Here is a 72,089-nt window from a genome sequence, read left to right as displayed (position 1 = left end):
TCTACCTCTCACTAAAACCCTAGCAAACCAAGATCACCTCCTCACCCTCTCATCTCTCTCGGATCCAACCATAGCATCAAGACTCCCGGACTTCTACTCGGAACCATCACTCGGAAGTGGAACCTTTGATCCTTCGCACCCACAACATCAACCGGTTAGTGTTTTTAGGTGTTTGCTATGATTCTTGAGTATGATGATAAGTGTTGCCATGCTTTTAACTTAGAAATGTCACTAATGATGATGATGAACATGTTTTAGCTAGTTAGAGGTCGAACCGTGTGTTGTTGCGTTGATGATGTTTTGACCGTATGATATGCTATATTTCTTGATCTTATGGGTTCTTGTTTATTAATGAAACATGCTAGATTTAGGAACCTATAATGATGATACCGATTATGTCCGATTATGTTATGATGATTTGTGATAAATGTGCGGTCTTTGATCCTGATATTTCATATGAAGAACAATGTGATTATGTGTTTAAAAGTGGGATGAATATGTGAAGAACATGTTGAAGGTGTGATGAATGTTATGAATATTTGAAAAATGCTTATTTTGATCCATTTTGCTTAGTAATCAGACAAGGAAACATGTTGGTGCAATATGGTTGGATAGTACACAATCACACAAAAACAGAATTTCATTGGCTAGTACATAGGACAGGTTCTAGAAGGATTCAGGTGCACGTAACAGTGGTTGCGAGTCGGAACCCTTGGTTGCGACTCGAGACCAAAACGTGATTCGTCGAGATCTCCCGGTTGCGACTCGCAAGCAGCACATGATGAACCGAGTCGGAATCCCTGGTTGCGACTCGAGACCAAAGCATGATGAACCGAGACCGAGGTTGCGAGTCGGAACCCTTGGTTGCGACTCGAAACCGTGCATTCTCGAGTCGAAACCGCCCTTGTCTCGACTGGGCTGCCTAAGTGTTATTGGGCCAAAAGCTTGTTGGACTATCTGTTGACTGGACTGCATGTGTATCTGTTACTGTTTGTGAAATGTTAGAGCAGGCCCAATAACCCAACTGTCTGAATGTATGCATGCTAAGTGTGTCTATACGTGTTTGCTATACGTGATTACTTGCACCCCAACTTGACCTATCTTTGGTAACCATGCTAGGACGTGGTGACCAACGTGTTTGACCAAGTAAAATATCTACCGAGCAACCCAAGGTGAGTTCACAACCTAAAGCATGCGTTCCCCGTGGTTTGGGAAACGGAACTACAAACAACATTATCCCCTATGAGGGATACAACTTACTTTTCTTCCCTTGTTATTGGGAACCTTTAGTTAATTACTGTTTATACGGATTGCAACTAACGGCACTAAACGAAACTCTATCACTCAAGTCCCTACTACATAATACCGATTAGTCGCCGGGGCCAGGCGAACGGGTTATTAGTTGATAGCGCTATTTAGGTTTTACCAACCTCACACCGTGCCATGGTATGGGATCGGTCGTGAACTAATGTACTCAGGCATCCGTCAATGATGATAGAACATTGACATCGGGGCATCCTGCGGAAACGCAAACGGTTACCTAGTGTTCGGTATTGGAAAAACAGTTTAGTCGCTAACTTTTGGGGTAGCTCCCCATGGCATGTATAAACGGATAAATTAACTGGTGAAACAAGTTTTTGGTAATTAAAACTGGACAACTAGTGAACTCACTCAGCATTATTGTTGACACCTTACTGCATGCTTTGCAGGTGACCAGTGACTGAGGAGCTGCTGCTTGGGATGTGTAGTGTTCGTCAAAACCCGTGTGTTGGGTTTTAATTATCTGGAACTTTGAACTATCTTTTTGGTTTATGCTTCCGCTGTTTTTGTTTAAACTAATTATCGAACTTAAACTACGATGTTGCTAACCACTTTAGATAGCAATTACTTTACTATTAACCAATGCTTAGTATAATTGGTGGCTGGATCCTGGTCAGTCACGCCCTCAAGCGGATGTTACTCCGCAGGTGGAATTTGGGGGTGTGACAGATTGGTATCAGAGCCATTGGTTATAGTGAACTTGGTTTTAAAAAGGGGAAAAATCTTTTTGAGAAAAAAACCAGACTATAACCCGTGACTCGTGACGACACTACACTCCAAGTGCAAGGCTCGACTTATCTGACCTCATAGCTCGGACCCATATTTACTTGCTTGTTTGTCTTATGCTTTCTGCTTTACTATACGTACTAGTTTGCCTAATTAGATAGATACGCCTCCCCTCTTCTATCTCATTCTCGCTATGTTACGACACCACACTCATACTATGTTTTCTGGTTATGAAGACAATGAGTGGACGCGGACGAGGAAACGTCAACATGACTCAGGCTCAGTTCACTAACCTGATCAACACAGTGGCTGCAGCTTTCGCAGCTCACCCAGGAGGTAAGCTCGTTGTTTTAGGATGTTTAGATCCTACCGCCACATCGTCTCTTCACCTCTAAACCTATTCGTATCGCTCCCACAACAGGTCAGCATGCGCCTGTGCAACCACGTGTCTGTACTTTCAAGACCTTCATGGATTGCAAGCCTCTTCCATTCAATGGCACTGAGGGTGCCATAGGTCTTCTGCACTGGATCGAGAAGGTCGAAGCTGTCTTTGCTGTCTGTGAGTGTCCCCCTGCTAATTGGGTGAAGTTTGCTACTGGTACTCTTGAGGGAAGCGCACTTTCGTGGTGGAAGGCGCAGATTCAAATGCTTGGTTTGGAGACTGCTAATGCTACTGCATGGGAAGATTTCAAGGATATGATCAAGGAAGAGTATTGTCACAGGGATGACATCCACAAACTCGAAGGCGAGTACTATGGTCTCAAGATGGTTGGGTCAGAGATTGAGACCTACACCAAGCTGTCCAACGACTATGCTGCTCTTTGCCCAAACATGTCCCGACCCATGTATCGAAGGATTGAATTGTACATCAAGGGCTTAGCCCCAGAAATCAAGAGCCATGTGACCTCGGCCAACCTCACTACCATACAGCCTGTGGTTCGTCTTGCCCACAAACTCACTAACCAGGCTGTGGAGGAGGGCAGGTTGCCCAAAAGGATCAGTGCTGCGGAAGGAACTTCTAGTGATGGCAAACGAAAGTGGGATGGAAATCAGGGCAAAGATGCTAACTCTACTCAGGCCCTAGCGCAGCAAAGGAAAACTGACAACAACAAAGGCACTCAGCAACAGGGTGGCTACCGGGGAAGCTACCCTAAGTGCAACAAGTGTAACAGGCACCACCATGGGGCATGTAACAAAGGTCAGTGTCAGCGATGCAACAAGATGGGGCACGAAGCCAAGGATTGTAGAAGTCAGTTACCAGCTAGGCAGAATCAGCAACAACCCCAACAGCAACAGCAGCAGGGAAACAACCGCGGATGTTTTAAATGTGGGGCAACAGGGCATATGCGAAAGGATTGCCCTGAACTGAATCAGAATCGCAACAACAATCAGGGAGCTGGGAACAATGAGCAAAACAACAATGCTGGGAATGGTGCAAGGGGAAGAGCTTTTGTGATTGGAGCTGGAGAAGCAAGGAACGACCCCAACGTCGTGGCGGGTAAGTTCCTACTTGATGATCGTTATGTTTCTGTGTTATTTGATTCCGGTGCCGATGCCAGTTATGTATCCATTCGCATTAGTAAGAAACTTAAGCACCCGCCTGCATTATTAAGTTCTAAGCACGTCGTCGAGATAGCTAATGGTAAGAACATCGAGGCCACGCACGTGATCCACGACTGCACACTAGAATTGTCTGGTCACACGTTTAGTATCGATCTTTTCCCTGTCAAACTTGGAAGCTTCGACGTCATCATCGGTATGGATTGGTTATCCAAACATCGCGCTGAGATCCTCTGTCAAGAGAAAGCGGTTCGTATTCCACGTCGTTCTGGCCAACCCCTCATCGTTCAAGGCAACAAAGGTGGAGAAGTCACAGGCATTATCTCGCTTCTGAAAGCCCAGAAGTGTTTACAAAAAGGGCACACCGCTATCCTAGCGCTTGTCACCAATACCCTCGAAAAGGAAAAGAGGGTTGAAGATTTTCCTGTAGTACGTGAATACCCCGAGGTATTTCCTGAGGAACTACCTGGGCTCCCTCCCCACCGTCAGGTCGAATTCCAAATCGAGCTAGCTCCCGGAGCAGCGCCTATAGCTCGTGCGCCTTATCGTCTAGCCCCTGCAGAACTGAAGGAACTCTCTACGCAATTACAGGAACTATTGGATAAAGGATTTATCCGTCCTAGTTCGTCGCCCTGGGGAGCACCAGTACTCTTTGTTAAGAAGAAGGATGGCACATTCCGAATGTGCATCGACTATCGTGAGCTGAACAAGGTTACCATCAAGAATCGTTACCCTCTCCCGCGCATCGACGACCTATTCGATCAGTTGCAAGGATCGAGCTACTATTCTAAGATTGACCTGCGATCAGGCTATCATCAGCTGAGAGTTCGTAATGAAGACATCTCTAAGACTGCGTTCAGGACTCGTTATGGTCATTATGAGTTCCTCGTTATGCCTTTTGGAATGACTAACGCACCTGCGGTTTTCATGGATCTCATGAACCAAGTGTGCAGGTCGTACCTCGACAAATTCGTGATTGTGTTTATCGACGACATCCTGATCTACTCGAAAAGTCAAGAAGAACATGAACGACACCTACGCCTTATCCTCGAACTCTTACGCAAAGAGCAATTGTACGCCAAATTCTCGAAGTGTGACTTTTGGCTTCGAGAGGTCCATTTCCTTGGGCATGTGGATGGTACCTTTTGAATTGTTAACAACTGTTGCAGCATTTCTTTAATTTCTGTAACAGATGTATCCAATTTTTCAACACGTTCCGTCAATTCTTGGTACTTTAAACCATCACCCAATTGAATGGGATCATCTGATTTCCCACTAGCAGTGGTTTTATCAGAAGTGGAGGTCGGGAGTGTACTCCAAACATCAACAACTGATGCCCCTTTTTCTTGGTACTGGGGTCTTCTTCCTTCAACACTTGATAATCTTTTGATGTTACCAGTGGTTAGTACAAACTCACTGGCAGATAACAGAGGTGTTATAGAAGGAATTGCCTCCAAGGAAGTCTTATTGATGTAACCGCTGTCCAAGTGTAAACCTATAGGTTCAACACTTGTAGTGGCTGCTTCACTTGGAATACCACCAAGAGTTATGTGTAACTCAAGGGGTGTAACCTCCTCAGGTTGTGTTGGTGGGTTAGCAAAGATTGATACATCAAGCCCAGTCTCTTGTTGAGGTATTTTCTCATGAACGGGTGATTGAGAAGGACTGGTTTGTGCTAGGTTCAAATCAATTGCCTCCAACAGCAGTTTGGTGTTTGGTGGAATTGGGGATGTGAAGGTAGGTTTAGAAAGCGGAATTGCCCCGGGTATTGGGCTGTGGAGGATGGAAACGAGTGCTTCCAGAGCCTCATGATGTGGTGACCCTGTTTGTACAACTTGTTCTTTTTGTGAAGAGACAGGAGGAGTTTCAGATATAGGTTGAGATATTTCTACCAACTGCTGTGAGGAAGTAGCAGCAGTGGTTTGTTGTGATTTTTGTGCAATCACAGGCAGTTGCTCTGGTATCTCATCCTCCAGAGTTGTCTTTTTGATGGGTTTGGGGGGTTTTTGATTTTTCTTTTTCTGTGTTTTTTTGGTGATTTTAGGTGTGGGTTTCAAGACAGTTGTTTGGCTGCCTTGATCACCTTGAGCAGTGGGCTCAGCAGCAGATACCTGAGGAGCAGTGTTTGCTGCTAAAGTCTGCTCAGGCACCTCTGCTTGTGTTTTACAAGGTGCTAACATTCTTGAAAATGTTTCAGCAGTTAAGCTGTTTATTTGAAAAGATTCACCTTGGTTTATTACCGCAATATCATCCTTACTGAACTTTTTCTCAAAATAATAACTTAAAAATCTTGGGAACAGTAAGAATGATTTTGTTTCAACATTTTTAACCAAATCAATGAAAATTGCCTTGGAGTAGTTAAGATTTTCTCCTTGTAAAATAGCATACCCCAAGTTTTGAATTTTCATTGGTATTTCATTAAAGGAAGTGGTTTTGTTTGAAACACACATGAGAAGGGTATGAAATAAAAATTTGGTTGCAGAAGGGAAGAAACCTTTTTGTAAGGTGTCCCTCTTCATTGTGTCTGCATACCCTGACTTAATGAAGTCAGTTTTTAACTCATTTTTAGGGAAAGAATCTTTACCTTGCAGATCATCGAGTTGAAAGACTTCAGAAATTGATTGCGGTGTTATTCGGACTGCTTTCTTCTGCAGAGTAGAGTTAATGGCTATGACATCTTTTCCTTGTTTTTCAAGGATGCAATTTTTCCAAAACTCTCTCTGAGTTTGCAGGTAAATTGGTGCATCAACGGTTAACAAAGTTTTGTACTTTGAGGCGTTGAGCATATCGAGGATGGAATCAAATGTATCGATGTTGCCGGGTTTTGTGAGAAGACCCAGTAGATTGTGAGATGGTTTGTGTGGGGTGTCGGTGGAGGTAGCCTTTTGAGAGGCCCCTTTTGAAGCTTTTGCGGATGATTTCAATTTTGTCATTTTGAAGATGAGGATCGAAGATGAGATTGTGGAGAGATTTGACGAAATGTGATTGAAACTGCTTTGAGAAGAGAATTTTTGAGAATTCAATTCGACAGTGAAACCCTGTTTGGGTGTTGAAAAGGTGGTTTTATAAAGGAAGAGTGAATGCTGACGTGGCAGCAGTTACAAAAGGTCTAACCCCTAAGTACTACCCGCATGCCATCCCCTGGTGAAGTGAAGGACAGTACTTTTAAACAGTACAGGTTGTGAAAACAACTGGTGAAGACAGCAGTTGTAATGAAAATGGAGGACAGTGGATGCTTTTTACCATCAGTAGATAGCTCAGCAGTGGATGCATCACTGATTTTGACCATCAGTGGTTAACCAAAGAAAATGAGAGCAGGGGATGACTTTCAGCAGTGGACAGACTTTTGTAGCAGCACAGACTTTTGAACCCATCAGTGGTTATAGCAGACTTTTAGGATTTTAATGAAAAATTCATTTTAGCTATTTTTAAGGATGGATTTTTGATTTTCTGAAAACATTTTAATGCTTTTATTCATAGAAAAACAGGATTTTGCCTGTTATTCTATGTTGAGCATACCAATCCTAGAGATCAAGCTTTCAAAGGTAGATGTGTCTAATGCTTTGGTTAGCACATCTGCCAGCTGATCCTTAGTTGGAACATGATGCAGAGAAATCAAACCTTTTTCATAGCAATCCCTCACAAAGTGATGTCTGATGTCGATATGTTTGGTGGTTGAATGGGAAACTGGATTTTTGATGATATTTTCTGCTGCCTGGCTATCCAACATGAGTGGTGTCTTCAAGGCAGTGATACCAAAATCTAGTAACTGATTTTGAAGCCAGAGCAGTTGGGTTGTACAGCTTGCAGCAGCTATGTATTCTGCCTCAGAAGTGGATGTGGAAACAGCTGCTTGCTTTTTGCTTTGCTAAGACACTAAGCAATTGCCTAGGAATTGGCACCCTCCTGAAGTGGACTTCCTTGTTTTATCACATCCAGCAAAGTCACTATCTAAGAAACCTGAAAGCTCAATTTTACCATCAGCTGGATGCCAGATACCTAGTGTGGGAGCACCTTTGAGGTATCTGAATATCCTTTTTACAGCAATAAGGTTTGACTTTCTAGGGGATGATTGGGATCTTGCACAGACACATGTTGCAAACATGATATCTGGTCTAGATGCAGTTAGGTACAATAAAGACCCAATCATGCTTCTATATAAGGTCTGATCAACCAAATCATCCTTTTCTTCAGACATGACCAATTTGTTGGTTGCAATGGGTGTACTACATGGCTTACAATCATCCATATCAAATTTCTTTAAAAGTTCTTTTGCATATTTGCCTTGATGGATGAAAGTGCCATTTTGCAGTTGCCTTACTTGGAGACCAAGAAAGCACTGGAGTTCACCCATTGCACTCATTTCAAACTCAGTTGTCATGAGTTGCCTGAACTCTTCACACATTTTATTACATGTGCTTCCAAAAATGATGTCATCCACATAAATCTGGACAATCATCAAATCCTTTTCTCTCCATTTTAAAAACAATGTTTTATCAATCCTGCCTCTGGTGAAACCAGTGAAAAGTAAAAAGGTGGAAAGAGTTTCATACCAGGCTCTGGGTGCTTGTTTCAAGCCATACAAAGCTTTGTTTAGCTTGTAGACATGATCTGGATAAAATGGATCCTCAAAACCTGGAGGTTGACAGACATATACCTCTTCTTGAATCTTACCATAGAGGAATGCACATTTTATATCCATTTGGTACACCTTGATGTTGTGGTTGACAGCAAAGGCCAGAAAGAGTCTGATTGCTTCAAGTCTTGCAACAGGAGCAAATGTTTCATCATAATCAATTCCCTCTTCTTGTCTGTAGCCTTGAACCACAAGCCTGGCTTTATTCTTGATAACAATGCCCCTTTCATCAGTTTTGTTTTTGAAGACCCACTTTGTGCCAATAAGACTTACATTCTCTGGCAGTGGAACAAGCTCCCATACTTGTTGTCTTCTGAACTGTTGGAGATCTTCTTGCATGGCCTCTACCCAGCTGTTGTCTTTCAGTGCCTCTTGGTACTTGACTGGCTGATGAAGTGATAGAAAGCCAGCAAAAAGATAAATGTTTTGGGACTGCTTTCTTGTGAGCACCCCTTCATTGATGTTGCCAATGATTTGATCTGGTGGATGAGATTTCAAGAAGATTAGCTCTCCTTGGTAGGGAATGATGGCATTTTGTGGTGAAGGCTGCAGATGTGTATCATCTGAGCTAACCACTGCTGGTGACTTTGATGACCCAACAGTGGCTTCAAAAGGTGGAGGCATTGGAGGTAAAGGTGTGAACACCTGCTGACTTTGATCCACTGTTTGAGGACTTTTGTCAGCAGTGTTGGATGAGGTGGAAGCAATGGTTAAGGGGCTACTTTGGTCTAACAACTGTTGAGGTAGCAGTGGTTGAGCTTTGACAGCTATTTTGAACAACTGATGCTCTCCCTTTTGAAGCAGACTTTTTAGGAATGATGATTTCATATCCATAGTCTGGTGATGAATCCTCTGATGGACCTGCAGTGTTAGTCTTGACAGCAGTATTTTCAAAGGTGAATTTTTCAAGATCAAACAATTCTGCAGGATTTGCAGGGATTTTCAATGATGAAAGTTCATTGAACTTTACATTCAAGGTCTCTTCCACTGCTTTGGTCCGTGTATTAAACACTTTGTAGGCCTTAGCAGTGGATGAGTATCCCAAGTGATATCCCATATCGATTTTGGCTGCAAACTTTGAGATAGAATCTTTTAAGTTCAAAATGAAACATGGACAACCAAAAACTTTGAAATATGAGATTAATGGCTTTATTTTATACAGAATTTCATAAGCAGTCTTTTTGTGCCTGGGATTGATCAAAACTCTGTTTTGGACGTAGCAAGCTGTGTTTACTGCCTCTGCCCAAAAAGTTAATGGCAAACCTGAATCTGCAAGCATGGTTCTGGCAGCCTCAATTAATGTTCTGTTCTTTCTTTCAACAACCCCATTTTGCTCTGGTGTTCTAGGAATGCTGTACTGCCTTACAATCCCTTTCTTCACACAGAAGGCATCCAACTCCTTATTTTTGAATTCTGTGCCATTGTCACTCCTGAAGACTTTTACTGGAAGGTCAAATTGCTTTTCAACCTGTATCACAAAGTCTTGCAAAATACCTTCAGTCTCATCTTTGGAGTGTAAAAAGAAGGTCCATATAAAAAACCTAGAGAAGTCATCAACAATAACCAAACAGTTTCTTTTCTTTTTGAGACTCATGACTTGCACTGGGCCAAACAAATCCATGTGCATCATTTGCAAACACTGGGTTGTTTTGGACTCTTAATTGGACTTAAAAGAGCTCTTGTGCTGCTTTCCTTTTAAACAGGAAACACAGTGTTCAGGACATGAAAACATTTTTTGTGGTAAGCCTCTTACTAAGCCATTTTTTGAAATTTCATTGATTGTTTTGAGATTTGTGTGTCCCAGTCTTTTGTGCCATAGTTCTGTCTCTTTGTTAGAGGCAGCTGAGAACAGACAGGCATCAGCTCTGGGACACTCTCTTGACATGTCAACAACATAAACATTGCCACTTCTTTGAGCAACAAGTTTTGTTGAGCCTTTCTTGATTATTGCTTCAATCTTACTAACCATTTCTGGTCCAATAATCCGACAACAATCCTTTGTGAAGAATGATCCAAACCCTTTATCACTCATTTGAGATACACTCAGGAGGTTGAATTTCAGATTATCAATAAGATTGACATTTTCAAATTTTACATTTCCAGACTTTACTATACCAGACCCCAGAACTTTTCCCTTACTATTATTACCAAAGGATATATCACCCCCTCCATGAATTTTGAAATCTTGAAAAAGGGCTTTACATCCTGTCATGTGCCTAGAGCCTCCACTATCTACATACCAAAGACTATCTAAGCATGTAGAAGCTCCCTGCACATGAAGTAAATGGATTAGTTCAAAAAGGTTTCCAAAGCCAACAGGGCTTTGGATGGGGTCTCAACAGTGTCTGGGATGGAGGCAGATGCATGGACAGTGGTTAGCTCAGGGGTTTGGACATTTTTGGGAATGTTTCTCTCTAACCACTGTTGGGGGTCTTGACCCATCATCTGTTGGTAACCAAAAGGATGTTTGTTCACTTTTGGTTTAGAGGGCTTTTTGTAAGCCTCATAAACATGTGGAATCCTTTGATATGATGCTTTTTCCTTGCCTTTTCTGAATTGATTGGCAGGGGGTGCATCTGTCACCTGTACATCCCTTTGAACAGATGTTTGGTTCAACTGTTTTGTGACAGCAGTTTGGACAGGGACGAACAGTGGTTGTTTCTTGGTGAACTTAACAGAGGATGCTGATGAACTTAAGGATGTTTTTGCGGTGTACTCTTTCTTCTTTTCATCAAAGTTTTTAAGATACACACACTCCTTAGTTTTGTGGTTATCTTTACCACAGATGGTGCAGCTTGCATCAGATAAAATGATGCTTGTTTTGTTTATATCATATGCTTTTAGATGAAAACAATCTTGTGTTAGATGATTCTTCTTTTCACAGAATTCACAAAACAAGTTTTTGATCTTTTCTCTTTTCTACCTTTTCTCAGATTCCTTTGCAACAGAGTTTTGAACCTCAGTTGGGATTTGATAGGAATGACTCTTGCTTTTGGAGCTTTTACACCATCAGTGGTTGTGAAATCCATTGGTTTGAAATTTTCAAGGATATCACACTCATCAGACCATGTGGGTTTAAATTGGTATTTATCAACTTCCTCAAAAGTTGAGGATCCCACAGATCTTTCCAGAGTAATTTTGTTACCAAGTTTGTCGGTTATTTTAACCTCTTGGCCATTTTTGTTGGTTGGTACGATTTCAGAAGAAACAGCTTGCATTGCAGCAGTGCTTGCAATATTATCATATTTTCTATGACCTATACAAACTTGACATTGCTTTTAAGCTGTTTCTCAAGCATAACCTCATACCCTTTGCAAGACTCCACCCATCTTTCACAGGTGATTTGGGTGGACTCTAACTCCTTTTTGCAAACTTGGTATTTTTCTACCATATTTTGGAGTTGAGTTTTGGTTATGCTTTGTTCTTCTTTCAAACTGCTGATCTCTTTATCTTTTTCAGCCAATTTGTTTCTAAGTTCTTTCAATGACTTTTCAAATTTGACCTCATCAGACAAGATTTATCTCTAAGGTTTTCATTCACCTCTTTAATGTTAGCAAATGCAATAACACAATTGTCTGAACACAGTTTTTCAAGAACTTGAGGTGATACCTTAGCAGCAGCCATCATGGCACAATCACATTGATGATTATCTTCTTCATCAGCTCTCTCTTCTTCATCACCAGCTTTCTTCAACTCTTCTTTTTCTTTGTCTTCTTTGGACCAAGGGTCGGTCAGTGGTTCAATCAAGGTTTCTGAATTTTCTTCCAGCAGTAGTTCACCAGCAACTGCAGTAACTACTGCTTCAGCAACTTCATCCACTGTTTCAGCACTTAGCTGTTCACCCTCAGCTTCATCCCCTTCTGGTATTGACTCTAATGCCATCAAACAATATTCATCATTAAAAGCATCATTAGAAGCATATAGAGCAAAATTTTCATCACCAAGTTCATCAGGCATGCTGCTCCAATCAACAAAGCCTTGTGTGAAAAAGCTTTGCTGATCTTGTTGTGTCATAGTTGGAGCAGCTGTTTGAGGTGCAGCAGGTTGCACTTGTGCCTGAGGAACAGGGGCTTGAACATACTGCATTTGTGGAACAGTGGTTTGAACATAATGCACCGGCACAGGGGTTGCACCATAATGAGCAGTGTTAACATGTGCTGCAGGGGCATATTGGGTATAGTGCACAGTGTTTTGTTGTTGTGGTCTAGGATTTGTGCTAGGGTGAGTTATTATGGGACCACTAGTTTGACTCCTACATTCTCTAGCAAAGTGACCTATGATGGAGAGTGTGAAACATGGATGTTCAAGTGATTATCTGATGTGGTTTAGCTTGTTTTACCTGATTATATGCCTGGAATTAGCTTATTGCAAGTGATTGTATGTTCGCAGACAAAACAAGTGAATTCGGTGAAGTTAGCGGGTTTAAAGACGAAGTGGAACGTGCGAGATTGATAAATGCGACAAACAGTGCATGTTAGATGTTTGGATGGAATTAAAATAATTAATTGCAAAACTTTGATGCATGTGAACTTGAGTTTCTTTTTGGTTAACAATTCATCATACATGCATCACATGGATAACAATGAAAAGAAAATGAGGAAGTCACGTGAAAGAAGGAAATGGTTTGTTTGTTTTCTTGGGAATAAGAGAAATCATCATCACAAGGATATCAAGTGACGGCTGAGTGAATGTGTGGAGGAATTATTAACTAGTGTGCAAAATCTAAAGTCAAACACCCACCAAAGGAATATCACAAAAGAAGAAACAGAGAAGTGGACTTGCAGTTTACGGAAGTGACATGGGGCTTACGGTTCCGATTGGTGGCGCACGTGACATGTTTGTTGGTGGGCTTCATGTGGATCGAAGATTGGCGGCAGACAACATGGTTTTGGTGGACTTCATATTGGATCAATCAATGATGAGCAGCATCATTACAAAATAGTGGCAGGAACCTTAATTACCTTTGGGCTCATAATTAAGAAACAACATCATCATTACCACGACTTGGGGGCAGCCACTATGACATTGTGTGGCTCTTATGAATTCATAATTAACATCACGTGGGCTTGAAAGGACGAAAAGTGGGCTGCCATTATCCGTCAATCATTGGGGCAACAGTAATCAGTATTGACTTTTGGGCTCATATACGAAGGATCATCATCATCGATAACTGGAGGCAGCCGCACACAACCTTCAGCTCCCAAAATCATCGCATCAACATCATCATTCCACATCACTTGCAAGATCGATCATGAATTCAATTCTTTTTCAAGCTATTGAAGGTTGTTCGAACGTCATGAGCGGCTAGGTTTCCTGTGACCGTCTCCGGGACTAGGGTTTATGTTTGAACATTGGGTTTGCTTTTTGTTACAACTTTTTGGATTAGGATTCGATTAAACTTTCGGTTAGTCGTTCCTATTGTTTTTGTTTTGATTAAACATTATTTGATTATCGTATTCATTCGTGTTCATCAATTATTTGGTTTGTTCATCAACAACCGGGATTAAATTCTAGGATGTCATTGTTTTAAACCTTTAATCATTGAACTCGATTATGTTTATGAAATCTAAGATTGGTAATTAATTGGATTACTATTCATTTGCATCAATCTTTCGGTTTCGATCGTGGATCATTGCAATCAAATATATTATCCGTTAATTATTTATCAAAACAAGTTTTACAAATCATGTCTATGTGATTTCCAATTGGTCGTAACTAAGTAACCTGATTTTCTGCATAACCTGAAAACCCGGAGATTGGTCCTCTTCTCACAACTGTTTACAACATTTATTTTTGTTTTCACAATCGTTCTCAAGACTGCAAAAAGCAATTAGTTTAGACATAGATGATAATTGAAACAACGAACTTTTACACTTTCCACTGATTCCCCGTGGATTCGACACCCTACTTGCCCTTTACTAGTAAAAGGTGAATAGGACACTTTTTAATTATATTTTTGACCGACCTTACGACATCGATCAACCTAGCCTACTACACTTGTAACACCGGATTTTCGATTTATCCAACCCCACCCTTAAATTTCCATGAAGCCCTGAAAATTTTCCCCCTGTTCTTTTGTAGAACTTGCTTGTTCTTACACTAAGCAAGGCCAACTGATGCAAGATGTCCATCTCCTCTAAGTCAGTGGGATCAAAATGTTGCAAATCATTTAGCTCAAAACACAAATTATCTGACATCTGGTTTTCAGTATTTGCTGTGAAAGCATAATTTGTAGAGTGAGAATCAGAGTTGACAAAGTTACCCCCAGCTGTTATGTCAATAAAATGATCATAACTCTGATCCTTACTACTACTGCTAGATTCTTCCTAACCAAACAGAGTTGTGCTGCCGAATGAATAGTCATCAGCAACTTTACCAGACTCTTGCAACCTCCTTTTTTGATTCAACTCCCTTTCATAGATCAGGAGTCTACCATGGAGTTGGGTCAGGGTCAGATCTTTGAATTCAGATGAATTCCTGGTGACAAAAGCAATTGTGCCCCATTTTTCTGGCAACGATCTAAGGAACCTGCTATTTTGGGTTGCATTTGGAAATGTAACCTTAACAAGCCTTAGTTCACTGATGATACAACTGAAACGTTCAAATTGTTGGGTTAGTGATTCCCCTTTGATGTGACAAAACGTTTCATACGGCTGATTCAGAATTTCCCTATTGTTTTCGATAACCTCCTCAGTTCCTCCGAACTGTTCCTTCAATGCATCCCACAATTCTTTTGCACTGTTACAATGTAACAGTCCAGCATAGATTTCGTTGGGGAGTGCAGAGGCTATGATGCTAAACGCTTTGGCATCCAGTTCAAACTTCTGAAAATCCAATTCAGTGTAATTTTCAGTTGGTTTAGGAACGGATTTTTTGGCGTCCTCTGCGCTTGGCACCATAGGAACACGAGGACCGAAAACGACAGACCTCCAACATCCAGTGTTTTGTTGAGTGAGGATGTGACTCATCCTTCGCTCCCAGATGTTGTACTCATTTCTTTTCAGCATAGGTGGTTTAAACAAAGAGCCAATGTTATTTTTATCATCTTGTGATTGCGACATCTTTCCGGTTGTTTTACAGGCGCTGATTAATCAACTTTATCGGTGATTAAACCTTACTCTGTTTTTCAACACAACGAACAAACGATCAGTATCAACAATTTCGAGCTGAACTATTTACGTCAAAATGATTGTTAGATCAAGTTTGACTGTCCTAGCTCTGATACCAATTGTTAGGATCTGAGTTTGGATTGATTGTGATTTGTGTTTGAATTTAGATGAACAAATGAAAGAGTAGTGCAGCGGAATTTAATGGAACCAAACTTTTCACAATCAAACAGAAGAAATGCTATCAATCATACATTTTCAAACACTGAATCAAATGATTAAATTTATTTTTAAACTCTGATTACAATGTGTGTATGATATGCAAACTCCCCCTCAGCCTGAGCTCAGTGTTTGTTCGTGCAGAAAGAAGATGGTGAATGAGCTAAACAGAACAGTACAGTACAGAGTACTGTTCTATTTATAGGCACTTGCAAACCACTGAGCATCAAAGCTGACGTCACCATGAAAGTGACATCTAACCTCCAAACAAACTCTAACCTCTGATCTATACAAACACTGCTATGCTAACTACTGATATTACATCTCAATACATAAAACAGACTTAAACTGCTGCTGCTTCCTTCCACTGCTGTGAACCCAGCAGTACTTGTCATGATCAGCAGTGCTTGAACCAAGGCAGTAGATTGAGCAGCTGATTTTAACAATTGAATAACACCAATTAGTTCTATTAGGGATTGGTATTTACCATGTTCACTTAACGAAGATAGCTCACTAGCTGCCTGAATGAAAAAAAAAACATGCAGCTATGAATAGGGTGTAAGAATGAGATGGAAGCTTGATATTTGGACGTATGATTCTATGTTTGTTAAAGCTTATATTATTGATTTTGATCAAGAAATATACTACTAAAGCTTATACATGCTACTTGTTTATTTAGGTTCATGCTAGCTTATACATGTTTTATGTCATTAACTTTGCTAAGCCTCAACTTAACATATATAGCGCTATAGGAGTGGCACGCCGCCCGTCGGGTTTTGTTAAGTCTTTATTTATTCTTGAACGGTCTCGTCACTTTTGTGGCAAGTGATGCTAAATACTAGTAGACACTTGGGTTTGACATATTGTGATGCATGCTAGTTACCTTGTTTACAAATTGTCATGTGGATTCGAGAAAATGCTTTTATACTTATGCTATATTTATTCAAACCTTGTGTACTCGCCAATGCTTTCGGATTGACACAAGGCCGGCTCTGGGCCCGACAAACCATGCCGACGCCCGAGGCCTAAAATTTCAAAGGGCCCGAAAAGTCTTTATAAGGTTGTATATATTTATTAAATTATATATTTAGTATATTTATTCGTTTATTATGCAAAAAAAGTATTGGTGGTGTAGTGGCAAAAACCATCTCAAAATAATGCAAAGGTCTCAAGTTCGAATCTTTGCTCCATTACTAAGTTTTTATTTTTATAATTCATTTACCCTTAACCATAATTTTGGGCCCAATTCTTTTCATCGCCCGAGTCCTAAATTTTTTCAAGAGTTTTCGGGGACGGCTCTGGATTGACATTTTATTTTAAACATGTTACAGGTTGATGATGATGATTGTATGAAATCTAGTATGGATGACTAGAAACACGCTCAAGAAATTACTAGATTTGATTTATTATGTTATTTTGAACTCGTTGTATTGTCTTATGTTTGTTGAAATTTGAATTCCATGTATTGTATTTGACAATTTGAAATATGCAATGAGAACGGTTTTGATTTAAATATTGTCACAATTAGCGTTATGTGTGATGAGCAATCTATCTTCGTCCAACTCCAATGATTCCGCCATTGGTTGGGGTGCGACAAATCATAGGTGGCTTATTTATGTAATACCCGCTCCAAGTGGCGTATTCGCCAAACCCCGAGTTTTCAAAGAAAACAAGTTAAGAGTATTTACCTTTTAGCTAGCTTCCAACCGATAACGGTTTTCAATATAGTAAAAGTCATAAAGACAAAGTATTAAACTCAATTCCGAGTATCTTGGGGGTTTTATAGTCCGGAGTGAACAGATTTAGCTATCTGTTAGAATGTATACGGGTCATAGGTTAGTTCCTTTGACACAACCCATTACGTAAGAATAAGATCAATTCACTAGATTAAGCGTAGATTGATTAGAATGTGGTTTATACCTATCTGAGTGTAAGGACTAATTGGATAAAGGTTAATTAAAGATTTTAAAAGATTTTGACCCGTTACGCCTAGTTTATGCGAACTAGGTTCGCATAACTAGTTATGCGCATAAAGACGGGTTTTGAAGATCAGATGGGCATACGACAAGTCTAAGTAGTAAAAATATATTATAGTTGAAGTACATACTGTTATAAATTCAGATTTAAGTTTGGTTTGGTTTAAAAACATTCAATTAGCTCATTTGACCACATAAGGGCATTGTGGTCATTTTTAACAACATATTCACAACTTGTCATTAAACCCATCGAACGGAATGACCATATGGTATAACTTCAGAGAGTTATACTCAACAATATTATGGTCCTAAAACAAGTTTAAAACAGGTCTAAATATTGACCGAACGGGTCAGAATCAAAAGTCAAAGAAAAAGTCAAATTGCTTGACTTTTGACATAGAATGAGACTCTAAACTAAATTAGACAAGTTGAGCATGCTATTATCAGTTTATATTAGTTGTAAAACATGTATATATGTCAAAACAACTTAGTTATAAGTTATAGAAACCCTTTATGCATTTTAGTCGAAATTCAACTTTTACGTAATATGCTCAACTTAACAATTAACGTGATTATCCGAATCATAACCATGTTATTACGATCACGTAGGAAAGTTCGGATTAAACTTTACGTTAACCAAAATGGTCAGAAGCTAAAGTCAAACAAAAAGTAAACTGTTTGACTTTAAACTTCAAATAACTAAATAAAATGAAAAAGACTATGTAGAAACACTAACTTGGAAGTGTTTGACAGAATAGAACTTGAGAATAGGAGTCCTCTTGTCTAGAGGAGAGCTCCAAGAGAATTAGAGAGAAGAACGTATGAATGAGCAAGGAAAAGAGGATGAAAACATGGCTGTTTATAGTGGAAGAGGAAGAAGAAGATGATGCCATGTGTTTCCAGAGGTTCTCAGGTGTTGGCAAGCGTCCTAGGACGTGTAAGAAGCAGAGAGAAGTGCCAAGAGTGCGAGATAAGTGGCAAGCATAAACTGCCACTGGCAGTCCCTTACGGACCCTTAAGGACCTTAAACGCGCAATGTTTCAAACAGGCTTACGAACAGTAAGGGGTTTATCCTTGCGGTCCGTATGGACCTCCAGAATTCAAAATTTGAGATTTTTCATAATTAGTCCTTGGACTTTACATCTTTGCCCATTTGACACTTTTAGTCCTTCTCTTTCCTCGTAGTTGGGATTAGTCGGAGATTCGGGACGCGTCTCAGTTAACGCACAATAATAATAATTTCTCTCTCCTTCCCAGAGTCGGGATTAGTCAGAGATTCAGAATATGCTTCAGTTAACGCTCAGTGTAGGTCCTTCTTCCTTCCACATAATCAGGATTAGTTGAAGGTTTCTCCCTCCACGTAGTCAGAATTAGTTAGAGAATTGGACACGTGTCGTCACATAATTAGACGAAATTTCCAGGGTGTTACAATAGGGCTAGGTCTGCCTTGCCACCAGTATAGGCTTGCCACGTGGCATTCGAGGGGGGGGGCGTGTCCTCTACCGAAAATTCGCCCTATCGCGTGTCATTCATCGTTTCTTGTGTCGTTCCTCGTGGCGTGCATTCGACATTTCGATTATGAATGGTTTGGGAATCGAGAGATATTATGAGGGTTGTTACAACTTCTATGCCTTGTGAAGTTTGTCATAAAGCTAAGCAAACAAGTTGTTTCCTAAAGTAATTAAACAGTAGGTCAATTAGGCAATCTTGTGCATTTGGATTTATAAGGACATTTTTTAAGACCAACAAGAAAAGTAGTTTGCAACTTTTTTTAACAATAGTTGATGGCTATTTCAGAGTTATGTGGGTATACATAATACATGTTGAAGTCTAAGAAATAGGTTTTCTTCTCATGTTGAAAACTTTCATAGTTTTACTACAAATCATTTTAATAAGTCTATCAAAGTCTCAGAATGTATAATGAAACTAGAATTAATTCCAAATGTGGCTACGTCTCTTTTAAGGAAATTGTTGTCTCTTTGGTTTGGGTGCATTTAACTAGAACTTATTTAATTACCATGACTCCCTCAGCTATGTTTATATGATTACCATGACTCCTTTGTTTGCTAGCTTTCCTTTTAGATTGTCGTTTGCATATAAGCCTTTTACGTTTCTTTCAAAAGTTTGCGAGTCAACACACCGCAACGCGTGTGTGGTTCAACGTTTCTTTCTTTCTGTTTGAAAGGCCCGTCGCAGCGTGTCTATTATTTTCTGTTTGACAAGTTCGTTTCCAATGTACGGGTCCTAAATCGACTTAATTTTTTCTTTCTACATTTTACGTTTCAGTCTAATTTTTTCACATTAACACACTGCAACGGGTGTGCGTGATTCAACGAGTTTACGTTTGTTTTTTGTTCAATGTTATTTTTTTCTTTTTTTATTTAGTTTATTTTACGAGCTCTTTTGTTGTTGGTGGTATGACATTGGGGCTACTTGGCACGATTTTACAAACGTGTTTAACCTATTAAAATTTTTACTAAACATAACTTGTTTCAAATTTACCTCTATACCGCCTACATGGTTGTAAAAGTCGCTAGGCGCTCCCTAGTCGGTCGACCGGGGAGTAGAGAGTACTCGGCCTAGCCGGAGAGTACACGAGGAGTACTCGGAGATGCCAAATTATAAAGATATTAGTTTTCGGAAATTAAATATATGTCAAATAACATAAATTTACTAATATTTATAACAAAATACGTGAAATTAATATTCATTCTTTAATATGATTGGCAGAAAAAATATGTTTTATTTTATTTTAAGTCAAAATCGGCCCGAGTTGACCTACTAGATTCGATTTTGGCCAATGTTGACGACATTTGATCGATTCCGACTAATTAGTCGGAGTTGAAGAAAGTTGCCTCGGCAACCTACCTTGTAGCGACTACACGAGGAGTACTCGGCCTTGGAGACCTTGTTTTACAACCATGACCGCCTATACTTAAAAAAACTATTTTTTACGTGCATGTTTTTATGCGCGTGTCGGTATGAATATGATTTGCTCATTCGACGTAAACTTTTTTTTCCTGAAAATTAGTCAGATCAAATATAATATATTTTTTTAAAAAAACACATTTTTAACGTGCATATTTTTATGTATATAATGTTTGGACTAATACATTCGATGTTTTCGATATATCCGCCCAGCAACACACACGCGAGTGTTATTCTTAGTTTAATTAAAATATTATAGCGTGGTTTGTTTAATTTATTTCATGTTATCTTGATAAAAACAAAACTAACTGAACACAATTTAGTTTATAACAGTTTTGGAAATCCCAAACAAAGCATACATACATAGTTACGTACAAACTACAAAGACAGGTTACTATTGTTTAACATCAAGTGTTGCTCCACAAAAAAAAGGACTCCACATGCGAGAGAGCAAGCGTTTAACGTTCCAATGTCAAGCATGTGGATTAGATTCACTTAAAGCGTTGTCCCATTCCATCTAATTAATTGGCTCACCTTCTCAAGTTTTTATTATTATTATACAACTCCCTTTACTAGGTTATTCATTTAACTAGTGGCGGACTTAGAGTGAAAGTAAGGGTAGCACGGGCTACCCCTCAACATCGTCTCCGTAGTGTAAAAATACTCCTTAACTCCATTTCCGTAGTGTAAAATTATCTCTCAACCCTGTTTACATTATATAAAGGATACCCCTGAGCCTAAAAAAAGGTTAGGATACCCCTAACCTTTTGGGTTAGTTCCGCCACTGCATTTAACCTTACATTTTATTTATACATATCATCTGATCTCATTATTTCTCATATGATTTACAAGACTAAACAATTTACAAGGTTCATGACTGACTGTTATTAAACATTTTCTTTAAACTCAAGTCATGAGTCACATTTTCACAAAACCTATGTATCTCACAGACATTTTTATGCTGACGTACCTACTTTCACATGTGTTTTCAGGAGCTGTTGCTTAGGATGATGATTGTGATACTAGGGCGGACCTGTGCCTTAGAGACATAAAACGAAGATAGACTAGTTTAATTATGTTATGAACTCTTTATTTCCTGTTTAAAGACAATGTAATACGCTTGTTTGATAAATAAAATGTAACTTTAATTTCCATGGTTATGAAACAATTAATTCTGTCCCAACACTCCCCGACGTTTCCTTCGCGGTTGCATGTTATACGCGGTCGGGGTGTGACAGAAGAGTTTGGTTGTTGTTGTTGTTGTTGTTGTTGTTAGTATTATTATTGTTATTATTATTTGTTATAAATATATTATTAATATTATGGTTATAAACACCAAAAATAGATTAACTTCTTCTCCAAGTTTTCTTCTCATATATATATTTCCCATTGTATCTCTTGTATGATATATCTATCAATGAATAATATAAAGATCTTTCTCCCTACATCTCTTTCTCATATTGTTTAACTATTAGGCTTATTGTTTTACAACACGTTATCAGCACGAAAGTGCTCTCTCTATAATAAAATCCTAATCCTTTAATTGTCATGATTAGCAACGTTAGCAGATTCAGTAAATGTTTGGAACTCGTGGCTGCCTTGTGTGCTTTGATTCTAAAAAAAGGGATCCATTACGCTGGTTATCATCGTGACGATGAAATCAACATCTTTATTATAATCAGGTATGTATTTATAATTTACTCTTCTGAAATATTTTTTAATTCCTTTTGAGTAAGTTTGAGTTTCTATGAAATATTATTATATCATAACTTATTTAATTCACAATTACTTAATTGATAATGGAATATGATATTGACATTTAATATTTGTCTCAAATAGATAATTTATATTATTTATAGCTTTGCAATATAAAAGTATGAAACCAGTTTTTTTTTTTAATTTCCTTGATTGTTGATAAAAAACAAATTTAAAATTTACCTTGTATGTATCGGGATAATTCAATAATGTTTTACGGTTTGATTTTTGTAAGTCTTTTATATCAATAAAGTTCACGGGCTTTAATTTTACCAGTTATATAATTATTATAATTGATAAAAGAAATAACTAATATTTTATCTAGATAATCACGGTTATTTGATAGTTATTTTAAATTGGTGATTTGTCTTTTTAAATATCACTGAAAGTTTTAACCAATTTAAAGTTCAAAAATAAAGATGTTGGATTAAATCTTTGAAAACTATGAATGAACTAATCTTTAAACAAGAGAAAATTGGGCTAACCCTATTTTTTTCCTTTTTGTGTGCGTCAAAGTCCCATAATTAGTTTTTCCCCTTTTTTTTTGGAAACCACAGCCAAAGTTAATATTTTCATAGTTTGAATGTAATGAAATAATAATAATGTGATATTTTCTTTATATAGAAAATAGTGTTTTACTCATTGGTATTTATTTTGATTCTTATGCATACTTTATATGATCATATTTAAGGGTTTAGATTATAATCACTTTTGATAACACTAATGGTCTATGGATTTTGTAACTCCAAATTAATAATGGCATCCAGTTTTTACACAAACTCCAGTTGCTAGAGTCATCTATATTATTTGCTAGATAGTTTATTTGTGTTGAATACTATTCTTTTGTGTCATAGATTTGAGAATATGATGCATTTTGTTTATAGTTCGATCGGTTATGGTTTAGCCAATGAAGCTATAAATAACCACAAAATTTATCATAATAGAAAAAGATAGCTTATTTAAAAGTAGTAGATGATTACATGTTATTTATTAACATATTATATGGAGACTTGATAAAGAGATTTGTTTATGTTTCAAACTAGAGTATGGTAATTGCATATAAGATTTACTTTTGATTAGTTATACACTTATACCATGGGAGGTTAATATATAAATAATATATGTTTATAGTTGATACCTAAAAGAAAATCTTATTTATATGAAATATTATAATAACCGTTTTGCACAGTGACATTTTATAATAACTATATCTTGTATGATTTGATTTTATGGCACACCTTGTATTCTATATGCTATTATTTATTTATCGCTGCCATTTTATACGTATATGCTTCATATGTATATGTAGAGCTTACTTATGTATGTGTTAATTAGTTGTTTAGCATCAAAATTTGTGAATAAAAATAGTATGTCATGTAATACGTTACTATTGCAATGTTTAGGACATTATAATAATGAATGTGTTATTGGTTTTATGTAATGATATTGGCCGTATTACTATAACCTCATAAATTATATACTTTGATGTTGTGTTATATATCACATACATGTTATTAATTATTTATACAAATAGCAATTTAATAAAGCAAATATAAGCTAATAGTTGTGTTTTATTATCAGTCTCATAATCTCATAAAAGAGTATAAGTATGCTTATATTAGACATCCAAAGTATTGTAGTTCTTGAATCTCATTATCAAGTTATAAAAGGTCATAAGATTTCACACCGATAAAATTATATGACTCCCATAAGTAATTACTTCTCAATTGATGTTATGTGAAGAGAAGATTATTTGTGTGAAAAAACTGGATAAAAGTTTTTCATTTATGATACGTGAGATATGCTCCTCATATGCTCCTGAAATAGTAATATTATTAAGAGAGTATAAAAAGATTAAAATGATTATATATCTGTGGGACCGAGTAAATAACAGAAAGCTATAAAGCTTGTTCTGGTTATCTCATTCCCTGAAGTGGATGTCATTATGTATTGGTCATTGTAAAAGTATTGATCATGGACATAACTGAAAAAGTTGTCATGATGAGATCGACCATTAAGAATTTTATTGAAGGTCATGTTAATAATAAGATGGACCATGAAAAGTGGAAAAGTAAGGAGTATATATAACATGATGGTTGGAACTTTAAGGTTATAATACATTCTATCATGCATATCTTACGTTTTGTATTACATACGTGCAAGTCATACATATATTATCATAAACCAGAAGTTTATGGATTATAATTATTTGATTAGTTGGCATGACCGGTTAGACCACACCGTGTATTGATGACGTGAAATGTATTGAAGAACCAGAAGATTCTTCTTGACGATTAAAAATGCCATGTTTGCTCTCAGGGGAATTTAATTATTTACCAACCAAAGTATGGTAAATAGTCTGTATTAATTAAAGAATATATCTATCCACACATGATACCATTTAGTGTTTCTAAATCGATGCATCGTCTAAATGGTTATCAAATCCACAACTTGAAGTTTGTGTGACTTATGGATTAAGCTAATGGGATAGCATGCGCAATATTCCAGATTGCATATATTTAATTCCCAAGTTATTAATGATTATTGGAATAAATGTTGAACTTCATATCGCTTATGTTTATATAAGAATTGATTTGTTGAGATGATCACTAAACGTTCACAATTGATTGCAAAGTCAATGATCATAAGAGCAACAATTCATATATGTATTTGGGTACATGTAATTTTACATGTACAACATTAATTCACATCAAGCCAATATGTCATAATACTTCCCCCGTTATAGTTGGTTTTTGGTCAATAACCAAATATGTCCCTTCTAAGATTTTGGTTGTGCGGTATATGTAATATTGATCCACCACTTGCACAATGTTGGGACCTCTAAAAGGGTTGAGAATATATGTTGGGTAAAAAAATAATTGTCTATGATTAAATACTTAAATCCATTGAGAGATTTGTTTACGGCTCATTGGTTTTTCACTTTAGTGAATGAATGTTCCCAACATTAGGGGGAGATAACAAGCAGTTGGAAAGTGAAAAGTGGAATGAATTATCATGTCATATTGATCCTCATACAAATACAATAAACGGTGAACCCGAAGTTCAAAGGATAATTCATTTACCAATATTAAAGAATAAATTACCAGAAAAGTTCATTGACCTAAATATAGTGACTAAGCAAGTCACAAAATCAACTGCTTATGCTCCAGTTATATTTGTGTCCCAAGAGGACAACCACATATTTTGTAATGAGTCTATTGCATGCCTAAAGCATGGTAGACTAGTTGATTTCAATAATAAAATTCCTCGAAAATTGGAGCAAGTTATGAAGTTGGTCAAGTCGAGGTGTAGTAAAAGGTCTCCTGAAGAGACAATAGACATGACGGTTGAAGAAGAATCTCAGGTACCTGAAAAATAAAGAGATCTCGATAAGTTATATCATGTCTAGAAATGTATGGAATCGAAATTAAAATCGACGTCGTTATACTTTTGTATATAACGTAGCACTTGAAATGGTTAAATAACGAGGATCAAGATTTAAGATCTGCCTATAAATGAAAACATATAAATGATTGGCCAAAATGGAAAGACACAAATAAGGCAGATTTGAATTCTCTAATAACATGGAAAGTTTCTGGACCAGCAGTCCATACAACTGAAGTTGTAAAATATGTTGGATATAAATGAGTCTTTTATGCGAATCATGTGAAAATTAAATAAAGTGATATAAGGCAAAAATTGGTGGCACAAGTATTTTCGCAAAGACCTATGATTGATTATGAGGAGACGTATTCTCCGGTGGTGGATGTATTGGCTTTCCAATATTTAATTAGTCTGGTAATATAAAGAGAGAATTGATATGTGTCTTATAAAAGTTATGAATCACTGTTAAAATCATGTAAAATAAGTTCTCGAGAACGATATGATCGTTGTATACAGATTCATATTTGAATACGTTGAATATAACTGAAACTCCTGATGAGTATCCTAAAGAATTTAAGTGCGTATAAGGTTCAGTGGAAACATCTTATGGATGTAACTCTTGTGCACCAATAAGCATACATAGAATACATGTACTTCGTGATTATGGTATCTCAATGTACAGTGTATAAGCATGGTACAATATGTATTATACAAATGAAGCAAGTGTTCAAGACATCCTTACATATGATATAGAAATCAATAAACAGAACTCCTAAAGAGTGTATGCACATACATTGTTTTCAAAGTGGAAAGAAGTAAGTGAATGATAGTAAATGTAAGTGAATGATTGTAAATGCCTGAAGCATTGATTTCAAAACCTCATGGATGTATCTTTATAAACTTAAAAAGATAGTATGGATAAAATAGTTGGATTGAGTGTCGTACAACTCATGAGATATTCTGATAAAGAGCAATATGAGTTTGATAATATCATCCATCTTTATCAAAAGTCTTCTCCTAAAAGTTCACTATAATCGCAGTTTACAGTGATGATGTCTAGGCACCATCGAGAGAAACTGTCGAGCTTTTAAAGGGAGAATTTTTGAATGACCTTGACACATTGTAATTATTGATCGACTTGCAGTTCGAGTATATGTGTAATCAATCAAACTATATCTATAAGAGGTTGCCGCGTTTTACCATGGACAAAGTTTATCCTTTAACTACGTTAAAGGTTGTTCAATTACTTGATATATAAAATGGCTGTTATAGCTTCATATGAAAGAAATTGAAATTTTTGGTCTAGAGGTACCATCTTTAAGTGCAATTGTGCATTACTATTTCTTGCTATCTATTCATGATTTTATATATCTTTATTGAAAATATCGATTTAAGCGATGAAATATGAAATGGGAAAACATCTATTTCAATACATCTAAGGTATGTAAGATATGATATTTTACTAACCTATCAAAACAAGTTTGGTTAGTTTTGTAAATGCAGGGAATGTAACAAATCACAGTTGTGGATCTTATGATATTTATGTAAAAGAAGAGGCACTAGAAGACTCATATGATATTATTATTATTTTAGTGGCCAACGAATAAAAGCCTAGCTACACAAGGTGATTTAATGGCAAAAGAAAACCTCATACACTCGCGATCGCAGACGGCGCTGGCTGCCCCCAAACCCTCCATATCCAGTTTCGTTGAAAACCCGATGCCTGAAAGCCTACTGCGGTATAACCCGGTTGGGATTAGATTTGAACTTGAGACTTGTGGCCTTGAGCCCAAATCTTCACTCTCTCCAATGTCAGTTGAGCTAAAGCTCATTAACACCTTCTCTAGTTATTAAGTTTATATATTTTTGTAACTCATAGATTGATTTAAACGTAAGATTAATGCCTAGAAAAAAAACACATTTTCTTATGTTGTGTAAAAAAATCCATACAACACAAATATGTGAAACATTGACAAAGTGATGTGCTCCAAATGGGTAGTGTGGATAAACTTTTTAATCATATTAGATGGTATGAATTCTGTATAAAGCAGCAAAATATAAGTTAGATAGTGTTCTGCGTAAAAGAAGAGTTTTCATGATATACACGTAAAAAAAGAATCTATATAGCCTTCACATATGTAACGAGTGTGATAGGAGCCGACGTTTATAATAGATTACTAAAAGACATTAATTTTAAATAACTTCAAGGATCAAAAAATTGGATTGAAGACTTTTTGTAAAAAAAAATAATGTATGCTAGTTTCTTATCATATTAACCTAAAAAGTATAAATATGATTATTAATATTGGCTTAATATCAAACTAAGAAATGAAAGTATATGGGATATAAATGGTATTAAGAAAGTAAATTATAGCCATTAACCACTCTTATCCTGCAATTTGCAATTGTATTTTTATGAATAATATATCTTGGTTTTTAACCCATTGGCCAAGGCCTATACGTGCGTGTTAAAGAAGAACTAGAATTAGTACGAGGGGATGATTTGAAAATTTTTTTAAAGAACCATTATAAACTAGTTCTATATCCGTCCGATGGACGGGCATATTGATGGTATAATGATATAAGGAAGTATTCGTACATCGCCTAATTTGGCACTTGCACCCATTACACCAACGAAAACAGTAGCATGCGAACTTTCTTGATCTTGATAAACTAGTAGTTTACTCGTCCGCTGTCCGGGTATATATGATTAACATCATCCAAACTCACTGTATATTTTAATATCACGATGACTACTTATCTAACTATTAAGAACATCAATAACTATGTCTATATTTAAAAGAATGTTGACTTTTAATTTGATTTCGATTAATAACTACAACTCTTCTTGAATTGTCATACATACTAATTTAAAATCTTACATCTAATTCGCACAATTTAAAATATTTAATTAATTATTTGTAATTGATTAACGTAGGAATTGCTAACACCATTAAATGAAGATAAATGAGATCTATCAATGTTACATGTTTACAAAAGTATTAAAAAAACTGTCAGCACAACCAAACGTAGATTATATTTATGTCATGAGAATATTATTTAAGAACATCAATAACAGTGTCTACATTTAAGATAATAATGACTTGTAATAAATGATAAACATGTATGATACATCTACAAAAAAAAAAGCAGATAATGTTATCAAGATCTCACAAGTATATTACAAAAAGGCCAAAAAACACAATGTGTACTATAATATACAATAAATCATAAACATGCAGAATACATATATAAAAAAAGCAATTGGTATTCTCAGGATCTCCCAAGGATATTACACAAAAGCCAAAAAAACACAATATATACTATAATATACAATTTCGTTGGCAAAACACAAACCATTGTAACAAACACAATGACTTGTTATCCAACTATTAAGAACATCAATAACCATGTCTATATTTAAGATAATAATGACTTTTTATTCGATCGCGATTAGTAACTACAACTGTTCTTATATTCTTATACATCGAATTGTCATACATACTAACTTAAAATCTTACATCTAATTCACACAATTTAAAATTTTTAAGTAACTATTTTTAAATTAATTAACATATCACTGTAAAAAACACAATTCATATTATCAGGTCTGTAGGACAACTTCACCTACATCTATAGTAAAAGTAATAAAAATCAACTGTTGATGTTAACAGTTTTCACTCTTCTACAACTACTTTTTAACACACATTCATGAGTTGTAATAAATGATAAACATGCAGGTTACATATACAGAAAAAAAACAATTGATGTTATCAAGATCTCCCAAGGATATTACACACAAGCCAAAAAAACACAATATAAACTATAATATACAATTTCGTTGATAAAACACAAACCATTGTAAAAAACACAATTCATGTTATCAGGTTTGTAGGACAACTTCACTTACATCTATTACCACTGATTACAAATTACTAATTATAAGAAAAATACAAAACATAAGAAAACTACTGCTTCAACTTTCCACTGTTGTAGTAGTCTAAGCACTGATGATGAGCATCAGTGCTTTCTTCAAAGGTGATCAGTGGTTGAAGGTTGTTCAGACTCAAGACTTTCTACAATCATTCTTTTAACGCCTACTTTCACAAGATACTCTTCTCCTTCTTGATCTGCTGCTGTTACTTTATCCATCTGCTTTTGTCTGCTTCTTTGGTAAAAGAAGGCAACTGGTGAAGCAGTGGATCTTTTGAATTGTTGCTTTTGTGGCTTTTCTGGAACCACTTCTTTAGAATAATCAGGCTTTTGGGGAATATCAGGATTTTTCTTCCTTAGTTCTTCCAGCCTTTGGTAATTTTCCCTGACCTTGTCTTCCTTCCATCTTGTTACTTGATTTTTTGACCCAAAATCAGCAGTAATAAGTTCCTCTTTCATTCTTTTCAGCTCTAGCACCATGTCTGGAAGATTTTACATGTATTTTGACCAGACAGGTGGAGTATGTTTAACCTTGTCCTTATTCATCTTTTCAATCCTTTCTAACTCCTCTTTGAGTTCACCCACTGTCCAATCTTTATATTGACCTTTGTCACCTTTGTACCTTTTGAAGGCCATGATATGCTCAATATAATGTTTCTTCAAGGTTTCATTATCTCTTTCTGAAAGCTTTTGACACAATTTTTTTGCAAACTCCTCCAATTTTCTGACTTGTGTGAACATGAATTGATCGTGCCTTTGAATTTCTTTATCAGATTTTCCTTGTGACTCTCTTTTAGAGATATCATTTGCTTGTTGAACTTTGACTTTCAGGTATTCTTCAATATTATTAGGCCTTGAATATCCTTGGACAGATGGTAGGTTTCTTTTAGCAGGGTCATCTTCAGAATAAAAAGATATAATTTCTTCTCTGACTGCTATAAGTTCCAGAGGATATTGGACAGCTGCTGAAACAATGGCAGTGTTTGTGTTAAAAGCCTGTGCAGAGGAAAATGGAACAGGGTTTGGAATTATAGCAAGTGATGATGGTTGTGAAGATGTTGGTGGTGGTGGAGAATCATCATCTTTTAAAATCATCCTTCTCCTTTTGGTTTACGGGAGGCTGGTGGTGTTTTGGTTGGTTCAGTGGTGGTGGTGATTTGAGTGGTGGTTATTGTAGTGGAAGGTGGTTGACAAACAGCTGTTGAAACAACTGGTGTTTCAACCACTGTTGTCACTACAACTGATGATGTGTCATCAGCTGTCTTCTGATTTTTAGCAGGAGATGATGGTGGTGATGAAGTTGTTTTTGGTGGTGAGGTGGTTTTGGTGGTGATAGTATTTTTGGTGGGGCAGTGGTTGAAGTGGGAGCAGTGATTGTAGTTGAAGTGGTGATTGTTGGGTTAACAACTGTTGAAACCACTGAAGTACCAACAGTTGTTGATACAACAGTTGTTGGTTTGGGAGAGGCTGGTGGTGTTTTGGTTGGTTCAGTGGTGGTGGTGATTTGAGTGGTGGTTATTGTAGTGGAAGGTGGTTCACAAACAGCTGTTGAAACAACTGGTGTTTCAACCACTGTTGTCACTACAACTGATGATGTGTCATCAGCTGTCTTCTGATTTTTAGCAGGAGGTGATGGTGGTGATGAAGGTGTTTTTGGTGGTGATGGTATTTTTTGGTGGGGCAGCGGTTGAAGTGGGAGCAATGATTCTAGTTGAAGTGGTGGTTGTTGGGGTAACAACTGTTGAAACCACTGAAGTACCAACAATTGTTGATACAGCAGGTGAAACAACAACTGTTGATTTGGGAGATTGACTAACAGGTGTTGAAACAACAGGTGCTTCATCTACTGTTGTCATTACAGCTACTGATGTGTCAGCAGATGTCTTCTGCTCTTGAGCAGATGGTTTTTGAGGTGGTGTTGATTTTGGTGTGATAGTTGGTTGAATGGTGATGATGGAAGTGATAGGTGACTGACTAACATCGGGTGTCTTCTGCTTTTTGGCAGGAGATGAAGGTGGTGTTGATGATGATTTAGGTGGTGGTGGTAAGCCAGTGGTTGTGGGTTGTGATGAAGTGGTTGTAGGTGTTTGGCTAACAGCTGTTGAAACCACTGAAGTATCAGCAGTTGTTGATACATCAGGTGTGACAACAGCTGTTTGGATGGAAGATTGATGTTTGCAGCTTTTGGAATGTGGTTTGGAAGCATGCTTTGTGGATCTGGATGGTGTGTGTTTGGGTTCCCTCACTTTTCTAGTGGGATTCTTTCTTTTTGGCTGAGGATTTTTATCATCCTTTGGCTTAGAAATACCCTGCTCATTCAGCTCCATAAAAGCTCTTTTCTCCTCATTCCACCTGGATTTATCCTTAGCCTCTCTATCCCTTTTTACACTTGCTATTGCTTCAGCAAGTGCATTTGTGGTAACATCAATCTTTTTACTACCATCTGGCAAGGGAATGTCTTTAATCATGCTATGTTTTTGTGGTTCAACATAAATACCATCTTCAATTCCCTTCTTTTTCCACTGCTTAATTTTCTCCCCCTTTTTGACATTATTTGGAGGGGGTTATCAATAAAGAGAACAGTGGGAGGAGCAGTGCCAGTGGTGTTTAGAATGTGGGCCTTTATAGCCTTGATATCAGCTTGAGTATCTTTAAACCTTGACTCCATGTGATTTCGGATTTGTTGGATGTGGAGTTCATGTTGTAAATCAGCATACTCTCTTTGTTTGTGGAGCAGTTGTTGAAACAGCTCCCAAAGAACATCAGACGATGGAGTAGTGGAAGCAGATGGAACATGTGATGCAGCAGTGGGTATGGACTTTTGTGAATTTAACAACTGTTGCAGCATTGTTTTGATGTCTGTAACAGTTGAGTCAATTCTGTCTACCCTCTCCGTCAATTCTTGATATTTCAAACCATCACCGAAGTTAATGGGATCATCTGATTTCCCACCTGCAGTGGTTGTATCAATGTTTGATTTAGGGAATGAATTCCAAAAGTCATCCATTGATACCCCTTGTTCTTGGTACCGGGGATCTTCTTCCTTCAACACTTGATAACCTTGTGATGGTACCAGTGGTCATAACATACTCACGAGTGGATATCAGAGGTGCTATGGAAGGAATTGCTTTCAAGGGAGTCTGATTGATGAAACAACTGGCCAAATGTAGATCTGTTGATCCAACATTTGTAGTTGCTGCTCCACTTGAACTACTGACTGGAATTTCAGGTAATTCCAGCAGTGTAGCCTCCTCATTTGTTGTTGGTGGGTTAACAGTGATAGAAACACCAGACTCAGTCACTTGTTGATGTATATTCTCGTTGACAGGTGATTGAGAAGAACTGCTTTGTATCTGGGCAATATCAACTGCTTCCAACAAAGGTTTTATTGATGGTGGAATTTGTGAGGTGAGGATAGGGGTGGAAAGAGAATTTACCCCGGGAAGTGAGCTTTGGATGATGGAATCAAGTGATCCCAGAGCATCATAATTTGGTGTCCCTGTGTTTACAACCTGATCTTTTTGTGAAGATGCAGAGGAGTTTGAGGCAAGCATGAAGATCTTTCTTCCATCTGCTGTGAGGAAGTAGCAGCAGTGGTTGTTGATGACATTTGTTTTGCCACTGGCAGTGGCTCTGGGATCTCATCTTCCAAAGTTGCCCTTTTAGTGGGTTTGGGGGGATTTTTTGATGATTTCTTTTTGGGCTTTTTGGTAATGATAGGTGTGGGTTTCATAGCAGTGGTTGTGCTACTATGATCACCTGGAGCAGTGGGCTCAGCAGCAGATACCTGAGGAGCAGTGGTAGCTGCTAAAGTCTGCTCAGGAACCTCTGCTTGTCTTTTGGAAGATTTCGACATTCTTTTGAATGTTTCGCAGTTAAACTGTTTATTTGAAAAGGAACCCCCTGTGTAAGAACATGGGCATTATCTTTTGAAAACTTTTTCTCAAAATAATAACTCAAAAACCTTGGAAATAGTAAGAAAGCCTTTTTATCAACATTTTTGACCAAGTAATTAAAGATTTCCTGGGAGTAATTAAAATTTTCTCCTTGCAGGATAGCATAACCCAGATATTGAATCTTCAAGGGGATTTCATTAAAGGTAGTGGTTTTGTTGGATACACACATAAGGAGGGTATGAAATAAAAACCTTGTAGCAGATAGAAAACTGCCGTTTTGTAAAGTATCTTTTTGCATTTCTTCTTCATACCCTCTTTCAAGGAAATCCCTTTGGTACTCTATTTTAGGAAAAGAACTTTTACCTTCCAAATCATTGAGTTCAAAAACTTCAGAAATCGATTGAGGTGTGATGGAGAACTTTACATCCTTGATTGAAGAATTTATGGCTACAACCTTTTTGTTCACCTTTTCTAGGGTTGCATTTTTCCAAAACTCCCTTTGTGTAGTCAAGTAAACGGTTGCATCACAAGTTAACAAAGTTTTGTACTTTGTGGATGAAAGTGTGTCGATGATGGAATCAAAGATTCTGGTTTCACTGGGTTTTTCAAAGATACCCAAGTAATTGTGTGTAAATTTAAATGGAATCTCAATTTTCGGTGAATCCTTTTGTGTGGTTTTACTGGATTTTTTCACCAAGATTGAATTGGGGATGAAGAAGAAGAAATGAAGGCGAAGAGGATTGTGTGAAAGTTTTGAGGACAATTGTTTTAGAAAGGAATTTTGAATTACAGTAAAAACCCTGTTTGGGGTTTTTGATCAGGGTTTTATAGACATGAAAGGTGACTGCTGACGTGGCAGCGGTTACAAAGATCTAATGGTCGAAACACTGTCCACATGACAAGCTCTGATGGAAATGAAGGACAAGTATTTTATGAAAACCACTGATAGAAGAAGACCAGTGGTTGTAATGGTGACAAATGAAAGCAGTGGGTAATTTTTACTATCAGTGGATAAAAACACTGATTTTGAATAACAATGCTTATCAAAGAAAAGAGGAAACAGACTAACTTTCAAGAAACAAAACAAAACAAAACATTCCATTAAAATAAAAATACCACCAATAACTCTTAATGATTGAATACAAACCACTTCACTATAACAACTATCACTAAACTTAACAAAACTACTTATAAGGAAAGTAAAAACCTACGTTTCTGTCACGACCCACGACCCCATCTGGCCGGAATCGGTGCCGTGAGCAGTCCAGTGGTACCGGTGATTATTTTTGAAAAACATTGCAGCGGAAATTTCATCAGGACCGTGAGTTAGGAAAAATATCAGAGTTTATAAAACACCGGATTTGACTTAAATGGGATAAACCCCTGTTTTACAATGGTAGCTTTTATAAAGATAAATTTTATTTTATAAAACAATATTTCTTTAATTTGATTAAAATAACCACTTCTTGATGCCTTTCAGTGCCGTATCTAGCCTTTATTCCAATCTATGGTAATTACCTGAAACATGTTTGGAAAAGGTTTTGTCAGTGGAAAATACTGAGTGAGATCATTCCATTTTTATAAAATATTTTGTTATGCCTTACAGTATTAAGGTTTTTATATTTATTTGTATTTACCCTACTCAATCAGTATTTTGTCACATAATGGCAATTCCAATATAACAGCAATAGTATCACCCATTGGCTTACTTTCGTCCAATAGTGAATTTATCAAATAACTATACTTTACTATTATTCAATTTATCTGTGATTCCGATGACAAGGTCATATCACTGTTGATCATTCTTTCAACTAGTGACTCCGGTCATATCACTGTTGATCATTCTTTCAACTAGTGATTCTAATCATAACACTGTTGATCATTCTTTCAACTAGTGTCTCTGGACATATCACTATTGATCATTCTTTCAACTAGTGATGCTGGACATAATGATGTCCCATGACATTACTTTGTCAAATATATTATGTATGGCACAAAATCATATAATCCAGAATAATGACATTTTATGTCAACTATCAAATATGTTAATTAACTAATTGTAATATCATGATATAGTAATCTGACTAAAAGTAGAATACCTTAATTTATTAACAATTAATAATATTAGTTATAATTGTGGTCATGCTAACTTTCTGGTAAATAGTAAAGAGAAACAAATAATGTATAATACCTCCCATACCAGTAGTTATTTATAAAATATAATAACTTAATCACTGTAAGTATAACTGGTAACCATTTAGGGTTTTTAGAAAGCATTTTGTAATATAATTGTTTCACAAAAAGGTGATAAAACTATGATAAAAGAGTATGGACTCACAAACGGTGAGAAAAGAGAAATGAACTCACATTGCAGATTTCTATAGGCAAAGTTTAGTCTACAGATGAGCCTTGATATATTGCTGCTTCAATTTGGGCAGAGTCTAGCCTACTGATTAACCTAATAATAATTTACACAAACGGGGTTGTAACTATTACAGCAGTTACGACAATTCACGAGATTAAACCCTCACAACGATTAACAAGTGCAATACTTAACAATTCAATCGGATTCGCAACGAATAACAGAGCATAGTCCGAATTCGAACAGCACTCAAATATTCAAGTCGAAATCACGATGAATAACAAAGTATAAGCTCAATTTGAGCAGCACCCGGACAATCGTTGGATAGTTACAATCGATCGGACGTTGAATCGTAATAGCGATCGAGTTATTACCCTGATTGCGGCAGTGTTTCGAGGCGTGTGTGTGTTAATTGTGGTAAACAAAGCATAACTCCGTCTAATTTCCGACTTTGTTCGTCGTTCAAGTGCCCAGAAGCAAGTGCCAAGGCCTGCTATTTATACACGAAATTGGCCATGCTTACGGACCGTAAGCCTGAGCCCTTACGGTCCGTAAGGGACACCTATAATTCTTTGGCTTGCCCCCCACGGGACTAGGCCTGATGAGTCAAAATTTGGTCCAATCAGATCTAAGCAACGAGTTATTTTAGATAACTATCAACTAGGGTTTGCCCCCCTTGAGTTTTAGGGGCCCTGATCCTGATTTCGATTGTTCTGAAACTTTCAGGTTTTGTGTAGAATTACTTGGGTGTCTTAATTAGGTTTTCCTATTGAATAAAATAATATAATAAATAGTGGTTTTGACGAGGGTTGTTACATCCTCCCCACCTTAATAAAAATCTCGTCCTCGAGATTTGGGTTATGATATTTCTATTAGATTTATGTCATAATTTAGTCAATAAAACTAGATTCTTAAGGTAAATGACACAAAATTAAATTTTGTGAATACTAGTTGTATAAGTAGGGTTCAAAAAGTTCAACTGAAATAGTTCAAGAAATCGATGACAACCGAATGAGATGAAATGATATAGTTTCGAATGGGACTAGGTTCAAGCCAACAGATATATGATCAAATAGATATCTGTTATTTAGTGAATGACTTTTTAGAATAAAATTCATGGTCAAAAGAAAACTTACTTTGATTGGCAACTGGGGAAGACTCAGAATCAATAAGGTCAGAATGAAATAATAGCACGAAGATGATTGTTAATTATCGAATCATATCAAGAGAAAAATCAGGGTGTTGACATTATTGAATTTGCAAGGATACACTGAAATATAACAGAGTTTAGTGTATCATTGTCTTAATACAATTGTATCAAGACTACTTTCAAATGAGGAGTCAAACGAAAGATATGCGTGGGTTTTGAATGATTCGTATGTTTATAATAAGCTACAAGTTTATAACGACTCTGCAAGGTGTCGTAATGATTGGAATAATTTCAATAATTACGGTGCTCGAACAATTTCACCGTAGAATCAACTGAAAGTTTAAATGAAGAAAACTTGGATATTCATTTCAAATAGGAGTTTCAATTTATAATGAAAAGACCAAATGAAATATTATAGAATTTTCAATAAATGATGAAAGAAACGTTTAAGAAGTACACCGGAATATGATACGAATTTGTGTACTGTTATCTTAACACATAGTTGTATTAAGACTGATTAAGAATATGAACCAAAAATTAAAATTCGTATATTAGGAGTGAAATTGAAAATAGCTCCAGCTACAAATTTATTATGACGCCACAAGGTGTCATAGTGATTGAAATAGTAGCGGTGAATGAAACGAGTTTCACCATGATGTAAATCAAATGAAGTAAATCCGAATGTTTCAAATAAATTATTTTGGATTGAAATTGAAATATTGAAGAAAGTTTTTCGATCAAAGATGATAAAGCAATAAAGATTATGAAACGCTCGATTGCTGATATAAAAATCATTTAAGAGATACACTGAAATATGAAATGAATTTGTGTATCATTATCTTAGCACACGATTGTGTTAAGATTGTTTTGATAGAATAAATCAAAATGGATTCAACATAAATAAATAATTAAACCCGTATGTAAGAGGTGCAACGAGATTAGCACAAGCTTCAAATTTGTGAAAACGTCACCACAAGGTGATCGTAACCAAATAAATGATTCAGTGGAAGTGGAAACCAAACAAGTTTGTTATGGATCTGAAATGGATGAAATATTTGATGGAATGTATTTATTTATGAACTTTTATTTGTACTAGGGTCAAATAATAACTTAACTTTATATATCAGTGACTACGTCTGGAATCATTTCTGCTTCTTGTGTAGTAAGTACGTATGCTCGCGCGTTCTTCTTAGCTACGTCTGTTGTTCTAGCCTTGTTGTCAGATGCTTTGGTTAGTTTCGGGCAATATGGTTTGATGTGTCCGGTTTCCCCGCAATTGTAACAGACGTTAGTTTTCCTTCTACACTCTTCCTCTATATGCCCAGTTATTTTGCAGAAGTTACAGTAAGGTGTTTTCCTAAAACGACATCGTCCTGAATGCGTTTTATTACAGTTTCTGCAGATAGGTTGCTCCAATGACGGTTCAGTTTCTTTCTTCTTGAATTCTTGGAAAATTTTCTAGGCTAACTCTTTTTTCTTGTTTTCTTCTCTTGTGCGGATTAGTCTATCTGTCAGCATATTAGCTAGTTCAACTGCTTCTTCAATAGTCTGTGGTCTAACGGCTTTGACTATGTCTCGGATTTCGCTAACTAATCCCCAAATATAACGAGAAATTAGTACGGGTTCTGGCGAAGCCAGAGTTGGTACCATTCTTGCATATTCGAAGAATGTTGTCGTATATTCGCGACAATTCACATCTATCATTTTATGATTTAGGAACTTGTTAGTTATTCTTTCCTTTTCATAAGGAGGACAAAATTTTCTTTCTACTATTTCTTTGAATTTTTCCCAGTTTATGGCATAAACCATGTCCCTTCCTTTTGCCTGAAGAATCGTATTCCACCATTCTAAGACTTCTTCCTTAAAGAGATTAGATGCATACATCACCATATCTTCTTTGGCACACTTGCTGATTGTAAGAACAGCTTCTGTCTTTTCCAACCATCGTAGAGCAGCTGTGGCACTTTCACTGCCCGCGAACTCGGTTGGTTTACATGCTAGAAATTCTTTGTAGGTACACTCGAGAATCATGGCCTTCTTTCTCTTGGGGAATGGGGTTTTGGTAATATCATTATTGCCACTATTGTCACTATGGTTAAAACTATTGTCACGGGTATGCTTGTTACTCGTAACTTTGGTGGGCTCTACGGGATTTTTAACAGCTTTAATCATTAAAGGTAAAGCATTAGTTATTCCTTGAGCTATTAGATTTTCTATAGCATTTTTATCCAAAGGATTTTCATTATTAGTATGAGCTTCTGGATTATGTGATACTTCATTCGTCATCTGGATTAATATCACAGAATAATTAAAACAAAATAATACCTCCAGGATATTATATGTGCATATTGACATATACATATTCATGTACAACACATAAGTTAATTTGTATTAGTTTCCTAACTTTATTGTTTAAGTATTAAAGAACACCTAAATAGCTTAAACAGGAGGCTTAACTTATACTAAGGCATCTTTTCTTATTCAACCTTTGAATGTTATCAGATGTGCTACCAGTTAATAGCAATCTCCTAACTCTTTTATTTAAGCTTAAGTATTATTATCACAACACTTATAGGCTTAAAGCAGTGGCTTAGCTCTGATACCACCTTCTGTCACGACCCACGACCCCATCTGGCCGGAATCGGTGCCGTGAGCAGTCCAGTGGTACCGGTGATTATTTTTGAAAAACATTGCAGCGGAAATTTCATCAGGACCGTGAGTTAGGAAAAATATCAGAGTTTATAAAACACCGGATTTGACTTAAATGGGATAAACCCCTGTTTTACAATGGTAGCTTTTATAAAGATAAATTTTATTTTATAAAACAATATTTCTTTAATTTGATTAAAATAACCACTTCTTGATGCCTTTCAGTGCCGTATCTAGCCTTTATTCCAATCTATGGTAATTACCTGAAACATGTTTGGAAAAGGTTTTGTCAGTGGAAAATACTGAGTGAGATCATTCCATTTTTATAAAATATTTTGTTATACCTTACAGTATTAAGGTTTTTATATTTATTTGTATTTACCCTACTCAATCAGTATTTTGTCACATAATGTCAATTCCAATATAACAGCAATAGTATCACCCATTGGCTTACTTTCGTCCAATAGTGAATTTATCAAATAACTATACATTACTATTATTCAATTTATCTGTGATTCCGATGACAGGGTCATATCACTGTTGATCATTCTTTCAACTAGTGACTCCGGTCATATCACTGTTGATCATTCTTTCAACTAGTGATTCTAATCATAACACTGTTGATCATTCTTTCAACTAGTGTCTCTGGACATATCACTATTGATCATTCTTTCAACTAGTGATGCTGGACATAATGATGTCCCATGACATTACTTTGTCAAATATATTATGTATGGCACAAAATCATGTAATCCAGAATAATGACATTTTATGTCAACTATCAAATATGTTAATTAACTAATTGTAATATCATGATATAGTAATCTGACTAAAAGTAGAATACCTTAAATTTATTAACAATTAATAATATTAGTTATAATTGTGGTCATGCTAACTTTCTGGTAAATAGTAAAGAGAATCAAATAATGTATAATACCTCCCATACCAGTAGTTATTTATAAAATATAATAACTTAATCACTGTAAGTATAACTGGTAACCATTTAGGGTTTTTAGAAAGCATTTTGTAATATAATTGTTTCACAAAAAGGTGATAAAACTATGATAAAAGAGTATGGACTCACAAACGGTGAGAAAAGAGAAATGAACTCACATTGCAGATTTCTATAGGCAAAGTTTAGTCTACAGATAAGCCTTGATATATTGCTGCTTCAATTTGGGCAGAGTCTAGCCTACTGATTAACCTAATAATAATTTACACAAACGGGGTTGTAACTATTACAACAGTTATGACAATTCACGAGATTAAACCCTCACAACGATTAACAAGTGCAATACTTAACAATTCAATCGGATTCACAACGAATAACAGAGCATAGTCCGAATTCGAACAGCACTCAAATATTCAAGTCGAAATCACGATGAATAACAAAGTATAAGCTCAATTTGAGCAGCACACGGACAATCGTTGGATAGTTACAATCGATCGGACGTTGAATCGTAATAGCGATCGAGTTATTACCCTGATTGCGGCAGTGTTTCGAGGTGTGTGTGTGTGTGTTAATTGTGGTAAACAGAGCATAACTCCGTCTAATTTCCGACTTTGTTCGTCGTTCAAGTGCCCAGAAGCAAGTGCCAAGGCCTGCTATTTATACACGAAATTGGCCATGCTTACGGACCGTAAGCCTGAGCCCTTACGGTCCGTAAGGGACACCTATAATTCTTTGGCTTGCCCCCCACGGGACTAGGCCTGATGAGTCAAAATTTGGTCCAATCAGATCTAAGCAACGAGTTATTTTAGATAACTATCAACTAGGGTTTGCCCCCTTGAGTTTTAGGGGCCCTGATCCTGATTTCGATTGTTCTGAAACTTTCAGGTTTTGTGTAGAATTACTTGGGTGACTTAATTAGGTTTTCCTATTGAATAAAATAATATAATAAATAGTGGTTTTGACTAGGGTTGTTACAGTTTCAACTCCATTGACTCATTAACTTGTCTAAATATCTCTAACATCTGTGCCATTAACTGAACATCTTTGTTCCCACTCTCACCATTATTCAAAAGTGTCAGGTCACGAACAGCAGTGGGAAGCAATAAACGCAACGTCTCAGTTACATCATCACGAGAGCCAACTCCAGTCTTCAAAGAATTGAAGCATTTCCTCAGATCTTTAGAAAACTCAAACTCAGCTTCCAAATCTTCCATCACTGCTTTATAAAACAGTTCCTTCAAATCTTCTCCTTGATTACTTGATGAAGCCATTGAAAAAAGTTAACTTTTTAATTAGAAATCGGTAAAACTTAAATAACTTGAGATACGATATACATGAAATGTCAGCATATATATATATATATATATATATATATATATATATATATATATATATATATATATATATATATATATATATATATATATATATATATATATATATATATATATAAGGCTTATAGACACTAACGCGGAACCATTAATGGCATCAACGGTTACATGATGTAAAAATTGGTCCGGGAAACGATACAATCATACAAAAAACTAAAGAGACACACGTTTACATACATTTATTACTATAAACACACAAACCATTAATTAAACACGGGAAACTTAAACTGGTACACGGCTAACTATGCATCAATCAACGAAAATATTAATTACCCTTTAAATTATAACGAAAATATTACAAACAAAGAAAAACATGCATGTTTAAGGGAAAAGAAAATACACACATAAAAAAACTCCAACTCAACAGAGTATCATTACCAAAATATAATAACCATCATCATACATAAAAAAACAACATAACTAATCTTCGCCAAAACTGTCGATTTCAATCACCTCATCCCACTTCCAATTCTTCAGCGCCTTTACCCTTTGATTAATTCTTCTGAAATTACGAGGCTAGAGAATAATATGTCAGTCACTCATCTAGAATATTAACTAAACACAACTAAACATATAGATATGGAACCAACCTTGTTGATCTCATGCTTTATAGAATTGTCGGGACAACCAACCAAAGCACCAAACTCCAAGTCAAAGCCTTTAGATTTGTTCTGAAATTTACAAAACAAAATATAAGCAAACATAATAATATTCAGCATAAATATCACCATCTATCACTAACAAAATAATTTACATACTTTAACATAAACAATTTATCTTTGCAGCTCCGATTGAAGACATAGTCAAGTCAGGAAGTACTCCAAACAATTCTTCAAACTGAAAAACAATATACTCATTAATAAAATAAACTACCATGTTGAACTAAAACAATGTTATCTTACAGTTATAAAAGAATTATTACATACATATCCAGTTTCATCAGATATCTTACTCAACTTTTGAAAATGATCATCCACAAAAATGTTGTCAGCCACAACCTGGAAAAAAAACAACTAATAATCACTGTTGTCATACTATATTACAAAAATAAACCAAAAAACACAGTATCTGTAAAAAAACACAATGATTTTTAAAAATAAACAACATGATAAAATATTTTACAAGAATTATTACGCACGTTTCCAACTTCATCACATGTCCTGCTCAACGTTTGAAAATGATCATCCACAAAAATGTTGTCAGCCACCACCTGGAATAGAAAAAAAAACAACTGTCAACCACTGTTGTCATAGTATATTACAAAAAAAAAACAAAAAAAAAAAACATCACAAAAAACACAATAGCTGTAAATAACACAATGATTCTAAGTAACACACAATATCATTAATAATAACAGAAACTTCAACATAAACTTGCTTCTAAATGTACATTCTCATTAGAGCAATAAGAAAATTCATGCAAATGACCATCCACACACTCGTCAGCTACAACTTGACAAAAAAGCATGTCAATGATTTTATACTATAATAACACAAAGGATTCCTACAAACACAAAACGATTGTAAAAAACACAATGCTATCTAAATCACAATACTTGACAAAACAAAATGATATTACATTTCCAACTATATTAGAAGACTTCATATCTGCTGGCTGCTTCATTTCCACAACGCTGTCCAACCCAGCAAACTGAAAAACAATGCATCATTATTCAAATAAACAAACATGGTTACATAAACACAATACCATATAAATTAACAACTTACATTTTTCCCCGTAATTGAATCCTCATCATACACAGCTTTATCCATCGATCATAATTGAAGCAAAACAAACAAACTAAATAAGAAACCATTATCGAAATATAACAAACATCATAAACACATAAAATATGTAACCACTGTAATATGCTTTATTGAAAATGATGTAATGCAAAGCATGCACGGACATATATATACATCTTGTATGCTAACTACCACGTAGAAGTTATCCAAGATGAACCGACAAGGTTGAGGGAGCGTACCCACGAAGCGAGAAACATGCAGAAAACACAGCAAAACTTAACTGGCGTTGAAAAACAAACTGCCAATTTTTTTGGGTTTGAACGGATGAGATTAAATCTTGAAGGTAACCACCTGAATTATTACGGTCAGGATCTACTTGAACGTGGGTTTGACTGACGGTTGTTTCGCGGCGAACAATTTATTAATAATATCCATCTGCTCAAATCTGGAAGTAATTATGAACACATCATGAATCATTTATCCCTTTTGAAGATTTAAAGATTTTCTATTAAGTGAAGAGTGTTATAAGGTTAATTCTGAATTTCGTTCACAAAAAAGGATTAGCTATGAAATTTTACTCTCATCTACAATCAAAAGTAGCTATTAAGTTTTACTCTCATCTACACTCAATAGTTTAACACAAGTAGAGAATATTAGAGGTCATATTTGCTTTAGAGTCCTGATCTCCTTGCTAAACAAAAAGAAATTTGAGTAATACTAATTTTTTTAAAAGAAAAATATTTTGAAAATATTTTTTTTCTTAAAGATGAAGAAAAGAACTACAAAGGAAGCCGACCTGTGTCATATTTATTAAACTGAAAACACTTTATGTTTTTTCACAAAAATATAAAACACAATCAAAATTGTTAATATTCATATTAAAAAGATTATTTTAGTTACTGTTACTATTTGACATAATATGACCACCAACCGCGAGCAATAGAATGTGAACTCTTTTTTATCTTGATAAACATACCTCTCAAATCTGAAGTACTTATCATCTCATATATAATGCTCAACAAAACAATTCCTTCATAACATTTTAAGACCGAAAAGATTTTTTTAAGGGCAACAAACAAACCATTTAATTACTTCTCCAATCAAACAATACAAAAGGAAAACTAAAAGAACACAGCAGCTAAAAACTGTTAGCTCCCAACACAGACAGCCCCAAACAAAAAACCCCAACACAAAGCCCACACCAGTACATCAAGTACTCATACAAGTTACATCAATATCACGCCACCGCTCCTACGTAAGGTCATGCGACCTAGACCAGTTCCTAACCCAAAGATAACCCAGGACCTCTATTTCTTCCATAATGATTCCAATGCTAGCTTGCTTTCTGTTGAAAACCATGTTGTTTTGGCTTTTCCAGATACACCATAAGGCCGTTTGGACAACCAAATGCACCACTTTTTTCCACTTCAGAGACCCTCTAACATGACGATGTATCAACACCAGCTCCTTTGCCTCAAAGGCATAGAGAGGGGAGACCCTACACCACCATGAAATAGTGTCCCAGATAGTTTGGGCCAAACCACATGCAAAAAACGAATGATCTTCTGTTTTGTCATATTCACTGCAAAATACATACCGAGTAGAGCTAAGATGGAAATTTCTCCTAGCCAAAGCCATCGGGGTGGGAATCCGATCCTGACCCACTTGCCTAGCCAAAAAATTCACCTTAATAGGCGTCTAACTGTTCCAATCAAAACTAATCCCATATCTAGCCTGTTGAAAATGTAGCTTAAGACTTTTTACTGAGAACACACCTGATGCATCCAGAGACCACTTCCATCCATCCATTCTCGGCCTTAGCCCAACCAACCCGAGCACCTTTGACAAGTCCTGGAGCTCCCTTAATTCTACATCAGATTGAAGTTGTCTAGACCATTGAAACTGTAAAACAACTGCCCCATCCACCAACCTGACCCGCTCTGCTACAGCCACATTCTTCAACCTTTCCAGCCCGAACAGAATAGGGAATCTGACCTGGAGAGGAACTTCCGAAACCCAACACTCTCTCAAGAACTGTATGTTGGCGCCATTACATGGAATAATCTTAAACAAACTTGCAAGACCCAAATATTTGCTATTAAGTAAATCAATTATAAGGTTAATTAAGGAATTTCTCTCGCAAAAACCAATTAGCTATGAACTTGGTTTTAAAAAGCGATAGGCGCACAAAATTTGACGAGGTCTAAAATTGAGGCGTGAAGCGCAAAAGCGGTGGGCTTTTCTCTGAGCAAGTAATGTTGAGCACTTGTACAGAGGGTGTAAAATTTCTAGAACGCTTAGCACTGCATGATATGGAATGTAGCGAAGTTAGAAATTAATATAAGAAAACAAAACACAAGCACTATGGGTGGATTAAAAAGTTAGTTTTCCTTCTCACACCTTAAAGTCAGGTTCATGATTTCTGCAGCAAATAAACGAATCCATCCCAGTTTGAAAACATAATCAATGAAAATCATTAAGTGCTTACTGAACCCTTTGGCGATAACTGATGATTTTTGAAAACCTTACAGTATATGCAGATGACAAGAATGAATAGATATATGCATCAATAATTAGACTCATTTATTGCTTAAATAAAACAACAATTTATTTATTCCCTGAAGTGATGATTTTGAAAACCTGAAGCATTCTATTTACAAATAGAAAGAGTGTAATCCAAACCAAACATATTCACACACTATCAAATTCAAATCATCAAACCAAACACACCGTAATAACTTTGCAAGCTGGTACCTTTGGGATTTAAGAACTGGATGCCTGTTTCATCCTTAAAGATCTGAAGATGGTCTTCAGGATCTTCAGTCCCATCATAGGTTTTGATGTGGGATGACATTTTAATCTTCGTTTGAAAATCATAATCGGCTATTTGTTGTGAAAAGCATGAGAGGTTGCTTGGCTTATAAGGCTTGGCCAAATCTTTTTCAACCCTTGTACTCACATTGTTGCCGTTTCCTTGGGTGGCGAGCACTTGGTTGATGAAGTGCTGCCAAGGGAAACTGGCCATCATCTGGGTCATCATCTGGGGCATAAAGTTGAAGCCTTGAAGACTTCCGAGTGCAACAGAGCAGTTAATTCCCAAGGGAGTGCTCATAACGGCACTTCGTGCCAAGGGGAGTACCGACAAGGCCTGTTCCCATGAAGTCGTCGTTGAGGGTGGAATACTCGTCACCGGGGACTGTAGGAGCTGGTCAAGGGTCAGCTCATAGCCCAGTGGAGCACCACTTGTAGCTGGTTGGGATGAGAAGAGTAGGTATGCTGTAGGATTTGGCCTTGCGGACAGATATGAGTTAGGGTTTGGAGGATTACTAGGACCAGCCTCATCCCTAGATGCAAATGGAGGGATATGAGGTCCAGGAGATAATGTCGGTTCGAGTTCATCATAGTCTAAACGAATCCTCACTCCCTTGTCCCTTTCTCTACTCACATATTGGTTGAGGAGAAACCTCAACTCAAGGAAATTGTTGGCGACCCCCTCAGGGGTAAGCTCGACATGTGATGGAGCGCTAGTGACACCAACATTAGGGGATGGGACCTCTGATCTGGATGGGGTAGGTGTGCTGAACGTCAGAAACTCAGGAGCGCCTCCCGACGTCGAGAAGGAAGCAGGTGTAACCGCCTGAGCTTGACTAGTACCCGGGGCAGAAGTGTTAAGGACTTGATTAACTTCTCCAGGGGATCCACTTTTTGACATGGTAATTTCAAGAGGATGGAGCACACTACTAGGTCTTTTTGAAGAAAAATAGTGGCGTAGCCCCACGGTGGGCGCCAACTTGTTGATGCAACAAATAATAGACCAAGGACAGTAGCTAGGCTGCTTAGGCAAAAGGGGTTGAAGGGTTCAACTTTGCCTATCGCAGGTCGTGGGGTCCCCCCACGTTAGCAAGACGTGGAGAGAGGTTCACTAGTTTATTTTTATTGTTTGCTAAAGATCCTCCTCTGAAGTGTGTTCAGATTCGGATGAATGAGCAAACGGAATGTGTGTGTTGGATGTGAAAGGGAGTAACTCGCATGAAGCAAGTACTCGAAGTGAATGACCAGAGATCTCAGGAATCAGGGCTGGTCAGGAATGTCCTGCTTAGTAAATGAGGTGTCTGTTTTATAGGAGAAGACATCACTCAAAGAGGAATGCATTTGACTAGTGACCATGCTTGCAGTGGGGGACTTACCCTTTCGGGGGTTGAAGCCTTTTGACCCGCGGATAAAAGAGTGTGCTCTGTGGACCTGCATTGCTTTTGCGGCTAGTGAGTTGGTGAAGTAATCCAGAGACATGACTACTTACTGTTCCGTGTTACTTTATTTCAGTTCCCCAGGTTTTTAACCTTTGAACCATTTTGCCTTTTGGGCATTCATGTATTGAAGTCATTTATTTTTGGTTTTGGGCTACCCCCGTCATCAATTACCTTGCTAAATTGAGATAGAGGATGATAGTAGCAAAAATGGCGTCTGGACGCAATAGGCATACAAACTCACATGAAGCCTAATTTTTCCAATTTGGGTGTAAATTAAATCGATGATTATATGCTTTCACATTGGAAGAACAAAGATGAATGTTCAAACGAAACCGGGAGGTTCCTCTGCACGCTGTTTTGTAGGGTTCTCATCGAGAAAGAGGATTTGATTTGTAGAACGTGGGAAGAAGCAGTTGATTGGTAGAACGTGGGTGTGATTGAAGATGTAACTGCCCTAAAAGAGGAGAGAGACTCTAAACCTCCAGTGGTTTTACAGTTATTTTGGTGAGTTTAAAGGGCCAAGATTTAATCTTAGAAAGATCTAATGGATATTATTCATTTTGATAGCGGTTACAAACCACGCTGTGTTGATGCTTGGCCTGCGTTGCGGGGCGATGACCGAATAATTCTCAATCAATTAAAAAAACACTACTATAATTTTGCTAGTAAAAAAAAATTAAAACGATGATAAGACCGTATTTTTTTGGCTCAGGGCAAAACTGTAATTTTTCAGGACTAACATGACTGTAATTTTACACTGGGGCAAAATTGTAATTTAACCAGGAAAACAAACAAAAACGATGGAGAAAATGTAAATTTAATTTGAGAGCAAAATCGTAATTTGGCTGGGAGGAAAAAAACTAATGGCAAAACTGTAAAATTAAACGGGGCAAAATCGTAATTTTGAACCGAGGGCAAAAGTGAAATTTTTAGCTGGGAGCAAAAGCCTAAATATATTTTTAAGTGGGGGTAAAAACATAATTTTGAACTGATGGCAAAATCGTAGTTTTAAAACGGGATAGAAGCGTAAATTTGTTGGGCCAATAGGAGAGTGTCAGGCAACTGCCTAGCACTATTCTCTTTGCCGCCCATATGACCCAATAAGAGGGCAAGGACTATTCCCGCCTACAGTAGTGTTTCTAGGTATTGAAAAGTTATGATTTGAGAAAATAAGAAGGAAAAAAGCTTGATGGCTATGCAGGAGTGGAAAACATGGGCCATGGGCCGAGAGTACATGCCTATGCAGGTCCATTTTCAATAAATTATGTTAGTTAATGGGTCGGTTTGAATTACATAATTCTTATTTGTTGTTAATGAGTCACTTGTATGAAAGTAGCTAATTTATAAGGGTCCGCACCTCCCATCATCACCACCATTGCCATTGCGACTGTCACCATACTCACCACCCCAACCTCCACCGCAAACACCATCGCTGCCAGCATCATCGCCACCACCTCCATCATCACATTGGCAAGACGTGTAGCAATACTTTTACTTGTCTGATCATATGTTTATTATTTATACTTTCTTAATATTTTTTTTCAATATAAATCATTATATATTTATACTTTGTTATTATTTTTTTAGGTAACAATCAAAAGTCGATGGCTTTTGGAAGGAGGTCCCCTCTAAATTTCATGCTTTGATGCAAAAAGAACCGTACCAAGCAGTGGCGGATCTAGGATTCCGATCAAGGAGTAACGTGTTATAAATAAGCCGTAACGAAATCGAAAAAACGTCAAATTTTTCCAAAATTTACACTAATTTTTCCAATTTTTTTCCGACCAAGGGGTAGCGGGGGTTACCCCTACCAAAGAGGTAGGTCCGCCCCTGGTACCAAGGAAGGAGTGAACTCAATTGGCTCAAAGTATTGAGAGATAAATAGGAAGATCTCAACGTTTTATGGTTATTACAACAATGCTTATGTGAATCGGCCAAGTGGGGCGAGTGATGTCCGATTTTTCTATAGCTATGTCAAAATACAAGACAAAAGAAGGTAGTGTGTTCCCACACGTAGGAGCTTGGGAAATCTTAAAAATTTTTCCAAGTGGGCACCGATTCCTAACGAGATGGTGAGAGCAAAGAAAAATATTATGTATCTTTGTCTTTTTTAAGATATAATGAAATTCATTTTTCTGAACAGTTTTATTTAATTTAGATAACTTTTAGACAATAATATTTTTCTTTAGAAAAGGTGATACCACACCATATAGGATGATAAATTTAGATAGTGGATAAACATGATATTGATGTAAAGGATTATGGTAGTCATAAGGATCATGACCACAAAATATAGCCTAATAGTTATCCATTCAAATAATTTCATCCCACTTTTAAAATGACATGAGCCAATAGCTCACACCAAGGACCAAGGGTCCGAGCCCAACTTATCAATACATACGCTGGGCCTAGTTCTTGTCAACATATTTTAAACGGCTCATTTTTGAATTTTTAGTATTTACTATTCAACAAACTGACTGGAAAATTTAGTTAATAATTATACGTAAAACAAAATTAACATAAACTAAATGAAAAAAAATAAAAAAATTACATCGTAAAATCATAACATATGGACCATTTAAATTCAAATCGGCAAATTTACATGATTTCATCGAGATCTATAATTCGATACAAACCCTAAAAATCGAAAGAATAACCCATATAAAAAGAAACCTGACCACGAAATCAAAGAAAAATATAACAAAACTGATTGTAAAAACGTCACCCATGTATTTGTACTCAACGGATGGCTCAACCCAACCCATTTTAAGGGCATTTTGGGTTCTTACCCGGCCCACCATAATAAATATAATTACCCCAAACATTATTAATCCCGCCTCTAATATCATAGCAGTTTGGATTATCGGCTAATACTTTCAGATTGGACAATGGGATTAAACTGTTATCCCAATCAACAACTTGCATGTTCCGAAAATATGAAGCTTTCCCAAACCCTTCGCCTGAGAAATGCCCACTTCCCATTTCGGTTGAGGTATGAGAACCCGTGGCTTGACTATTCACAACTTCACCCCCGAATTGTACCATACTAGCGTGATCCCGAAGGTGAGTGAACAAAGAGGCCGGCCAATATCCAACCAAAACCCCTGATCCGAACTCGAGCCACCAGTTTCCATGTTTTGGATCCTGCATAGATTTAGCCCTAAATACTTAAAAAAAAAAAACATTTGAAATCATTTTATTCTTGAAACTATTTCATATAACGTTATATATATTTTATATCTAAAGAAAGAAAAAACATAGGACATAATTTCTAGATAGAGTACAAGCCAAGACTACTTTGAAACCTATGATGACAATTCCACCCCCTAAAGAAACCAAATGATTCGTATATCTCTTTTTTACTTTTCCTTTATACAAAATCAAACCTCTTTATTCACGATTATATTATTATTATTTAATTCTTTCTATATTTACAACATACATTTTGTAGGACACTCTTATTAACAATTATATTATTTTTTAATTATTTTGTGTATTTACAACATACATTTGTAGGACATTTAACCTTTATATTTATTAAAACGCGGATTTGTGAGGTAGTTAAGAATTACCTTCCATATCAATAAACTAATATCAAATTGTCCCCCGTTATAGGACGATGTTGGAGATATGGCTGCTCCGATTGCAATCCTATTGTTTGTCTGAACGAAACCCGAGCAAAGTAGATTGTAGCATCCAGTTGCTTGATACGCATCGGTCTACAGTTTTTTATAACAATATTAATAATAATAATTCAGAATTAGATACAAAATTATTCAATATTAACATTTTGTCACATATTATACAAATGATCAGCTAGAAAGTTAAATCTTACAGTCCAGTAAGTGAAGAATCTAGGGTAGTTGTCTCCATACAACTCTGGGCTAACCTGTTAGACACAAATTTTGTACATATATTAGCATATATGTGTGTGTATATGCATCATGCTGGATATGTATGTATGTGTTTTGAGCTAAAATATATACCTGCCAACCAGCTTCAATTGTGTTGAGGTCATCACCAAAAGAACCAGAAATGACCCACATTTGTGACAAACTGAATTCAAATCTATCTGTCACCTTTGGATCCCACACATTTATGCTGGCTTTTGCTCCATAGTATTGATCTCCACTCACATAACCAACTGCATGCTGTTCATTAGCCACAACATATATAATACTTTTAGCAACAAATCTTTGGTTAATTAATTCACTCATCAACAGAAGTAAAGAATACCACTTACTTGAATATTATAATTACAAAAGTTATTATGTTTCCAAAAAATAATATTATAGCCTTACTGGAATACTAATTACAAAAATTATTATGTTTCCAAAAATAATATTACAGTTATATTTTTATAAACTATAAGTTATATTTATATTTATATTTTTTTAAATCATCTTTTTTAAAAAAAAAAAAAAAAAAAAGAAAAAGTAAATGGAGGAATTTTAAATTTAAACTTACCTCATGTCCACCATTAGAAGAATCTCTTCTCACCGGTCTTGCAATTTTTCTACCGAATCTTTTGATAGAACTTGCTCGTAAAATATCTTGTTCGGTTGTTCTTCTGATCGGAATTGTTCCCTCCGGGCAGTATTCGCCGGATAAACTCCATAGTTGATACATTTCCGACTCATGATGATGATGCCCGTATGGTCTTTCCGGTGGGTCCTAATTATCCAAAAAGAAATAACAAAATAAATAAACAGAAGAAAAATAATGAAAGAAGTAAAGTTAAACCCACCAATGGCTTTGTTCCTTTCAGCACAGGATGGTCAAAAGCTGGCTGGTGATGAACCATAACACAATCCAATATGTCCCCATCTGGGCTCTGTGTCAAAATTTAAAAAAAAAAGAACTATAAATCAAAAAAATGTGAATTGATTGTATGATATTGACAATTAGTGAAACATAGTACAATCAGCTTGTAATCTAGCAGTACATAGGTGTGATGGAAATATGTCATTTCTATGAGTTTAAGGAATCTAGTCAGATAGTGGACAAAACGTGTAAATTTAACAGTATGACTAGTAAGTGTGTAAGTTAGCGGTTCTAAAAAATTACCTGAATTGTTTTGACAGACGGCTTGTTGATTTTCAAGAGATGAGTTCTAATGAGTCTCATTTTCTTTGACTCTTCACCGGGCCGGAAAGTCTGATTGAGGCGCCGGAAATCTTCGAATTGTGAGGCGGAAACCGCAGTGGAAAACAATAGGAAGAAAACAAAGGAGGAAATGATTGGAAGGATCTGAAAACTAAAAGTGGAATGCATTCTTCTTGTATGTACTTGTGTTCTTCCAAACAAATCTCTGTCTGTTTTTTGTTTTTGTTTTTGTTTTGTGCATTTGCCTTCTTCTTGTCGCCTTCTGAAATCAAAACAAAAACAAGTTTCTTCTGTTTTCTCCCAATGAACACTAGCCATTATTCCAAATAGCTTCCGGAATCACTCAAACGCCATTATCGAAGCTTCAAATGATGTTTTTTTAGAAAAAAAAAATGATAATGAAAACAGAATCCAAGTTATGTGCACATACACACTCTCTCTCTCATCCACTAATGTTCTCTCTCTAGAGTTTCTATTCTATTCTAATTCTGTTCCTTGATTTCTATGTTCTGACAACAACAACTTCAAGGTAGCAGGCTATTAAATAGCTCAAATATTGATGATTTGAGCACCAAAAATGGGGAGTTTTGTGTTTTTTTAGAGTTTAAGCATGTGGGGTTTGCTAATAAATATTGGGTTGTGGCCTAGACATGCAATTTTTGAGAAATAAAAATCGAGTAGTGAGAGAAAGAGGGAGGGTGGGGTGGTGGGTGGGGTGGGGGGGGGGGGGGGTAGGAGGGGTGGGGGGGGGGGGGGGGGTGTGAAGTGTTCAGTCTTCAATACATAGACCAGAACTTTACCTTTTATTTACCACTTAAAGTTTCATTTTGAACCATCATAGTATGCTCTAGTGGTGGTTGCGGATATTTAAGTGTCAATTATAGTGGATCTGAATAATTTTTTTCTTTCCGTTCTCAAGTTTGAGTCTAGATAATATGGGTTTCTCATTAAAGGGTTTAAATTGGAGATCTATTGTGCAAGTGAGCCTTCTAACGCTGACCCAGTTAACACAAGGTGTATTTACCAAGTGTTGACCAGAACTTTACTTTTTATTTACCACTTAAAGTTTCATTTTGATATTCATTTACCAAGTGTTCAATCAAAATTCATTGCTTTCAAAACATTTCTTATATGATTGTTATAAACAAATACTGAATTTTAATAATTCTAACTATTCGTTGTTGGTCGTTAATAATCTTAACTTCATAAATAATCAATGGCAGTCTCAACTATTAACATATTAGTCTCCTATAGACCCTAACTAATAGACCCCTAACACCGATAGTCTTTAATTGCCGGAAAAACGTTTTTGACAGAAAAAGTTTCTAAAGATCCGATTTAAGGTTACAAAGAGGCTGGGACGAAAATGTTGAGTTTTCCGACGACCTCAATAATTGAGGCTTTTACTGGAAAAAAGGTTGATAAAGGTCCGTAATAAGGTTACAAAGAGGTTTGTGACGAAAAGATTGAGTTTTCCGGCGACCGGAGACTAATGGCGTTAGAGTTCTGTTAGTTAGGGTCCATTGGAGGCCAATATGTTAATAGTTGGGACCGCCAGTGGTTATTTTTGAAGTTCGGACTATTGGCACACGACGAATAGTTGAGATTATTAAAATCTAATATTTTTTGTTACTAGGGTATGTTTTATCAAAATATAATAAATATTCATGTTTTTGTAATTTTTATGGAATGATTTTTCGCCTTTAGGCCTTATGTTGTGGTTTGCCTATGAACAACACCACTTCCAAATGGGGGGTTTTGATTGGCTTTATGACCTACAAAATGTGGTCTACAAGAGGCTCCCTTTTTACGCCTGTCATTACACTCATAAGAGCCCCTTTACCCCCCCCCCCCTCCTCCTCGTACTCACTGAGCGGTGTTCAAGGCATTATTGCTTGATGTGGAGGTGGGGCATCACTCCATATTACCCAACCTTATACATATTTATATAAATCTTTAATTTGATTAATTAACCTTTTGATGCGCTTGTTATGTTATAACTAAAGTTAACTGTTGACATCTTGTATTTTTACCTATTATATAACTAAAATTAACTGTTGACATCTCATATTTTTACCTATTATAGCAAGTGAAAAGTGGTGTTACATAACATTTTTTCAGTTATAACATGTTAGTTGAATACAATAAACTTATAAAAAGCATTATGTTTTTACGAAACAAACCCTAAATTTTATAGCGCAAATATATTATATATAATTTACATGCAAGTAAATATAGAAAAGGGAGTGATATACTTTACTTTGGGGTGACAGAAAGGAATTACACTTGATTCTGAGTCTCAAAGTTGCCCTGCTTGCTTTAAGTGCTTCTCTTTCACTTCTCCCTATATGTTCTTTCTGTTACTCTCTTCTTTTCTAAATATTCCACTATTTACCCTCATTACAATATATATTTAATTAATAAACATAATCTTAATACAAATTGCTGATTATAAATAATCCCAACCTGGTAGTTTCAATCAATGCAATTGGTTTACGTTATACCACCCACTCACAAGATTCTTTTTCTCACAAAACCCTGCCTGTTATTTTACACAACCATGTGTTGGATCAGTTCTGTTTAAATGTAATGGAAAATATGAATAATACCTGTTACAGCAGACAGGCCAGCAGAGAATCCAGTCAGAGATGCAGCCATTGAGTTCGACATGATTGTCAGGATGATCTGGTTCCTCCTTAGGGTGTAAGTTATGATGGTGATGAAAACCGAAGTAGGGTAATTTCGGTTATGGGGAGAGAGCCGATTTGTTTGATGTTATGAGGGTTGTGATTGTGTAATGTGTGTAACCCTTTAACTCTCTAATAAGCCCCTTATTTATACACCCAAGAGGAAACCCAATTAGTTAATAAGGGTAATATGGTCCATCAACAATTACCAACTAATTATTAATAGGTTAATAAATATATTTTGATCTAATATAATATAAATGATTATATAGGCTACAAGATTAAATATTACATTTTATATATTTAATCTCACACCATGTAAGTATATACACACCAAATTTCATTTTTATTACCATATTTAGCGCCTTCCCCCTCTCCTCCTTCTTAGATTTTTAAATACAGATTGTTCGGTTCGACTAGGAACCGGACATCCCATTGGTTGGGTTCAATTGTTTTGGACTATCAATGGGTGAACTAGTTGGTTTTTTGGTTAGGGGCTATTTGGCAACTTCTGAATCGTTAAGTGTTAACCCAGTAAGAGGTCTGAACCAGTAAGAGCTAGTATAAAGTTTAATTGTTCAGAGGCAAATGTCTGACCAATTTAGATTAGAGGTCTTAACCATTCAGACTCAGTATAATGTTTAACCATGCAGACATCTGCTTACGAAACAAACAGTTTGAACCATTATAAGTGTTGAACCAGTAATTGGTCTGAACCATTGAGAGCCCATTAAGAGCTAAACAAACAGCCCCTAAGACTGGCAAACTGTTAGGTCTGGACGAATCGGATTTAAGAAATTTTAATTTGTGGCTCCTAATTTTGTAGAGAGAAAAGGATGAAACTTAATGTGAGACAATAGATGGTGAGTTAAATTAAACTCAAAACTCAGTTTTGACTCGATTATAATATACAAACCTGTATATTTTTATACTATTAATATTATATATTTCTTTTTCCTTCTGCTTCAATTCACTTATAAACTTATAGTGTACATTTTTTTCTCGTTTCTCAAGTATTAAACTATTTATGATATCCGATTTTTGAAACAGGTCCGGCTATAACAAATTGGTAGAACAGTCGATTCAACTAGCGGTTCAATTAAAAACATTTCTTGTTATAAGAAAACCAGCATTATCATTGGAATTTGTCACTTAAAAAGTAGTTTTTAAGACTATGTTACACAAAAAGTATACATTTCGTGTCTAGTAAAAGTGTCTAACAAGTAATTACAACACACAAAATTGATTCATTAGCAGACCGTAAGAAAAGTTTTGGGTGTAATAGAAAAGGTAACATATATAAAAGGAAAAGGATAAATTACACTTTTCGTCCTTTATGTTTATAGCGGGTTGCAATGGATGACCTTTAACTTCAATAATTACAGTCACAGTCCTTTATTTGCAAAACCCGTTACATTTTACGTCCTTTGACCCTAACCTGGTTAAAAATTTCAGTTAAGTGAGGTTATGTGCAACCCATGTGAGGGCAAAACAGTCATTTAATAAATGAATGTCAAAATTAAAAAAATCTTTAAACCTAAACCATCATCTTCATCATCTCCCCCTGTACACTCAGATCTGATAAAAGATCAAGATCAGGATCAGCCCCTCACATCCACCAAATCTGAGACGGCTGTTTAAAATGTCTGTTGAAAAAAAAAACCTCAAACTCTCTCTCTTAATCAGAACCCAAATCTTATGAACATCAGATCTGGATCTAATCTCTGATACAAAACCCATTTTTACCCAACCCTAAAATCACTACCAACAACACTCCCAATGTCTTCTTCCATACTCTCAAAACCTGCAACTCATTTGGTATGGTGGTCGGATTTTGGAGTCAAAGAGACGAATCAGTCGAAGAATCGAGTGAAAGAGAAGAACTACTCTGAAATAGACAAACAGCCGTCTCAGGTGTCAATCGGCGCATGAACAAGGACGATCTCTTCGACCACTGCCCTAGAACCACCCCCGCTGTAAGCACCTCCCCCTCCACATTTGTAGATCTGCAAAATCGAAGTTTTTATTTTCATTGTCTCCTCTTGATTTGTGTTTATTTTTGTTTTTTTTACAATGGTGGTCGTGGTGAATTCATTCGATGAAGTCGATGGTGGTGGTGAGGGTTGGTGGAAGTTATAGAGATAAAGTTGAGATAGAGAGCTGGTGGGGTGGTGTAGTTGTGTTTGATTCAGATTTCTAGACTATCGATTTGGATTTTTACTTGAAATTTGTAAATAGATTGAAGAATTTGAAATGAACTAGCATTAATTTTGTTCATGAGGTTTTTGTAGATTTGGAGTTTGGGTTTTGCTCACGGACAGTGAGTATATTTTTTGGTGTGTTTCTTTTTTTTAGTGGTCAGATTTGGTGGATGTGAGGGGCTGATCTTGATCTTTTATCAGATCTGAGTGTACAGGGGGAGATGATGAAGATGATGGTTTAGGTTTAAAGATTTTTTTAATTTTTACATTCATTTATTAAATGACTGTTTTGCCCTCACACGGGTTGCAGATAACCTCATTTAACTGAAATTTTTAACCAGGTCAGGGTCAAAGGACGTAAAATGTAACGGGTTTTGCAAATAAAGGACTGTGACTGTAATTATTGAAGTTAAAGGTCATCCATTGCAACCCGCTATAAATATAAAGGACGAAAAGTGTAATTTATCCAAAGGAAAAAAAAAAGCATACATTGTGTCTAAGATTTGGGTGTAATAGTGGGCTTGGGCTGGGTTGGATGTGTTGGCATGCGGGGACCTGGTTATGTGAACCTGCATGCTTACGCTACAAATCCATGCATTTTGCACGCGCAGGTGATAATATTTCCATATGCATGGGCAAAAAGGTAATCTCACATTATTTTACTTTTTTAGTGTTTTACACCCTGCACCTACTCTAACCGTCTAAAATATTATTACTTATAATTATACAACCGCTGGGTTTAGTACTATACCCACACTACCTATAAAATAATATAGTTAATTAATGATGTTTCAAGACAAAATTATTACCGACTAATGTGTATACCTTTTGTGTGGTTAAAGAAAGATGCACATGTAATTAAAATGTTTGGTTGAATTTCATGAAGACAGTGACTAGGCCTCAAAATAAAACTATTAAACCATCTTAGTGGGCGTTCTTTTTTAAAAAATAATGCTCAATCACGCCGCTAAACGCCGCACAACCGTCCCCCATGGCGTGTTTGGGCGTGTTTGATCGATTTTGTTGTTTTGGCGTGTTTAAAATCACGCTGGAGGGGCGAAATTTTGACCAATCACATTTAATCTTTATTTTTTTTTGCCAATAGCTTTTTTGGTTGATTTTTTTATTTTTATTTAATTCTCTACACCCTTTTAACATAATGCCCACATCCTCACTAAACCCATTTTAGAAAAACGGCCAATAATGCTCCTTGCTGACTGTACTGTCACATGCCAGAAAACGCCCAAGGGTAGGGGCATTATTCACCCTTACCACTACGCATGGTCTTAAGTAGTGATAGAAGGGATTCAGAGTGATTCGGAGTATCGGTCACTTAATTTGGAGCATGACCTTTTGCATTACAAGCATCGCTTGTATTCTATAAGACAATTACGTTTATCGGTTTATGGACATTCATTACTCATTAACAAATTAAAGGGTTGAGGTCGATATTAGTTAGCTTATTATGTAATTAGAGTATTACATTTTTGCTATATCCAACTTAATTATGTTTTATTACATGCTTATAAATGTTTTAGTTGACCCGTGAAGGTAAGAAGTTGTTTATTGTAACCAACCTTATTGTGTCTTAATTATGAGCGTTCATAATGTGCATAGCTTTTTAATAAGAGAAGTATATTATATCTACAATCAATTATAGTAATTAACTATGTAAAATATATAGTAATAATAGGTATGTTTATGGTGCAACATTTAAAAGATGTAAAATAGCAATAATAGGTATGTTTATGGTGAAACATTATAAAGAAGTTACAAAATTATATATATATATATATATATGGAACCCATTAAGTCTAACCACCATTCAAATCAATATCCACCATTAGATCATGCTGAGATTAAATCTCAGCCCTGTAAACTCACAAAAATAACTGCTGTGATGGTAGTTCAGAGCAGTTATTTTAAGTTTTCTCAACCGATGGTAATCTCCACCTTTCTCTACCCACGTCTACGGTAACCTCCGTTATTTTTCCTCCCCACGTAGCATCTAACCTTCATATAGCCTTCCTTTTTAGCAGATCTGATATATACATTCCTACAGTGATACAGACGAGCATCCTTCTATAGCAATCTCAAACCTTCGTTCAAGCGATATTTAATCGCAATCTGATAAGCATTATGGTTTCTTATGATTATAAATTTTGTGTTTGTTATCAAAACTGGATGAAATTGTCAAGCACTATTGTAATTTCTTCTACTACCCACCAGATTTGCCCTCAAAATTCTAGCCCTTTTCTCCATTCATCAAATATGTGGCTGATCTCAACACAACAACCACAAATGGCGTTTTCCTGCAGCGGCTTAACCCTCAAGCTTCATGTTCTAGAGCGACCATGTATGTTCTCTTTTATGATTTCCATTCTAAACGCTTTTTTTTTGTTTTGGATTATGTAGTTGTTTTGATTCGTCATTAGTTCACGCACAAAGATTGTGTGAAGAGATGGTGTGATGAGAAAGGAACCACTAATTTGAGTTTTTTTATGTCTTTATATACAAATTGTTAAGATCTTAGAAGGATTGGTTGAGGAAGGTTTCACACTAAATCATTCCCCTCCCCACCGGTCAGTGGTTAAATTGGCGGAGTCGATCTTTATTCTTCATAATTTCCGCTCCCTAGGGTTTGCTTCTCGACGTCTGACCTCTTATCTTCGATTCACCGCCCTCCGCCTCTACTTGGATCGTACTCAACCTTCAACTCCTAAAAATCAAGGTATTTTTATAAATCGATTTCTCTCTAATTTGCATATATGTTTTACTTTCTGTTTAATAGTTTAAGGTGTTTGCTAATTGATGAGATGAAATCTGTTTTATGAATGTGTTTCTGTTCCGGCAATAAAGAACCTGATTCTGACACAATTTCATCAATGTTGCGGTTCTAATAGTTTAAGGTGTTTGCTAATTGCCTAATAGTTTAGCATCTTGGACTGTATTGGAACTGGCAATGGCCTCCTTCAAGAGCTTGCCAAACAGGGGTGTATATTTTTTTTTCCTTTCTTACTCATTTAGTATTACTTTTATTTTGGATATTGATGAAAAAAATACAATTTAGTTGTATGAAGTACATAGTTGACATTTCTAAAGCCATAAATATTTGTTTCCTTGATGCAATAAAAGGGGAAGAGGTTGAAATTGGAAAAGAGTACTGTTTGGTTTCGTGAGTATTTCCCTACTATTCTGTTGTTAAAGTGTAAAGAAGCACAATGTGTTAGTGGTGGCCTCCGGTATTGTGATCTCACACTTGCTTTCACTTGATAAGATAAACTAATATCTTAAATCGTAATACTGTTATGTTCAAGGATTCATGTCTTACGAACTAATATTTTATAACTAAGCATATAAACTGTTGTTACAATATTGGGTGTTGGTTTTTGGCGGGTTGCATGGTTTAAAAGTTTGGATAAAATGTTGGAATATCCTAGAAAGTGCACGCATACATATAGTTTCTTAGTATTGTCTCTGATTAATTTCTATATTGCAGGTTTAAGGGGCTGCCAATGAGGGTGGTAGAGGTCTTTTATTATTACACAAAGCAATTCCATTTATCTCCTTCAATTCGGTCATAATTGGTTCTCGCGATTTGATATGGTTGGGCTATTATGACCATATAAACTTATGTTTATTTATTTTATGGGCATCTATTATGCAAGTTTAATCCTTCAGTGATTGGTTATTCAGGCAATTTATTTCGGCATTGCATTTTTTGATGAGAATTGTAATGAGCGCATTCAAAGGCTCGCTAGCTAGAACGGAGCACATCATAGGAGGTTTCTCTGGTAACAATTACTATAAGGCAACTCTTCTTCTTCTTTTATGTCCGTGCTCTACCTGAAAATGGATGTCATAAGATTTCACTTAAATATTTAATTTAAGTTTTATGAAATCTTAAATATATGCAGATCTGAATGTTTATTTCAGTTTGCTTAACGAATTTTGTTATGTTCAATAATGTTCTGCGAACCAAAAAACCCTTATCTCTTATTCTTTTTCATGAAAACGGGCCAATATGCTATATTTGATTCGCAACGAGTCAAATGTGTATAGTTAAAATAGCTAGCCAAAAGAGCCACGATTTAATTGGTTGAACGCTTTATTAGAGTTGCTCAAAGTATGCTCATGTGTTTACAACCTCGTGAACTTATGTTTTTAAATAAAATGAAAAATTATTTTATAAATATTTTCCATAGATTATGGGTAAAATGGCCACTTGCTTTATGCTATTTTTCCAAGTAAAGTACACACATCTACTAGCCACAGCTAATACAAATGCTTAGATTCTTTCTTGCATCTAGCTTTTGACATGTTAATGTTTAATTGATGAAAAAAGAATTTTGTTTGGTTATCTGAAGTTGAGATTTTTACTATATTATTGTCAGGTTGGAGTTGTACACATTCGTGAAGCCACATTGACAAAGCGACTGATTATGTTTGAAAACATAAAAGTTCTGTTATTTCTCTTTCGGGGTAAGTATGACCGCATGAGACATTATATTTTAAAGTGGACCTCCATGCGGGATGTGTACTAAAATAGTTGTGTGATTATTATAGTTTATTTTAAGTTTGCTTTCTGTTTTTATCTAAAATCTTTACCTAAATTGTCATGGAATCTTCAAGATTTATCTCTATATGAGATGGTTTCTTAAAAAAAAATCTTATCTTTTTTGCTAAACATGCTTAAAATCTGGTGTTAAACAGAAAACACACTTTCGGTGATGAAGGTTGTAAGTTGCTTAGATTATCCTCTTAATTTCTTCGTTAAGTAATCATTTACAAATTACCAGTACTATTTGTTGCTTCCCACTAAATATGCATGTTTGTTTATGCTTGCAGTTTCATTGCTTCGATACCTCAGGAGGTGTTTGGTCATGCTAACTGCTACAACCACTTTTACATCTTTGGGTAAAAGGACAGTTGGGTAACGGGTCAAACGGGTAATTTTCAGTGTATGTTGTATTAGTCAAGTTGAGATAGGAAAATGGCCGGGTGGGTAACGGGTCAAATGGGTAATTTTCAGTGTATGTTGTATTAATCGAGTAGAGATAGGAAGGGTAATTTTCAATGTGTGTTATATTTGTCAAGTAGAGATAGGAAACTGGTCCAGCTGGCTAACCGATCTGTTTGGCTCACCGCTCACTTTTCATCTCCTTACTGCATTGAGTGAGGTCATGATGCTTCCAAAGGATATGCTATTAAATAGTACCATCTAAAAAACGGGTTTTAGCTTTTTTTATAAAACCAAAACTATTTTTTATAGATGGTTATTTTTATTATAGTCGATACGTAGTTTTCTCAATAAGTAATGGTTTCTGGTTCGTTGGGTTGGATATGCAGTGATGATAGATGCGAGCCAATTGAGAAGTTAAGGCAATATATGTTGTATGTTATATTCAGGTATGTTGACATTTTTTTAATATTTCTAATTATTTTATATTCAACAAATGCAAGGACAAGACCCATGAGTTTGTCGGGAATTAAGGCAAACATATTACCTAGTCTGGTATGATTAGTACAGAAAACTTAACTTATATGTCAACTAACATCTAATGGTAAATGGAAAATGAAAATAATTATTATATTTGTGTTATAGGGTGATGTTAGTCTCATTTATGGTGGTCGTCCATGCCAAGGAAGGCTTTTTGTGGAAAGTTTTAAATACGAAGTGTTTTTTGGTTAATTAACTTTATTTTACTATAAAATTTTATTATTACAGTCGATTTTGGTCAAACGTTTACACAAATCGTTCGACGGTATGTTTTCTCTAATAACTTTATTTTACTATGAAGTTTTATTATTGCAGTCGATTTTGGTCAAACGTTTACACAAATTGTTCGTGGTATGTTTTCTCAAAAAAGATTATACGTATGTTTTGCCTACTGTTTACCTTTGCATTAAAATAACACAATTTTAGTGCTCTATCAGTTTTATTTTCTATCGTTTTGTGGTTGTAAATTGTTGACGTTCGTTTTCCTCTTATAAATTAAAGAATGGTGCTTTTGTTTGTAAAGTTGTTTAAATTTGTCGACACTTAATATATGTTAGCTTTGTTTGTTACGCTGTTCAACCCGTCCACCGGACGAGTATTAAACTAGTATATATGGTTCCCATTAAGTGTAACCAACTTTCAAATAAACCTTGACCATTGGATTTGGCTGAGATTAAATCTCAGCCACTTAAACTCACTTTTTAACCACTATAGCGGCAGTTCTTGACGGTTATTGGATGGTTTCTTCGCAAACCCACTCTCCATGATTCTAGGATATCAGTTTCTCCTCCACGTCCATAAAACTCCTGTTTTCAATCACGATTCTAACTCCAGAGAAACCCCTCCATTCCACCAACCACCTGCCCTCTTTTTCCGTTTGAGCCTAGCACCACCCTCTACCACCGAACCAGGTAAGGACATGTCTTCTATATCTTTTAACACCTCCCATTTTCATTTCTGTTTTGCAGGGTCACTGCTACCGATCGTCACTTGCGTTTTGAAATCACCACCGCACCGCCTTCGCTGCAACCCTAGAAGCCCACCAGCCTGTTTTCTCCATTCCACACAACACAGGTATTAAATAACGAGGCTATTATATGATGTATGATCCTGTGCAAGCTTGAGTCTGAATATTATAATTCATTCCGGTGATTTAACCACCCCTGCTACTCACCTTAATTTGTATGTGTTTAATCAACCGAAAGGCTCTAAACATTTGTGGTTTAACAGAGTCAAGGGTTTTGATTTCAAGATGATTAATGTGATGGATGATGTGAATAAATTATGCATCAAGTGGGTTCAAGCAATTCGAAAAGGTGAGTCTTCTGGTCTTGAAATCCTCGGTTGAAATCCATTTTGTCAAAATCAAGTTTGACTATTTGAAGCATATCTAAAGTAATGAGTATTGATATATATTAAATTTCTGATATAGAGAGAGGATGTATTTCTATATTATGCACCTGCATTTAATAATTTCAATCTATTAATTTTTAAGCTAATTTTGTCCAGCAGTTAACAAAAGATGGAGCAAAGCAAAGCTTTTCGTTAATTTCAGTAACTAAGGGTGTTCGAGCAGTGAAAACCAAATTTCATCGGCAACAGAATCACGCATTTCAACAAAGGTTGGTAAGAATATTTGTGTACCAAATTGCTACTCTCCATATTTGTATGTTAGGTTAAACTAAGGTTGGTCATAATCTCGATATCCCTGCCACCAATTAATGAGCAATTCTGATAACATTGATAAAATGTTGTTGCAGCAGACATTTATCGAAATTCAAGTTCCCCGAAATTTATTGTGATTCAGTCATCTCTTCCACTGCAAAGTGCTAATCTCCAGTTGTTAAACCTCATCTCAAACTGGTATTTCTTTTGCCTAACTTATCTCCATTTGGTTTTGATATTTAGTGATAAAATTCTTTCGTTCGGGACGGTTCACCACTCCATAATTGCAGGTCTACTGCTTTTGTTCTTCTCAAATTCTTCCAGCAATGTAATCAGTTCCATTTAATTTATCACCGAAAGGCTTGACACGATATAATTATTAAAAGGAGTAACATTAACCCTGAAATCATAAAGTTAGACTCTTTATTTCTATTGCAGACTAGAAGAATGATTGTTGTGTGGGGAAAAATTGCTAGAGGGGAAGTTAAATGTGGTTGTTATACCTAATACTCTTTGTCTTGCAGGTGAATTTTTGTGTACTTTGACTTTTAAGAGTCAAAGAATTATTACTAGAAGCACAATATACGACTTTGATTTTAAAAACCAGAATTGGATAGTAAGGAGAATAGTGTTACGGCGCGATTCTTTTGCTTGGAGTGGTAATAGTCAGATAATAAAATATTCAACCGTCAATGACCCAATGGTATATTTGAATTTAGTTCGGTCTTCAAGTTACAAATATCATTTTGAAATAAATCTATAAGTAGAAATATATTGTTCTTATTTGATTTTGTTGTTGTGCAGGTATTTTTTTATAATGGTTAATAACTAGTGGGTTATATATAATTGATGTTTTTTAATTTATACATATGTATATGGAAGCAGATGTTGAGATCTTTATGTTGTATGTGTATTACCAGGGAGCTTATTAAGGATCCTATCTACTATGCTATTACAATCGCTCTATGTTGTGCAATCTACTCAAGAATGTCCCTGGTTGCCATTGTCGGAATTTGCTATCTTCGTGTAGGAAACAGTAATCCTATTCATTAGTTTTTTTTTCTCAACATTATGTTCCCTTTTTTAAAAGCTATTTTTGTCCTTACTCTTACTACGTACAACATACAGGTATTGCTGACATTATTGAGACGTTGTTGGTTTGGAAAGAAGGTGTATTGTTTGCTAGCTCAATTGCCATGGCTACAACTGGTGTCACCGTATCTATCCATTGTTCATTTTGTCATCTCCTACTTCAAAAAAAAAAGATTTTTTACAGGTTTATAAATGATCATAGTGAATGATTGGTTCGATTTGGCTGATGAGGTGGACTTTGGTTAGACGTATAGGTACATGTACTACTTTGGTTTTCAGCTTGGTGGTTACTACATGTGTCCTATTAAGGGTGGTTGCCTACAGGTCACTGGCAGAGTTAAAAGGGGCGCATGGGGTTAATTTTTGCTGGAGATGGATGGGGAACCTTACGGATCAGGAAGAGACGCAGGAGGTAAACCATGTAAGGAATATAACTGAAAATTACACCATTTCACACAACAACGATAGATAGACTTGGACGGGAGACCCAACGGGTTGTTTTTCGATAAGTTTGGTGAGATAAAAGTAATTGGTTGAGCATAATCATTTATTATTTGATGCACCTAAAAATGATATAGGGTTGATGCTTGTATAGTATCATGTCTAAATTTATCTTTGAAATAATTACAGGTGCTTAAATTTTTCCACTTTGGCTGTACATCTGAAGACAAACAATCTAGCACAAGATTGATGCTGAAAGATGCAGTTAATTCTGTTATTCTTCCGGTCATGGACGATTTAATTAATGCAATATATTCTATGGCGAAAGCTCATGCTCACGTTTAGTAAAATCTTTACTCTTTTTACTGTGATATAACACCACAATTTACTTTTGTTATATAATATTTATATGTTTGAACTTGCAACTCATTTTCTTATGTTATATGTAACCAGCCTCACCTACAACTTTGGGGAAAGAAATGGTAATATTTAAGGTTTAAAAGAACATAATCAGGCCTTGAGGCATTTTCCTTTGCCTCATTTGATGAGTTATAATTAGTTTTTGTGGTTTGAAAAGAAGAAAAAGAAAAGTTAGATGGTTGTAACTTTTCAAAATGGAGATGGAAAAGAAGAAAAGGAGAAGCAATTCCAAACACCCTCAAAATACATTATCTTTGTTTGTTATGTTGTTAGCGTAACCGGTCCACCGGACGGGTATTAAACTAGTTATTATGGGTAAACTTAGCCTTAGCTAAATAATTGTTAGACATCTGACGGGGTGCTATTTAATTAAGATGTAAGTATGGGTTATGAATTTGTAATTACTATTTTCCTTACCCTAACACCTACTTCTCTTTTTAGGGTTACGGCAATGATGCATCCCACCACCCTTGTCTTCTTTTTCCTAACATAAAATAAAATTTCACTTTTATTTACATATTTTAAATTATCTTGAGTAATTTTTATTGACAACAAAAATTATTAAGATAGATTCGTGAGTCTCCAATCTCCGTTCTTTGAGAAATGCATATGAGAGTTTAGTCTATAAGTTTAAGATCATGCAAAGCTAAGAAACCACAAACATGTCCCGGAAACCTAACACGACATCAATATATGAGACCAATTTAACGATCTAGCCAACATATATCATTGGTAGAACATGTAAGACTATGTGTTTTGGCTGAAGCCTGGATTTATCCTCTAATATTGTGACACATGACGCTAACTAGACGCCTACTCATCAACTTGCCCACTCGCGCCTGTTGTGGAAACTTCACCAATAGCACCCCAAAACACCCTAAACAAGCCCACTCGCGCCAACTACCATGCTCGCTTTGGCTCGCTCGCGCCCCCAATCGCGTGACACCGTTGTGGTGTTCGTGAGCAAGGTTGGCAGCCGCATGGCTAGCGCCACCCGGTCGCTTGACCACAACGGCCAGGCTAAGCTACCAGAGAAATATGGCCTCGTGAGTCTTGTTACTAGATGGTTTTAGAGTAAAGACTTAAAGTTTCTTTCTATCACCCCAACAATGAATTGGACCAGCTGCCCTACACACATACAGTGATCACATGTTGGAACACACATTTTGAACTTTCTTGCCGTATGCATGTTATTTTTTAATGGCGAGAATAAGTTTATAAAAAGAAAGGCATACCAATAAGAATGTGGTATCCCAAGAGTACAAAACAATTACAAAGGAAAAGATACAAATTGCAAATTACTCTAAAGAAGTATTTTTGCCCCTATATATTTCATCTATAAGTGTAGGTGTGGAAATCTGGTGTGGAGGCCATTAGGCCAATCCACGCCCAAAAACCACCTCGTGCTTGGCGTTTTTCACGGTGTTGTGTGTGGGGCAGGGGATTCTTCACCGGTGTGGGGATAATTTGGTTGGTGATGTGGTGCGAGTTGATTGGTGGTTTGTGGTAGGAAGTTTGTGATTAGTTAGTTTTTTTAAACACTAGATGGGGCCCTTTTCACGCCCAACACCACCCCGTGCTTTTTTTACCACACCCTCTTACTTACGTGACTGTCACATGGCGTTTAATGTCCTCTTTTCATGCCCCTTCACACCAAATGGTCTAAGAAGGAGTTCGACTAGACTTGATCAAACATTGGATACATGATACAATTTGTTATTATACAAATTATGTAAAACAAAGACAAATTAAGAACATGTAATTAAAACTTGATCCCTAGATCGACCTCTACATATCCCGACCATTAAACCAGTAGCACAACTTCACATTGTTTTGTTTCTTCATAATTTTATCACTCTCATGCCTTGAGAAAAGTAAACACAATAAACTTTGAAGTTAGGTTTATCTTTATCATAATAAAACAATCCCTTTCATAGTTTCATTTGTCTTATAATGTATGTGTTTAGAGTTAAGTCGATCGTGATCATTCTGACTTTACATATGTTAAAGTTTCTTTTAACCTGGCTAACTTTTGAATGTAATCATGTTATTTCTATGCCGACGATTATTGGTATTAATGATTTATAATTATTATATTACTTTTAATATATATAAGTTTGACTGAGCACTTAGCATGCATGCTGACATTCAAATGTGTCCCCTTGTGTTTACGGTTGACCAAAGGAAAAGATTGTGTTAATCCATCTAAAAGGCGACATATTGAAAACAAAATCAACAACAGTGACATTTTATGTCGCAATTGGGTTTACACCTTCCTTTTAAGTTAATTTTACGTGTTTCTTGCACTTTTTTGTTGTTAAGTGTGAAATCAGTGCTTTTTTATCTTACTAATTTTTCAAGGGAAACATAACTTATATACACTAATACCCATATTTGCAATGAAATATTCATAAAGTAAATAGTAATAAAAAATGATAAATAGCTGAGAAATAATAAGTGAAGATAATTTCTATTAATTACTTATTTATTATTAAGGGGCTGTTTGGCAACATCTGAATGGTTAAGTACTGAACCAGTAAGAGGTCTGAACCATTAAGATTTAAGAGCTTGTATAATGCTTAACCGTTCAGAGGCAAATGTCTGACTAATTCAGATTAGAGGTCTTAACCATTCAGATTCTGTATAAATCTTAACCATTTAGAAGCAAATGTCTGAACCATTCAGACATCTGCTCATGAAACAAACAGTCTGAACCATTAAGTGCTGAACCAGTAAGAGGTCTGAACCATTAAGAGCTTCATTAAGAGGTAAACAAACAGCCCCTAAGTATAACTAAGGCTTGCAGAAAAATAAACGGAAAAATCTTAAAAAAACGTTACAAAAATCATCGGTTATCATACCCAAAGTGGCCGAAATGAACAATGCACACATCAGACTCCTTGACCCATGTGTTGGACCACTCCGAGAACTATATTTTGTATCGGTGACTATATTTCTTTGAAAATTTTGTGTAGTCAATAAATCTAGAAAATCAAAATCACTCTATAGAATTGGTTGGGTTCGGTTAACTTTGGTTAATTTGAGTATTGATTAATCGGTTTTCAGTCAATTTAGTTTTTGGTTGATTCGGTTCGGTTTCGTCTGTTTTCAGTTAAAGTTTCAGTCATTGTCCAATTAAATGACTAAAGAAACTCATGAACTACTGAAATCCATGATTGACACGTCAAATTAGAATCAATCAAATGATGAAATTCGGCAAATTTTGTAAAACACGAAAACCTATATGTTACTGTAGGTCCCTCTCGGAGGATGACGAACCTAAACCTTGTTATACAAACCCACTAACGAGTGCGGAATCCAAGCTAGCAAGCAAAATGGGATGAAGCAAGTAGAAAGACAAACACACAAGGTTCACCGATTAACACCACTGTATTAATACGTATGAAGGTTCCGGTTACAAGCACAATGTTCACAAATATGTATTGCAAACTCTCACTATGTGTGTGTGTGTTTCGGACAGAATGCTCTCAACTATCTATCTCTCTATGTGCATCTGTCTTCTAACATACACTGCATGGGTATATATACCCAGCAAAGGTTGTCTTGGCCGAAGGATCCGATAGATGGTCGAAGGATCATCTATCGATGACAAACCTGTCGAAGGATCAGCATTCATCTCGAAGGATGACATGTCGAGCATCCATCGAAGGTTCATCTTTCGAGGAGATCGAAGGATCCACATCATCCTTCGATCTCTTATCCTTCGAGATAGACAACCAGTTTACTAACTGTTGGCCAAGTCAAACCAGGAGGACGGTTGACTTGGTCAACTTACAGGACTGACAAGGACATCGTTTACATCGTGACCGAATACAGACAAAGTACAGACACAAGTGCACCAACAAACTCCCCCTTGGCTGTAGCTTTGTCTCGATCTTCGATGGTTGCAGATTTGTCTCGATCTTGATCGTCTTTGATCTTCATGTCTTCAAGACTCTGATGTCCTTTCAAGTCTTCAATGTCGGAGGATCTTCAAAGTCTTCACATCTTGAAAGCAGAAAGTGTATCAACAAACTACCCGTATCATGTAGGAAGTGTGTTGACAAACTCCCCCTTAACATAAGCTCCCCCTTGAGTTATGCTCGTGAAAAACTTGATCTTTATGAAGTTAGATCCTTGTGGTGTTGATGATGGCCAGCGGCAACTCGATCATCTTCATCTTTGAGCGCCTTGACGTCGTGTCTTCATTCCGAAGCTTGTCTTCGACCATGTTCTCCTAGCCTTTAGAATCTGCACATGCAAGAAATCTAAACGCGTAATGAGAACAACTGCTTGGAATATAGTTAGCATAAACAAATGACACACGAATGACCATGTCACAATCAAACACCGTCCGACAGTTTGAAAGTTTAATAAATTTGTCAATTTTAGTCTTTAACTTTCAAAACATGCAAATTTCGACCGTTTATGAAGATTTAGTCAATTCGGTTTTCGTTCAGGTTTCAGGTAACGAAGACTCGAGCTCCAACATCGTACGATCGAAAATAAAGTAGAAAGAAAATCTTTTTGGCTTTTATAAAGTTTATATTAAAACTCACCTAAAATCTTTTTGGTATTTTTGGAATTAAAAGGCAACAATTTTAATATCCTTTGAGTGTTATCAAACGACATCACCGCTAATGTCGTGCTGATATGCACCAAACGACGAAACTGTTTAAAAGAAAACAATGAACGTTAAGCAGTAAATAAATATATACAGACATTCTTTTTGCGAGTTTCGAGGGTAAGAGAATCATATCAGTGTACGGTCATGTCAAAACACTCTTGTTGTTCAGTTAGTTAACATTAAGATAAGCATCCTATAACAATTATCGGTATTGTTATCCACTTAAGCTCAACTTATCAGATGTAATCATGGCGAGGGGATACGTTAAGGTATGATTTATACTTACCGACCGGTGTTCATCCACATCACGACACATTCCCGTATCAAGGTATGCACGAGGGTTCATCTTACCGGTGGGTATACCGATTATCATCTGTTTGACCGTATATGATGTGAGATTCTCACTTATTTG

At 36.2% G+C, this 72,089-nt stretch overlaps 1 protein-coding gene and 1 long non-coding RNA gene across 19 annotated transcripts; one reads left to right on the top strand and one right to left on the bottom strand.

Moving 5' to 3' along the window:
• Positions 1 to 50,485: 50,485 nt before the first annotated feature.
• LOC110865131 lies at positions 50,486 to 53,728 on the bottom strand. The gene is made up of 7 exons (XM_022114354.2): positions 53,006 to 53,728; positions 52,686 to 52,772; positions 52,406 to 52,612; positions 51,925 to 52,089; positions 51,774 to 51,827; positions 51,511 to 51,657; positions 50,486 to 51,082 (listed from the first exon to the last, which is right to left on the bottom strand). Exons 1-7 carry the CDS (start codon positions 53,360 to 53,362, stop codon positions 50,705 to 50,707), a joined length of 1,395 nt encoding a protein of 464 aa, XP_021970046.1. The 5' UTR covers positions 53,363 to 53,728; the 3' UTR covers positions 50,486 to 50,704.
• A 3,567-nt stretch (positions 53,729 to 57,295) lies between these two features.
• Positions 57,296 to 67,055, top strand: LOC110865133. 18 transcript variants are annotated; one of them, XR_004860418.1, is made up of 15 exons: positions 57,296 to 57,707; positions 60,162 to 60,288; positions 60,459 to 60,663; positions 61,432 to 61,538; positions 61,629 to 61,726; positions 62,327 to 62,414; positions 62,781 to 62,881; positions 63,282 to 63,341; positions 64,401 to 64,506; positions 64,663 to 64,748; positions 64,945 to 65,054; positions 65,196 to 66,123; positions 66,226 to 66,443; positions 66,514 to 66,703; positions 66,820 to 67,055. It is a non-coding gene; the product is annotated as an uncharacterized LOC110865133 (long non-coding RNA). The 18 variants fall into 18 exon arrangements; XR_004860419.1 differs by lacking the exon at positions 57,296 to 57,707 and adding an exon at positions 60,864 to 60,925 and having other exon boundaries at positions 59,791 to 60,288; XR_004860423.1 differs by lacking the exon at positions 57,296 to 57,707 and having other exon boundaries at positions 59,792 to 60,288; positions 65,193 to 65,295; positions 65,388 to 66,123.
• The last annotated feature ends 5,034 nt before the right edge of the window (positions 67,056 to 72,089 follow it).

This window comes from Helianthus annuus, chromosome 6, assembly GCF_002127325.2.
Source record: "Helianthus annuus cultivar XRQ/B chromosome 6, HanXRQr2.0-SUNRISE, whole genome shotgun sequence".
Classification (NCBI taxonomy): domain Eukaryota; kingdom Viridiplantae; phylum Streptophyta; class Magnoliopsida; order Asterales; family Asteraceae; genus Helianthus; species Helianthus annuus.
This window is presented reverse-complemented; position numbering and strand designations above follow the sequence as displayed.

Coding starts and splice junctions, on each gene's coding strand:
- LOC110865131 (XM_022114354.2), bottom strand. CDS start 53,362: ATGGCTAGTGTTCATTGGGAGAAAACAGAAGAAACTTGTTTTTGTTTT. Junction 52,613..52,685: donor TGAAAGGAACAAAGCCATTG/GTGGGTTTAACT, acceptor TTGGATAATTAG/GACCCACCGGAAAGACCATA. Junction 51,658..51,773: donor GATTCTTCACTTACTGGACT/GTAAGATTTAAC, acceptor AAAAAACTGTAG/ACCGATGCGTATCAAGCAAC.